General features: G+C 47.7%; 1 protein-coding gene across 1 annotated transcript; it reads left to right on the top strand.

Annotated features, from left to right (window-relative positions):
• The first annotated feature begins 32,073 nt into the window (after window positions 1-32,073).
• LOC126527448 (uncharacterized) lies at window positions 32,074-63,665 on the top strand. The gene is made up of 4 exons (XM_050175282.1): window positions 32,074-32,187; window positions 54,748-54,982; window positions 62,119-62,215; window positions 63,467-63,665. Exons 1-4 carry the CDS (start codon window positions 32,074-32,076, stop codon window positions 63,663-63,665), a joined length of 645 nt encoding a protein of 214 aa, XP_050031239.1.
• The last annotated feature ends 8,424 nt before the right edge of the window (window positions 63,666-72,089 follow it).

Raw genomic sequence — 72,089 nt, 5'->3', positions numbered from 1 at the left:
GTACGTTTGTTCATGCCACGGCGTTTTTACATGCGTAAGCATTTCTATTACATGCGTAAGCATTTCTATTCCGACCCAACGAGAAAAGCCGTCTGTCCGGCCATAGCGTAAGACGAATGGCTACAGAAAATAATGTATAAAGCAAAATTTATTCTCCGCGCTCAGAAACCGAATCTTACCCACTGGGTTAACCACACACGGTTGCAGAAAATGAATATATCTTAACCATATGAATGTGCTGTGCCGGCAGTACAAAGTAAATGTTATAGGAGAGCAATTTGTATGATGGCTTTGTTGAGAGATTTCGTGATGTTGGAATAAAGGTCATCTCTAGGACCACATGTAGACCCGATTTGTGGCATTGTAGACATCAGGAAAATTGCTACTTCGCGAAAATTTAATTCCAAAAACGCCACATCCCCGATGCGTTTCGGTGGTCGCAGGATGCGCCTTCCGTTGTGGCGTTCCTTCGCCGACCGAAATTGCTCCGATCTCTGAGGGCTCATTCGTTTCGCATCGTGCAACACTGACAGATAAGCAGCCAATGAGTTGATAAGGATAAGTACCAATGAGGGTTTATATGGGTGTCATCACGGTTGATAATTGTTCGACTCGGACGGTTAAGCTGCTAAAGAGCGATAAAGTCTTACAATGATTGGAGCAGTTCTGCTCATAAGGACCGATAAGGGTCGGATCGAGTCCGATAAGGTTGATAACGGTCGATAATAGTTGATAAGTGTCGGATCATGTCCGATAAGGCTGACAAGGACAGATAGGAGTTTATAAGGATAGGATCGATCGCGATAATGTTGATAACGACCGGTAAGGGTTGATAAGGGTAGGATCTAGTATGCTGAGGTTGATTACGACCGATAAAAAAATTTAAATTAAATTATGGGGTTTTACGTGCCAAAACCACTTTCTGATTATGAGGCACGCCGTAGTAGAGGACTTCGGAGATTTCGACCACCTGGGGTTCTTTAATGTCCACCTAAATCTAAGTACACGGGTGTTTCGCCCCCATCCAAATGCGGCCTCCATGACTGCTGAGGTTTCGACTGAATCAAACGCTTTCTCATAATCAATGAAAGCTATATATAATGGTTCGTTATATTCAGCACATTTGTCTATCATGGAGGCACTGCGGAATCAGGGTGTAGACGAGCCGTACGTAAAAATACTGAAAGTTATCTATAGTGGCTCCACAGCCACTGTAGTCCTCCATAAAGAAAGCAACAAAATCCCTATAAAGAAAGGCGTCAGGCAGGGAGATACGATCTCTCCAATGCTATTCACAGCATGTTTACAGGAGGTATTCAGAGACCTGGATTGGGAAGAATTGGGGATAAGAGTAAATGGAGAATACCTTAGTAACTTGCGCTTCGCTGATGATATTGCCTTGCTTAGTAACTCAGGGGACCAACTGCAATGCATGCTCACTGACCTGGAGACGCAGAGCAGAAGGGTGGGACTAAAAATTAATCTGCAAAAAACTAAAGTAATGTTTAACAGTCTCGGAAGGGAACAGCAGTTTACGATAGGTAGCGAGGCACTGGAAGTGGTAAAGGAATACATCTACTTAGGACAGGTAGTGACTGCGGATCCGGATCATGAGAGTGAAATAATCAGAAGAATAAGAATGGGCTCGGGTGCGTTTGGCAGGCATTCTGAGATCATGAACAGCAGGTTGCCATTATCCCTCAAGAGAAAAGTGTATAACAGCTGCGTCTTACCAGTACTCACGTACGGGGCAGAAACCTGGAGGCTTACGAAAAGAGTTCTGCTTAAATTGAGGACGACGCAACGAGCTATGGAAAGAAGAATGATGGGTATAACGTTCAGGGATAAGAAAAGAGCAGATTGGGTGAGGTAACAAACGCGAGTTAAGGACATCTTAGTGGAAATCAAGAAAAAGAAATGGGCATGGGCAGGACATATAATGAGGAGGGAAGATAACCGATGGTCATTAAGGGTTACGGACTGGATTCCAAGGGAAGGGAAGCGTAGCAGGGGGCGACAGAAAGTTAGGTGGACAGATGAGATTAGGAAGTTTGGAGGGTCAACATGGCCACAATTAGTACATGACCGGGGCAGTTGGAGAAGTATGGGAGAGGCCTTTGCCCTGCAGTGGGCGTAACCAGGCTGATGATGATGATGATGATGATGATGATGAAATGCGGCCACCGTGGCCCATAACGACCGGTAGGGCTCGAACAAGTGTTTATACTTGTCGGATGAAGTTCGACAAGATTGATAATGACACTAGGCTGCGTGGAGATGAGCAAGTGGCCCCATGCTTACGCATACTTAGTGAGCTCCAGTGGAGTTTGTGCGTGAATTTTTTTCTCCTCTCTCTGTGTGAAAGCTCAATCCACAACTGCGCGATGTAGAAATGACATCAACAAGAAATAGTTGACACACGTTAGGTTTCACGCCCACCTGTTTTTACCAGTCGGTTTTCTTTGAAATACGCAATGAGGAAAGTGAGCGGTTTAATGAGCGGCGCTCATGACTCCACCGCAGCTGTTCCTCGGACCACGCGCTGCGCTGTCCTCGCCGCGGTCGAGGGGCGGGGCTGCCGCAGTGTTCGGAGACCTGCTCTCGGCTTGCCACCAGCGCCTGCCCACCACGTTCGCCCAGCTCTTCGACGGCATGTGCGCTGCGTTCGTTCCTTCACACGTTTGTGTGCGCGTGCGTTCGATGCGTGAGTTTGTGCACCCTGTGTGTTGCGTACGCGTTGTCTGGCAGTGTGCGCGTGCGTTGTGAGCGTGCGCGCGTATGTGCTCGTAAATTGAGCTTGGATGTCATCTCAGCAGCGCCCGAGTGAACGCGTTGTTTTCGCCTGTCCGTTCGCGTTGTCAGACGGTTAGAGCAGCTCAGAGCAACTCTCCCAAATATGCTTTTTTCCCGTTTATTTCGAGCGAGCATCGCCTTTTGCGGCTCTTCGCAAGTTGTGTGCCAGATTAAGCTGCCTACGCTCCAACAATTCCCAACTGCTTTTCATTTGGCCATCGCCCCGTTGTCCCAAGTTTTCGAAGAATGGTTAAGCGACAGAATTAATGACGCTCCAGTTGAATGCGGAAGCTTTGTAGGATACCAGATTGAATTTTTGTATGATTGCCAGGTTCCCTCCCGGTGTCTTCCTGCGCTTACCGCCGTGTCCACATCGTAAGATTAAATCCCCGCTAGTCGTTGTCGTCGGCTGGCCTTTGCATTTTTTTGCGATGAGATACACGTGTGATAATGTTGCGCTCACAAGTGCGAGGGATGTATATGCGAGAGAAAATTTTGAAGAATGTTTCGGAAAGTAGACCGCCTTAGCAAAGGCACGCTATGCCGGACAAGCATGTCCTATGCTATCGAGGCACACAATTACGCGTATCATAGGTGTGCACTTATATTTAGTCGAAGCTTCAAGTTTACAACAAGTCTATTCATAGCAGTGTTTACAAACACACTTTTCCGGGGAAGTAAATTTTTTTTTAGTTTTATTCCGTCACTGAACTTTGTCTGGTCTATTGAAGCGTAACTCAGTTTGTCAGGTCACTATTGGAAGCAGTCATTGTTGGACGTCTCAATCGCCGAGCTGCTTTTTTCAACGTCCCGTTTTTGTTTTGTTTTGGTTTTGTTATTGTTTTGTTTTGATGTGCCATTGGTCCGGCGGACCAATGGCACAGCATGTGGGACTGTGCCAGGTTCCCGACGGCAGCTACCTCCAGGACTTACCCACCAAAGCTTCAAAGTGCACTGCAGTCTGCAGACAAGGACTCACAACTATGGGCCGTCCAGCAGGCCCGGGGTGCGCTCGAAAAGCACAAGCCTCATGACCCACTATAAACGGGCCCAACTGGGCTAGTGCAGAGTACGGTATAACCCCGGGTCGACGCTTGGCCAGCGTCACGACTCGTTAAATCGTCGTTTGCCGGCACTTCATTAAAGTTACTCCTATCCTATCCTATCGCTGGTATTGTTACTGTACCTTCGTTGTGACGTCGCTTTCCTTTTTTTTTTATTCGCGGTTTTTATTCTTTCACACGCGTTCACATGTACAGAAATTGTGGGAGCGCTCCAGTATTCTACTTAATTGTAGAGGGTGGTGCCTTACGCGCATGTGATTATTTCGTACCGATTTGTACGGCGGACGAAAGGTTTCACGGAAGAGGAGTGCATATATATTATGGGCTCAATTCGCCGCGAGAACGTCGACTATAGAAATGATTTGTTCTTGAAACCTGTTAAGGACGCATCATAACTTATTTTGCAGCTCGAGGTGGCGTTAGGGCAAGGAATCCACAAAGTCCATCGACGAATGCGTCGGGTAGTAGGAATGAAGGAAAAGGGGTTGACATTATTTACGCTGGCTCCAGTTACGGATGTCCGCTCCATGCAGGAGCATGTTAAGCGTCTGAAATCAAGTCGGGATACGTCAGCACCTCTCACTGCACCAAAGGTCTTTAATACCGTCGTTTTCCCTAGGAGACTCGACTAGGGAATCTGATGACTGTGTCGCGGCCAATCACAATCGTCGCATCGGTCCCAATATCCCGCCCATGATATCGCACCATCCTACCGAACCCTGCCCCCGGCGTTGTACCTTCGCCCCGGCATACATTTCGCAAGTGCGCAGCACTCCGGGAATCCGAGGTCGAAGCCGTTCCCGCGGTAGCATTCAACATTGGCCCTTTTCATCAGTTACTTCAGGTTGGCAGGTGCCGGTAGAGGTGTCAACGCGGCGTTGGCTTCTGGATGGGCGCTGACGAACGGGTGTGTTTCTCTTGGTAAACGACTAATTAATGCCTTCGGACGTGCTGAGACGTAACATATGTGAACAGCTAAATATAAACTGTCAAGCGCACGCATGCGAAATCATGAAAGCAGCGATAAACGTCCACTGTTTCCCCGATGTCGCACAATGTTGCTCCGTAGTAAAGACGCGGCTGTCTAGTAGCAGTGTTTGCAGTATCGCTCCTTTACTACATCTGTGCCAAGCGAGCTCTCGAAATATACAATAAATTGTTAATACCTTGAGTTTTCTCAATATATTTTATTAGTTGCCACCGCACGTACAACTTTAATGTCGTTTAGTATGATGACGCTGACGAGAGCTGTCCTCTGCTATAATCAATTTTCTTGTGCTAATCTGCATGCAGATAAGTGTACGTTTATAGCTTGAAACTGTATTCATATTTGATTGAACATGTTCCTAGGGGTGGGCAGCGCAACCCTGGATGAAAGACAAACGGAAGTATACGATACGAGCGCAGACTAACAACTGGTTCCTTTTTTAAAGAAGTGATTAAGATATACAGAAAATGTCAACACGTGTACAGCGACGCTTACAAGGGTGAAAGGGTGTTAGCCTATTGTCACGTGTTGGTGACGTTGAAGAACACAGTAGCAATACTGTGAAAGACAAAAGTTTTATTGGGCGAACCTGTGCCCACAAAAACAGGCTACACTTATAGCACAACGATAGCGGCGAACACGGTCGGCAATCGTCGAAAATCTGATCAGCGGGTCAAGCGCGTCGGCTTTTAACAGCAGTTGTGGAATGTTCCAGACTAATTGTTGGGACCCGCGTGCCTTCCACAAAGTTCTACACCATTCGCATCACGGAATGAAATCAGATAACACAAGGTTCGGCGACAACATACCGCCCGGATAGAAGCATCGATAACTTTCCAGAATCTTCGGATTCATGCAGGCTCGTCCCGCGCTGTGCGATAACATTTGTTAGGCGGCGAAACTTAGTCGCCCGATAAAGATAAGTACGCGTGTCACTATTTTTCCATTCAACAACTCAGTTTCTTGATCATGCAGAGTGATAGAAGTCTGGCTGACGCATGCGCCTGGGTTTACGTGCATGAAGTATGCCTCCACAATCTCGCAGTTGATTTGATTCTATCTTGCCATTCAAAAACTCAACTTCTCTATCATGCAGAGCAATAGAAGTCTGGCTGACGCATGCGCCTTAGTTGACGTACATGCAATAGGCTTCCACAATCTCGCGCTTTATTTAATCCTATCTTCCCATTCAAGAACTCAGTTTATGATGAAGAGCGATAGAAGTTTGGCTGACGCATGCAGCTGAGTGGACGCGCATGAAGTAGGCTTGCACAATCTCGCGGTTCATTTGATCCTATCTTGCCATTCAAAAACTCAGTTTATTTATCATGAAGAGCTATAAATGTTTGGCTGACGCATGCAGCTGAGTGGACGTGCATGAAGAAGGCTTGCACAATCTCGCGGTTGATTTGATCCTATCTTGCCATTCAAGAACTCAGTTTCTTTATCATGCAGAGCGATAGAAGTCTGGCTGAGGCATGCGCCTGAGTGGATGTGCATGAATTAGGCTTGCACAATCTCGCGGTTGATTTGATCCTACCTTGCCATTGAAAAATTCAGTTTCTTTGTTATACAAAGTGATAGAAATTTGGCTGACGCATGCGGCTGAATGGACGTGCATGAAGTAGGCTTGCACAATCTCGCGGTTGATTTGATCTTATCTTGCTATTGAAAAACACAGTTTAGTTATCATGCAGTACGATAAACGTCTTTCTGACGCATGCGCCTGAGTGGACGTTCATGAAGCAGGCTTCCACAATCTCGCGGGTTGATATGATCCTATCTTGCCATTCAAGAACTCAGTTCCTTTATCATGCAGAGCGCTAGAAGTCTGGCTGACGCATGCGGCTGAGTGGACGTGCATGATGTAGGCTTGCACAATCTTGCGGTTGATTTGATCCCATCTTGCCATTCAAAAACTCAGTTTCTTTATCATGCAGAGTAATAGACGTCTGGCTGACGCATGCGCCTGAGTGGACGTGCATGAAGTAGGCTTCCACAATCTCGCGGTTGATTTGATCCTATCTTGCCATTCAAGAACTCAGTTTCTTTATCATGCAGAGCGCTAGAAGTCTGGCTTACGCATGCGGCTGAGTGGACGTGCATGATGTAGGCTTCCACAATCTCGCGGTTGATTTGATCTCATCTTGCCATTCAAGAACTCAGTTTCTTTATCATGCAGAGCGATAGACGTCTGGCTGACGCATGCGCCTGAGTGGACGTTCATGAAGTAGGCTTCCACAATCTTGCGGTTGATATGATCCTATCTTGCCATTCAAGAACTCAGTTTCTTTATCATGCAGAGCGATAGAAGTCTGGCTGAGGCATGCGCCTGAGTGGATGTGCATGAATTAGGCTTGCACAATCTCGCGGTTGATTTGATCCTACCTTGCCATTGAAAAATTCAGTTTCTTTGTTATACAAAGTGATAGAAATTTGGCTGACGCATGCGGCTGAGTGGACGTGCATGAAGTAGGCTTGCACAATCTCGCGGTTGATTTGATCTTATCTTGCTATTGAAAAACACAGTTTAGTTATCATGCAGTACGATAAACGTCTTTCTGACGCATGCGCCTGAGTGGACGTTCATGAAGCAGGCTTCCACAATCTCGCGGGTTGATATGATCCTATCTTGCCATTCAAGAACTCAGTTCCTTTATCATGCAGAGCGCTAGAAGTCTGGCTGACGCATGCGGCTGAGTGGACGTGCATGATGTAGGCTTGCACAATCTTGCGGTTGATTTGATCCCATCTTGCCATTCAAAAACTCAGTTTCTTTATCATGCAGAGTAATAGACGTCTGGCTGACGCATGCGCCTGAGTGGACGTGCATGAAGTAGGCTTCCACAATCTCGCGGTTGATTTGATCCTATCTTGCCATTCAAGAACTCAGTTTCTTTATCATGCAGAGCGCTAGAAGTCTGGCTTACGCATGCGGCTGAGTGGACGTGCATGATGTAGGCTTCCACAATCTCGCGGTTGATTTGATCTCATCTTGCCATTCAAGAACTCAGTTTCTTTATCATGCAGAGCGATAGACGTCTGGCTGACGCATGCGCCTGAGTGGACGTTCATGAAGTAGGCTTCCACAATCTTGCGGTTGATATGATCCTATCTTGCCATTCAAGAACTCAGTTTCTTTATCATGCAGAGCGCTAGAAGTCTGGCTGACGCATGCGGCTGAGCGGACGTGCATGATGTAGGCTTGCACAATCTCGCGGTTGATTTGATCCTATCTTGCCATTGAAAAACACAGTTTAGTTATCATGCAGTACGATAGAAGTCTGGCTGAGGCATGCGCCTGAGTGGATGTGCATGAATTAAGCTTGCACAATCTCGCGGTTGATTTGATCCTACCTTGCCATTCAAAAATTCAGTTTCTTTATCATGCATAGCGCTAGAAGTCTGGCTGACGCATGCGACTGAGTGGACGTGCATGAAGTAGGCTTGCACAATCTCGCGGTTGATTTGATCCTATCTCGCCATTGAAAAACACAGTTTAGTTATCATGCAGTACGATAGAAGTCTGGCTGAGGCATGCGCCTGAGTGGATGTGCATGAATTAGGCTTGCACAATCTCGCGGTTGATTTGATCCTACCTTGCCATTCAAAAATTCAGTTTCTTTGTCATACAGAGTGATAGAAATTTGGCTGACGCATGCGGCTGAGTGGACGTGCATGAAGTAGGCTTGCACAATCTCGCGGTTGATTTGATCCTATCTTGCCATTGAAAAACACAGTTTAGTTATTATGCAGTACGATGGACATCTGGCTGACGCATGCGCCTGAGTAGACGTTCATGAAGTAGGCTTCCACAATCTCGCGGGTTGATATGATCCTATCTTGCCATTCAAGAACTCAGTTTCTTTTTCATGCAGAGCACTAGAAGTCTGGCTGACGCATGCGGCTGAGTGGACGTGCATGATGTAGGCTTCCACAATCTCGCGGTTGATTTGATCGTATCTTGCCATTCAAGAACTCAGTTTCTTTATCATGTAGAGCGATAGATGTCTGGCTGACGCATGCGCCTGAGTGGACGTGCATGATGTAGGCTTCCACAATCTCGCGGTTGATTTGATCGTATCTTGCCATTCAAGAACTCAGTTTCTTTATCATGCAGAGCGATAGATGTCTGGCTGACGCATGCGCCTGAGTGGACGTGCATGAAGTAGGCTTCCACAATCTCACGGTTGATATGATCCTATCTTGCCATTCAAGAACTCAGTTTCTTTTTCATGCAGAGCACTAGAAGTCTGGCTGACGCATGCGGCTGAGTGGACGTGCATGATGTAGGCTTCCACAATCTCGCGGTTGATTTGATCCTATCTTGCCATTCAAGAACTCAGTTTCTTTATCATGCAGAGCGATAGACGTCTGGCTGACGCATGCGCCTGAGTGGACGTGCATGAAGTAGGCTTCCACAATCTCGCGGTTGATTTGATTCACATTTTTATACAGTATTTTGATTTGTTCAAACAAAGGTTTGCGTAAGCACTTTCTACATTGGGCGGCCAGATTCGACCCTGTTGCATTCCTCGTCACACCTTGGTGCTCCTGTTAAGGCAGCGTCTACACAAAGTACTTTTTGCCGCACGAAAGTGGAGTGACGTAGACCACCCCCACTGAGCATGCCTCGAGCTTCTCCGAGTGTTCGACGCGGCACATTGCCTTGGACGCCTGTTTAGGTCTATTTACAAGATTGCAGATCTTGTTTAACGAGTTTTTTGCTCAAAAGACGACTTGAGCACAATATTTGGGGGCTGTCCTTTTTTAACCCACGCCCCATGTGATGTACATAAGAGATGACTGCAAACTTTGTTACCGTTTCGATCTATTTGGGGTACTTTCTCCTTATTTTTTATTTTCTTCACTAGCCCTTCACATATTGACACAACAATAGATTTTGCAAAAACGGCCTTCTCTCGACAGTAAACAAAAGTCAGGGGTTGAACCTTGACGTTTTCTTTACGATAGAAACGCACAAACCTGAGCAACCTTTACGCATAATTGTATCTGAGAGAACCACATGGCAACACGTAGTCGCTGGTTATCTTCAGAAGAACAGGGCTCCAGGTAGAAGATCCAGACAAAGTAAGAAACTCTGAAGTCATTGAATTTTCACAAGAAAGGGTGTACACAGCATGCGCAGCCTTCAGCATCGACGTCACGGATTTATATTATTCCCTTCCTAGAAATCAGCTGATCAAGACAATCAAAGATTGCATTATGGAAAACGATGAGCTAAAGTTTAGGAATGAGAGTGGTGTCCCGGTTCAGTCTTTTCTCTAACTCTTGGTTTTTATTTAAATTACACGTTCGTTATCTGCAATGATGAAATTATGATTGAGAAGCAGGGGGTCTGCATTGTCTCTCAGGTCTCACCAGTTCTTAGCGAGATCTTTTTCGGCACTGTTAACCGGGCATTCGAGAGCGTCTTGAAGGGACAGCGCAGTATGACGAAGGCAGGAACACACAGGAAAGCGCTGTCTTCGTCGTATTGCGCTGCCCCTTCAAGATGTTCGACCAGTACCAACTCGCCCCAAATGTCGATCCTTCTACACTCGAGAGCGTCTTGGCAGGAACATTGAGCAAGTGCTTCAGGTTTGTTGATAACTACTTGGTAGTTATCCGATCTCAAACAAGTTCCAAATATATTGCCGTTATTCTCGCAGCCTTTGATAAAGAAGGAATGGGTCTCAGATTTACTCATGAAGTGCCGATTAATAATGAACTTCAATTTTTGGATTTGCATTCAAGATTACGAGCACAACATATTTGTTGTCAATATAATCCCAGGACAAGCAAACCAATTCTATACTACGCGCTGGCACTCTCAAAACTAGTGAAAAAAGTCATTGCTATGACGTGTTTATAATGTTCTGCACTCAGAAAGTCATGCCACCACCTCGCCAATCTCACCTTTTCGCAACAACTTAATCGTCTAGAGAAGGCCGATTTTCCAAAATCTATTGCGGTGTCAATATGTGAAGGGCTAGTGAAGAAAATAAAAGAAGAGAAAGCACCCCAAACACAGATCGAAACAGTAAAAAGTTTGCTGTCATCTCTTATGTACATCAGACGGGGCAATGGGTTAAAAAGGACAGCCATGAAATATGGAATAAAAGAAGATCTGCAATCCTGTCAACAGACCTAAACAGTCGTGCAAGGCCATGTGCCGCGTCGAACGCTCGGAGCAGCTCGTGGCATGCTCGGTGGGGGTGGTCTACGTCATTCCACTTTCGTGCGGCAAAACGTACTTTTGGCAGACAGGAGCACCAAGGTGCGACCAGGAATGCAACAGGCTCGAATCTGGCCGCGCATTGTAAGAAGTGCTTACAAAAGCCTTTTTGTGAACAAACTGAAATATTCTATACAAATGTGAATCAAATCAACCGCGAGATTGTGGAAGCCTGATTCATGCATGTCAACTCAGGCGCATGCGTCAGCCAGACGTGTATCGCTCTACATGATAAAGAAACTGAGTTTTTGAATGGCAAGATAGGCTAACAACCTTCCACCCTAATAAGCGTCACTTTACACGTATTTACAATTTCTGTATATTTTAATCACTTGTTTTAAAAAATAAACCAATTGTTAGTGTGCTCTCGTATCGTGTACTTCCGTTTGGATTTCGTCCGGGTTGCGCTGCCCACCCATAGGAACATGTTTAATCACTAACACGCCCACCTTGCTGTGTTAATTCGGTTTATTGTACTGCATCAACTACAGCTTGTGTGATCAGCCTTGAATTTTCTTTCACCACTAACCCGTACATGTAAGATACGAAACTGAGAAAATAGTTCAATATCCACTTTGTTGCGGACTGGGTGGTTCATACTAAAACATTTTGCACAGTACGTTACTTCTTCAAAGAAAAGAAAGCATTGCGCTGACCACCGCGAGGTTGACGCAGCGTCGACATGTGCCACCACCCTCAAATATCCCAACTGCAATGTGCGAAGGACGAGCAAGGCGAGCAATGTGGTGCGCGCCAATCGGTAGTTTATTCACAGTGAATGATCTTGCGGAGGAATTAATCTTCTCACTGCGCGATATGGTAAGTTGAAAAGCGAACGCTTTCAGTGAGTAAACTAGTTCAACGCAAGATTCTGCTTGAACATTATAAAATATGAAGACGCCAAATAAACGGACACACACAAGAGAAGAGAACGGGACAGGGCGCCACTCGCAACTGTTTTAATTACAGAACGCAGGCACATGTAAACCTGTGATAAACTGTGTGTGCTTGAAGCTAAGTGTACGCATTTCCCGGTGGAATGAGTTCTGGCGAACGTGGCATCACGCATACAGTTTAAAGGGTCCCCGAAGCGGTTTTTGTCGTGTAGGCCCACGCACGCAGAGTTTATCTCTCGGGTAACGCTTTCTGACAACGTGTCAGCGTGCTACACAGGTACGAGTGGTTAAAAATTACCCTCCCCTGAAGCTGCGGCTTTCCCCCTGCAACTTTCAGACCGTGCCGCCGTCGCTATGTGACGTACGGTCACTCAAGTGTTGTCTCCTTCCGGTCGATCCGAGTCGAGCGTGCTCCCGCGTTTCCTGCCTACGCAGTTTCTCCTCGCTAAGCTCGGGTAAGGTGGCCTGGGCTACATCGAGCGAGCACGCGGCGGCACGAGGCGCTACACGAAACAGAGGCCGACGCCACCGCCTTGCTGCAAGCGTGTGCGTGCAGTGCATAAACTATGCAAGGCAGTTGTTTACGCTGTAATGTCGGTTCGATATTATTTGCCTGATAACGAGCAAACATCTCATGATACGTACTTACCAACTTGTGAATGTGCTGGTGTATGCTATTTAAATCGCTTCCTTTACTCTAGACTCTCAAAAAAGAAATACGCGGAAGAAAAAAGAAGTAAACGTGCCTCGACATCGGGAATCGAACCCACACTTTCTCCGCGGGAGGCTGAGGTGGTGTACCACTACACCAAAGTCTAATTCAAAGTGATGGCTTCCTGAAGGTCACTTTGACACATTTTAAAGCACACGCGTGCCCAATTGTCCTCGCAAAGCTTTTCTTTTTCCTGGTGCCAGCTTGTTAGCAATTTTTCTGTTGGCATTCTGGACAAATTATATACAAAACTTGGCTCCGACAAATGCGGTACCTGAGGTTACTGCTAAAAGCGCCTTTCTTTTCAAAATTGCGGGTGATCGCTTTCTTGACCTAGGGAGTTAGTGCTGACATAGAAGTCCAGCGCTCGCGTTTAGTACCGCGGCGTGTAGTCGTTGCACTTTACTCCCTGCACACAGCAGCCGTACAAAACGAGCGTAATACAGTGCCGCCAAGGAAGACATCGCTGCTTGTATATTTTTGACCTGAGAGCCCCATCAGCTGCTGCACTGCCAGGGCTGCAGCAGACAATCCGCCGATTCCCAGGCTGAAGTGGGCTCACGAAGCGGTTTCAAGAAGTGGTTTCAAGAAACGTGTACATTTATTGCATTTGGGCACTTATTTTTAAGCGCACACAAATTACTATGCATAGGTATGCTATTAGAAATAAGCCTAACGCATGTTCCAAGCCTTCCCGATCACGTAACGTGGGTAGCCATCGAATCGATCGCCCGAGTGACATTAGCTCGTGGCATGATGGGAAGGGGCTGCTGAACACGCATGCAGGGCCGGAGCGGCGCCGCTGCGATGCCCATTTTATTGCGATAGCAATTATATGAACACTCCAGGCGCATTTCTGCCGTCGCCATCGCCGTGAGGTTCCGCACGATTGAAAGTGTGCGAGGGTGAGCAGGCGAACGCGGTTCAATCTCACGTGCGCGATCGAGGGACGCAGCCCGTGCCCTCTCCTGTGGCGCGAGGCAGGGGATGGGGAGGAGGGGCGTTCTGCTCCGGCGGCTGCTACGGACGAGACGTTCGAGGGATCGCCAGTCGTTTGTGCGCAGGCGCGAGTAAGAGCGGGCGCGAGAGAGAAAATTTGTGGGCTTTTGCTCCTTGAATATATGACCCTGTCTAGGTACCAGGGAGGAGGTTTCTTAGCGCGTGTTGTAGGCGTGCCGGCATTGCGGAGTGGGGTCGAGTTTACGCTCACGCTGGCTGCCGGAACGGTAAAGTAGGTGAAGCAGCTGGCTAAGTCGTGGCGGATCGTAGCTTTTTCGCGCGTTACGGCAATGTACCTTGTAAATAACATCACAAATGTTTCAGTGGGAGCAGCAACGACCGTAGTGGAGCCCGGGCCGCATATATTGAAAATCTAGAGACTAGAAGGCAGAGCTGAGAACCGCGCTTGAACGCAAGTCGCTGAATGAAAAACTTTATTTTCACAAAGGAGGTATACCGGCGAAGGTGGAGCCCTCAGTCCAGGGCCCCTGTGGCCTTTGCCATCTTGCTAGCTCTGTCGATCAGCTTGAGCTGTTCTTCAGGCTTCGAGCAGGATAGCGCAGCCTCCCACTGCTCCGGTGTTGGTGTTTTGTGTACTGGCGCTACCTTTGGCTTTTGGCAGGCCCATGTAACGTGGTAAAGCGTTGCGTGTTCACCGCATAGCGGGCATTTATTGTCATATGTTGACGGATAGATTTTGCTGAGCAGACTCAGATTGGGGTATGTATTAATCTGCAGTTGTCTCCAGGCAACCGACTGCTCTCTACTAAGGTCTTTGATCCTCCTTAGGGCTCTTTGGTTTTCTAAAATTGCTCCATAGCGTCTGGTGACTGTGTCCGGTTCCCCGTCGTGGTGCGCTCCCCGGTTGGCGTATGCTCGGGCGTTGGCGTCGGCACGCTGGTTCCCTGTCATAGTCTCATGACCTGGTGTCCACGTAATGAAGCATCTCGAAAAGGTGATTTTTCTCGTCTTGAGTATGCGGATGGCCGCAGTGGATATGCGTCCACTGCTGTACCTTCTGCACGCTTCTTGCGAGTCCGTAAGTATTGTTGTAGTGGCCTCTTCGCCCTTGTGGGTGATGGCGAGTGCGATTGCCGCTTCCTCAGCCTCGAGGATGTTGTTGCCTTTAATCGAAGCGCAATTGATTTCTCTAAGCTGGTGATCAACAACGCTGACTACCGCCCCGGAGTGCTCTTTGTATGTGGTCGCGTCGACGTATAACACGTCTTTTCTCGCCGCGAAATATCTGTTGTGTGCTTCTGATCTTGCCTTTCTTCTGGCCTTGTGTAATTTAGGGTGCATGTTTCTCGGTATCGGGCTAACCTCAACGATCTCTCGAATCTCTTTAGGTATGCTTTCCGTGCTGTTAATTTCTCTGCAAACATCTCTCATACCCAGTATCTTCAGCATGTTCCTGCCCGTTGGAGTCAGCATGAGTCTCATTTTCTGCGAGAGAAGGTGAGCTTCGATGTGTTCTTGCACTGTGTTGTTTATGCCCAATTGAAGGAATTTCTCCGTCGAGGTGTTGACCGGCAGTCCGAGAGCGCATTTGTAAGCTTTCCTAAGGATTGCCTCTAATAGTTCTTTTTCCTGCTCGAGCGGTGTTTGGTAGGGGACACTGTATACAATCCTACTGACCACGAGGGCCTGTATTAGCCTACATGTGTCCTCTTCCTTCATACCTCGCCGTCTGTTTGAGATTCTTGCGATCATCCTCGTGATCCTGAGCTGTAGTGTTTGCCAGCTGTCTGATTGTGTGATCCACACGACAGTTGCTTTGTATCCACATGCCAAGGATGTTAACTTGGGATACCTCCGGAATCTTCTTCCCCCCTATGAAGATGTCTATGGAGTTTTGCAGATTGTATCCTCTTCTGTAGACTCTGAGCACCTCGGATTTCTCCGGGGAGCAGACAAGCCCGCAGTGTTCAGTGTATGCGTGTACTGTATCGGCTGCGCTCTGCAGAAGGTCTTGTTTTTCTCCTAAGGATCCCTTGGTCACCCAGATTGTGACGTTGTCGGCGTATATGGCATGCCTGAGCCCTTCAATTTTTTCGAGCTTCCGTGCTAACCCGATCATAACAATGTTAAAAAGCGTAGGGGATATAACAGAGCCTTGCGGTGTTCCCTTTTTGGGCATGTTGAAGGTGTCAGTCCTGATGCCTCCTATACCAGTGGTGGCGGTTCCGTCACTGAGGAAAGCTCTGACGTAGTTGTGTATTCTTTCCCCGCAACCAATGTTGCTGAGACCCTCCAGCACAGCCCTATGATTTACATTGTCGAAGGCCGCCTTAAGATCGAGTGCAAGCAAGATATTTTCTCCGTATTTCGGGATGGTAGTAAGTCATCATCATCATCATCATCAGCCGTTGGCTGATGATGATGATGATGCGTTGGCTGGTCCGCGTCGCACTTGCCTGTTGCACGGGTGAACTCAGCGCTGCACAACCGCTGCTCGAGTTCAAACACCCGACGACCGCATCGGCATTCTTGCAACGGCTGACATCCCTAGCTCAACATGGAGAACACACGCCGAGAGAGACGCCCGTCAAACGATGAGCCAGCAATGCGCCTGGCTGGCTATAGGCGCAACTGAGAGATAAACTGTAGTGCTCTTCAATATTCGCCATATCCGCATCGCTACCGCTTTGCCGCCAGGTGTACGCATCGACTGCAGAGGTGCTATCTAGTAGCTGCTAATAACAAAATCACCAGCCCTGCGGCTTTGACAAGATCACTTTGAGAGTATACGCTAGGCATGTATAGCCAATTTAGTCCAAGTGAAATTTCGTTGCAGTTCGCCTTTAACCAGAGAACCTGAAACGTGCGGCCCTGGTGTTTATCACTGGGTTAATCCCGACGGTTCATTAAACGACGGCTTGGTAGGCTGCCGCATCCTCAGTACGCAGTTGCTGCTTGCGCTCGGCTGCACGAGCCTATTCTTGTGCCCGGGCTGCAGCATCGGCACTGCGTAGGCGAGCTTCTGCTCGCGGCATTGCTGATCGAAAGATGCAGGCTCCTCAGGAGAGCGCACGACGCATGGCCTACCCATTTCGGAGCCGGAGAGAAACTGCTACGGGCGCGCTTGGTTGCGACGGAGAACAACGACGTCACTACTGGCGCAGCCAATTGCGCGCCTCTCTGTTTCTCTCTCTCTCTTTCTCTCTTTTCGCGCATGCGCATGGGGTTGTGTTACAGGAGTTTTCGGCGTACAGGTGACAGACGGACGGACTACTCGGCTAGCCATATACAGCTTCGCAGTAAAATATGTATTTTGTCCCATACTTTACTATAGGTACATGTTCCTTATGTTTACAAATGTAGGGAATGTTCTCCTTACGTATAGCTGACGTGTGTAGCTTTCTTGTTAATTTGCTGTGAAATTCCTTCGTCAAACATTCTAGCTCTATAGCGAAACTGGTGCCGGCTGGAGAGTTGCATTACTTACCGGCTACTGTAACTTGTTCCAGAGGGCTTCACCGAAAATCTTTTGGGCGCCTTGTGTGCAAACATAAAAAGGTTCTTAAGCGACAGCGAATTGAATTGGGTGGCCTGGACACTGCCACATTGCTACGCAATCGCGGTAACTGGCGGAAGCTGCTGCGCGGGCTTTCGCGCGACAATCGAAACCTCCTGGGAGGTCAAGAACTGGGCAGGAGACCGGTGACAGCGACAGACCGCCACGACTGCCAGAATGTATGTATGTTGCGGCATTGAGGCTCGTTTGTGAGCACAGCGCCGGCAATGTGCAACAGAGAAGTTTGCCGTGAACCCGTATTGAGACGTTGCCTGCTGTTTGCTCCTGGGTCACTTGAAGACAGCCTCGTCCCACAGTTTTCATTGAAGGACGATGCACAGGCGCTAGCCGAGTCCCTCAGGGTGGCCGATGAACATTGACGGGAAAAATATCAAATGTGCTAAGGGAAACACACGCAAAAGTACGCATGGTGTCACGGCAAGTTTGCAGGGCGGTGGTGCACACTAAAATACCCGAATTCATTCCACACTGGTTAAACAGCTACGAAGTGAGAGGCGGATGTGATGTGCCGCTTCCTCATTCGACTTGTGTTCCTTTCTTTCAAAGGGAAGCAGACCGCTTCACAAGCACTGCCCGAGGAAGGCTCTCGGAAGTGTTCCGCGTACACAGTTACAAGGGCGACAGTGTGCTCAAGCTCGTCAAGATCAATTCCGTGATCAGCTCCTGGGACCACCTCTTCACTGAGACAGTGATAGGCACGTGAGTGACCATGCCAAAAAGCTGCTTGCCTTCGGTCAAGAAGCGGGTGCTTGTGAAGCACCCATACAGCAAGCGACGCACGTTCATGGTTTTCTCTTTACACCAGAAAAGCAGCCCCGTAAATAAATATTACATCTTACCAACCAATCTGTGCTGAAACGTTGCTGATGACATGAATGTTTTGTTTTAGTAAAGGCAATGTTACTTAACTACATATATCATTACCGTTACAGTAACTTATCTAAAGAAACCGTGGCAATTAGAAAGCCTTGCCAATGCATAAGCAGAGATTTTGCTTATACCTTATACCAAATGTTTGGAAGACAGAGAGCCAAAACGTGCCCTTTTGGCTAGCCAAGTGACTCGTCCCCGCTCACATTTCGCACATGAGAGGAAGAATTTCGCGGTGCACCTGGTTGAGTACTACATTTCAGCGCAGTGGTTGCCTGTTTCTTCGAGAAATAATCGCAACTAGGTGTTGTTAGCGGCAACGAGAACCACAAAAGTAATTTTCTCAGTGAAACGAACGGTGGCGACGTCAGCAATTACAGGTACAACACGGAAGGCGCCATTACTCAACGTAACAGCTAGCGACAGATGGTGCTATTGTTCGGTAGCTGAGGAAACCATGAATACTTTGTTTAGCGCAAAACGACAGAGACAAGAAAGACGACAGGACAAGGCGCTACTCTCAACTGACATCATTTTATTGCGTCACTCCTTTATAGACCGCTCAAACCAGAGGAACATGCGCAGTGAGCACCATGCGGTGGAGCCACCAACATCCGATCCCAAGAGCGCACTCATGCGACAGAATCCAAAAAACCAAATTCAGCGCTGTACAAGGTTAAGGAAGGCACACTAATGCACTGTGACCCCAATGCCTGAATGAAAAAAGCTTCCGATAACTCTCGGGCGGTGGTGTCACGGCTCTTTTTCAAAATCGTGGTATCACGAAACATGGGTTTGCACTTGCATGTTTTACAATGCTGAGCCAAATGGGAACCTGTGCCTGTTGGAATGGATCGCTCATGTTCTCTAAGGCGCTCGTTAACACAGCGGCCTGACTGCCCTACATACACTTTGCCACATGACAAGGGAATCTTATAAACCACACCGACTCTGCAATCTACAAACTTCACGTGGTTCTTTTCACAATCAGGTTTTTTACTTGTTTTAGAAATACGGCTGCACAACATTGACAGTTTCTGAGGAGCGGAAAACACTACCGGAATTTGATATCTAGTGGCGACATTCTTTAGATTGTGAGCCACTCTGTGGCAATACGGCACAACTTCAGGCCTCTTCTTTTGTATGATGCGGTTACTTTTGTGCCGCTTCCCTTTCAGTTTCTGAAGCAATACCTCCGAGACTGACGTCACCACCACACTTGGGTAACCAGCAGCCTGCAGCCTATTTAACTGAGCAATGAAACTCATTTTCGCAGAGTGATGACAAGATTTCATTAAGGAAGATTCTAAACACATCAAAGCAATGGCGCGTTTCACAGTCTTTGAGTGCGCAGACGCGTAAGGTAAAAGTTCCTTACGTGCACGTGGCGAATACATCCAACAGGCGTGGCCTGTTTGTAAGGAAAGCTGCAAATCTAAAAACTGGAGTTTTCCGTCCCTAGAAAGCTCATGTGTGAAAGTTAATCCTTTGCCATTGTCATTGAACAGAGTTAAAATATCAGCTACCGTCACGGAGCAGTCATTGTCAGTCTGTTTCATCACAACAAGAAAATCGTCAACATATCTAAAAATTTGAACAACCTTTTTATCCAGAAAATTGGTGTGTGTATTGGTTCATGTGTGGCGCCTGCTCTTTGTAATATCTTTTTATCGTTTGTCGACCGCGCTCTTAAGAGTGCCTTAAACAATGACTCAGTTCAAATTTTTAGATATGTTGACGATTTTCTTGTTGTGATGAAACAGACTGACAATGACTGCTCCGTGACGGTAGCTGATATTTTAACTCTGTTCAATGACAATGGCAAAGGATTAACTTTCACACATGAGCTTTCTAGGGACGGAAAACTCCAGTTTTTAGATTTGCAGCTTTCCTTACAAACAGGCCACGCCTGTTGGATGTATTCGCCACGTGCACGTAAGGAACTTTTACCTTACGCGTCTGCGCACTCAAAGACTGTGAAACGCGCCATTGCTTTGATGTGTTTAGAATCTTCCTTAATGAAATCTTGTCATCACTCTGCGAAAATGAGTTTCATTGCTCAGTTAAATAGGCTGCAGGCTGCTGGTTACCCAAGTGTGGTGGTGACGTCAGTCTCGGAGGTATTGCTTCAGAAACTGAAAGGGAAGCGGCACAAAAGTAACCGCATCATACAAAAGAAGAGGCCTGAAGTTGTGCCGTATTGCCACAGAGTGGCTCACAATCTAAAGAATGTCGCCACTAGATATCAAATTCCGGTAGTGTTTTCCGCTCCTCAGAAACTGTCAATGTTGTGCAGCCGTATTTCTAAAACAAGTAAAAAACCTGATTGTGAAAAGAACCACGTGAAGTTTGTAGATTGCAGAGTCGGTGTGGTTTATAAGATTCCCTTGTCATGTGGCAAAGTGTATGTAGGGCAGTCAGGCCGCTGTGTTAACGAGCGCCTTAGAGAACATGAGCGATCCATTCCAACAGGCACAGGTTCCCATTTGGCTCAGCATTGTAAAACATGCAAGTGCAAACCCATGTTTCGTGATACCACGATTTTGAAAAAGAGCCGTGACACCACCGCCCGAGAGTTATCGGAAGCTTTTTTCATTCAGGCATTGGGGTCACAGTGCATTAGTGTGCCTTCCTTAACCTTGTACAGCGCTGAATTTGGTTTTTTGGATTCTGTCGCATGAGTGCGCTCTTGGGATCGGATGTTGGTGGCTCCACCGCATGGTGCTCACTGCGCATGTTCCTCTGGTTTGAGCGGTCTATAAAGGAGTGACGCAATAAAATGATGTCAGTTGAGAGTAGCGCCTTGTCCTGTCGTCTTTCTTGTCTCTGTCGTTTTGCGCTAAACAAAGTATTCATGGATTCGCACCAACTAGCCCGCCAACGCATTGAGCTGAGGAAACGCATGTTTTTTTGTCTCGTACGTCGCCCCAGATCACGTGCATTTTAATGCATATTAATGCTACATATGTGCGAATCCGGAGCGTCTACAAGACAGTGGCTTAGTCGGCACAGCCTTATTTGCGCAACTATGGCTATAAAAATTTAATGACGCCTGAGGCCGTATTGGGTAGGTATTTTTCTTACATGTTTTTGTCTTTCATTTTTGGCTGACAAGACGGCATGTTTTTGTTATTGTCACTTTCGGTCACTCACTGCTCGGGTGTTATTAGAATGGAAGGAATGGATTCCTTGCATAATGCGGCCACCAGCGTACATCGATCTGCGCTCAAACAGTTGCATTTCGACCACGTGTTCTCATTGCTGTACACGCAGAAAGCTCTCCGATTTGCGGACGACAAAGCAGCACTACACGGATGGCTTTCTCGAAATCAAGAGGTGAGTTCCAAATCGTCGTGACGTCTCCGAGCATGGTGGAAATGTGGCCGTTCTTTGCATATGTGAGACTAAAGCCCAACACTTTTGATACGCCGGAGGAAGTTTTCAGTGGTGGATATATGGCAGCAAATTAATTGTCAATAATGAATTATCGTACCAATTATTCTTAGCCAGTTATTATTTAACTCTTTTTTTTTCGTGCCGATCTACTCCCCATGGCTACAAATGGCTTTAATGTGAAATTGTGTCTGTGCTTTGCAGTGTTAATTGGCTGTCTGTTTTATTCATTGTCCCTTGCCTCCGTACAACTATGACCACCAAAGTTGAAAATTTCTTGCGTTACAATGCAAATCGCGCTATGTCAAGGAACTACGACAGCTGACTTAAAGCGTTTGTACAATGGCCTGCTTTTAAAACTAAGTCACGTACCATACATGCAGGTACATTGTCAGAGACGCGCGCAGATCGCCAGGCTTACGTATGCTACATGTTTCCAGTAATCATCTAAGTTCGCAGAGTTTTAATTTCATTACATGTGCGTCTTACAGATAGAATGGAAGAAATAACATTAGCCATAACCTACCACGCAAAGCAAATAGCAGCAAATCATTTTGCTTTATGTTTGCGTACATCAAAGCGGCGCCAAAACAGCAAAATATGTTGCATTAGAAGGCTACGGTAGTTTACTTGATACCAAACTTCTTGGTCTCCGTTCGGGGCAAGGCGTGAATTCTAAATGAAACAGCAGTACGAGCTTCTTGTCATCCGCGTCGGCTGCAAGTGTACGCTAAATCGGCGACATTGAGTTTGAGGAGTGCGACACTGCTGAATGGATGGATAAAACTTTATTGGATCTATTTAATTGTGGTTGGACCCCTAGACGTCCGGGAGCCCCCTGGCCGACATCTCTAGACAAGCACGGTCCACCAGCCAGAGCTGGTCATCCGAGCAAGTGGCCCGAAGAGCGGCCTCCCACGAGGAAAAGGAAGGGTTGGGAATAGGCTCTACCGCCATGGGCGTGGGGCATCTCCACAAACAGTGGAAAAGATCTGCCCGGGGCGCTCGGCAGGTGGTACATTGTGGATTATGGAGACCAGGGTAACATACATGTGCCAGATAGGGAGAAATAAATTATTTGGTCTGGATCTGGCGCCAGATAGAACTCTGATGGGCGGTAAGGGAATGGTGAGGGGGAGGTAAATCTCGTCTACCATCCCTGTAATACGTGGTAATCTGGTGATAGGTGTAGATCCCCTCTCCTGGTTTTTCGATGGGGTTGGGTGAGTGGTCGTCCAGGGTCCGGAAGGAATGACCTCGGGCATGCGCATTAACGCGCTCGTTCCCGGGGACACACTCATGCCCACGTACCCACGTGATAGTCACCTGGTGGGGAAGCGAAGGAATGTTTTGCAAAATGTATGTGACCGTCTTAGGTGCTACACCTTGAAGGAAGTAACGGTATGCACTTCGGGAATCGGTGCAGATTTCTGTAATGGTAGAATCCGCGGCCGCATGCACCACTGCTAGGGCTAATGCGACCCCCTCAGCCACATCGGTGCGCGCTGTTTTAATTGAGGCAGAGATGTGAATGCGTCCGTCCTCCGTCATGGCAGCGGCCGTTCCTTTGAGCTGACCGACCGCGGCGTCGACATAAGGGACGTCTTAGCGATTTTGGTAACGTCGGGCGTAGTAATCAGCCCGCGCCTTATGTCGGCCCGGATAGCGTGCGAATTTGTATTTCGTGGCAACGGTTTGAGTTGCATGTTAGCTGCAAGACTTACAGGAATGGGGACCCACGGCTCTTCTATCGGGATCGTGCCGCTTGGCTCACACCCCAGAGTTCGGAGTAGGTTTCGCCCAGTGGGTGTTCGTGTGAGGCTCAGAAGCTGATTACTCCTCTGTGCCTCTATGATTTCCTGGACGGTATTATAGAGACCAGTCTGTAGGAGGCGGGTAGCGCTAGCGCGCATCGGCAGCCTCAGTGAGGTCTTAACCGCCCGCCTGATTAGAGAATTAGCCTGATCCATTTGTTTTTGAGTGAGGTGGTCATACGGGAGGTGGTGGGCAAGGTAACTGACCACTAAAGCGTCAATCATTTGCATGGTGTCCTTTTCAGACAGGCCGTGATTGCGTGACGCAATCCGGCGAACCAGTCCTGAGATCTGTTTTATTTGCTTATCGAGGAGGTTCAGTGTGAAACCCGCATCTAGGTTAGATTGGATGTGCAGACCCAGGATCCTGATTCTATGTTCCTTAGGCACTTGTTGACCGTGTATGAACAGGTGTATGCCTAGGTCGCCTTTGTGGGGTTTAATAGTGAGCAATTCGGACTTTTCTGGCGAGCAGAACAGCCCCATTATGCGAACATGCCGTTCGATAACGTTGATAGCTGTTTGTAGGATATCTTGGGCCTCCCCAATAGAGCCTTGTGACGCCCATAGAGTCATATCATCAGCATAGAAAGCATGGTGCAATTTAGTGGTACCTGCGAGCTCTCTGGTGACTGGGGCCATGGCTACGTTAAATAGTAGTGGTGATAGGACTGCTCCCTGGGATGTGCCCCTGTTTGGGAGGGCAAAAACGGCCGATGTGAGTGGACCTAATCTAATCTCGGCGGTACGATTTTCCAAAGAAGCTTTGACATAATGCCAGATCCTACGGTCGCAACCTGTGGGGGCGAAGGTCCTGAGGATATGGTCGTGTGCTACGTTATCAAAGGCCTTTTGTATGTCTAATGCTAGGATGGCTCTGGTACACGAGCTGTCCGTCGTTTGGGATTTAATAAGGTCTCTTTAATATGCAAGAGGACATCCTGCGCCGATAGGTTGGGGCGGAAGCCAAACTGAGTGTTGGGGAAGAAATTCTTAGCTTCTAAGTGCGGTTGTAGTCGCCGGACAATCACGTGCTCAAAAAGTGTGCCTACACAACTCGTGAGCGAGATAGGTCGTAAATTCTGAAGCAGTAAGGATTTACTCTGTTTCGGAATAAGATTAATCTGGGCGTGTTTCCAATCGCCAGGCAGTGTGCCCTTTCGCCAGTGTTCGTTAAAGAGATCCGTGAGCTCCTGCAAAGGTATGTCATCTAAATTTCGGAGGACATTGTACGTTATCCGGTCGGGCCCTGGTGCAGTGTCCCTGGTAATATAGCCAAGGGCCTGTTTGCCCTCCGGCAGTGTGACATCTGCATCCCGGTTTTCGTCTGGATCAGGGGGCGTTAAAGGGGCTGCGTTCGGATGTGTAGGTATAGGCTGTGGAATATATAGATTTTTTAAGTGTGCCATAATATCCGTGCCCTTTTGTTTCTCTGAGTAAATCAGCTTTTGAGTAGTAGTGTCCGCGTGGGTTTTGGTGGAAGTGGGATCGAGAAGAGCCCTCAGGAGGTTCCAAGTGCGTTTTGTGCCCAGCGTTCCTTTCACTGTGCCGCAAAAGTTGGCCCAGTTTGTTTGAGCAAGCTGGGTGGCATATTGTGCAGCCTCCTCCGTGACTGCAGCGATACGAAGGCGAAGTTTGCGGTTTAATCTCTGGCGCTTCCATCGTTTGGAGAGGCTTCGACGAGCCTCCCACAGATGGAGGAGGTGGGGGTCTACTTGGGGGACATTCTTGGTGTTCTTAATCTTTCCTCCAGCTCTGTTGAGGGCATGTTGTATCTTTTGAGTTCAAGACTCCAAGGTCTGCGGTGTGGTATCCTCCACGGCGACGTACGAGCGGAGTTTATCCCAGTCAACGAGGGTCTCAATTTTCGGCCGAAAATTTTTTGAATTTTGCGTTAGGATTGTTTGTATCACGTGCTGATCGCTGCCTAATGTGTCCGACAGGACCTCGTGTGCTTTCACTATCACTTGTGTGCTTGTCATCGTGAGGTCTGGCGTGGTGTCTCTTGCCGTACTGGTGCCCACTCTCGTTGGTATAGTAGGATCTGTGATTAAAGTAAGTGCGTGGTGCATCATAGTGTTATGTATAAGCTTGCCCTTTGGCGTGTTACTTATATAACCCCATGTCGTATGGCGGGCGTTAATGTCGCCCACTAGGATTCGATGTGTATAGCGTGTTTGAGCAAGAATTTCCGGTATCCTTGTGCCCTTATCTTTAGAGGGACTGTATATGTAGTCCTCCATATAAAAAGCAACAAAATCCCAATAAAGAAAGGCGTCAGGCAGGGAGATACGATCTTTCCAATGCTATTCACAGCGTGTTTACAGGAAGTATTCAGAGACCTGGATTGGGAAGAATTGGGGATAAGAGTTAATGGAGAATACCTTAGTAACTTGCGATTCGCTGATGGTATTGACTTGCTTAGTAACTCAGGGGACCAATTGCAATGCATGCTCACTGACCTGGAGAGGCAAAGCCGAAGAGTGGCTCTAAAGATTAATCTGCAGGGAACTAAATTAATGTTTAACAGTCTGGGAATAGAACAGCAGTTTACGATAGGTAGCGAGGCACTGGAAGTGGTACATCTACTTCTACTTGCATCTACTTAGGGCCGGTGATGACTGCGGATCCGGATCATGAGACTGAAATAATCAGAAGAATAAGAATGGGCTGGGGTGCGTTTGACAGGCATTCTCAGATAATGAACAGCAGGTTGCCATTATCCCTCAAGAGAAAAGTGTATAACAGCTGTGTCTTACCAGTACTCACGTATGGAACAGAAACCTGGAGGCTTAAGAAAAGCGTTCTACTTAAGTTGAGGACGACGCAACGAGCTATGGAAAGAAGAATGATAGGTGTAACGTTAAGGGATAAGAAAAGAACAGATTTGGTGAGGGAACAAAGTCGAGTTAATGACATCTTAGTTGAAATCAAGAAAAAGAAATGAGCACGGGCAGGACGTGTAATGAGGAGGGAAGATAAACGATGGTGATTAAGGGTTACGGACTGGATTCCAAGGGACGGGAAGCGTAGCAGGGGGCGGCAGAAGGTTAGGTGGGCGGATGAGATTAAGAAGTTTGCAGGGACGACATGGCCACAATTAGTACATGACCGGGGTAGTTGGAGAAGTACGGGAGAGGCCTTTGCCCTGCAGTGGGCGTAACCAGGCTGATGATGATGATGATGATGATGATGATGATGACGACAACCAAGAGTCCTTTTCCCAATGTGGGGTTGGACGGGATAATCTCGAAAGCGGTGTACTCGGTTCCTCCCTCTGAAGGAAGCCCAGTAGGGGTTCAGTCTATGAAGGGGAGGGTTTTATTAATAATAATAGCGGTACGCGATGTTACAGATGCCACGTGATATCCCTGTAAGGATAGAGACGCCGACCCTGTTTCCTGCAGGGCCAGTATAGCTGGCGGCTTCGGGAAGTGTTGAATGTATGTGGTCAATTGGGCGAGTTTCTTTTTGATGCTTCTACAATTCCATTGCCATATGATTAGGTCAGATAAAGTTTGGTTTCCGGGTGGAGGAGTTAAGCCCGCTCTACCCGAATTCTGTCGCTTATTGGAGTTGGCCATGTTGAGTCGTTACGGAGGTCGAAACCACCAACTGTGGTCTGGTCACCTCCTTCGTGGGCTGAGGGGAGTGAGCGGCGGCGGCAAGTTCGGGCTGTTTATGCTTACGGGTTAGTGATGATTGGGCATGCAAATCGAAGAGGTGATTAATTGCAGATTCTATTTTGTCGATGCGTTGATTAAACGCGGCCTGCACTCGTTGTAGGGCCTGCTCTTGTTTCTTAACTATATGTGTTTTGACAGCCTCGAGGCTGTCACTTACATATTTTAGAACTAGTTGCGTGAGGCCTTGTGTGAATTCTGGAGTTTAGAAATATTGTGCACAAGTCTGTTGTGAGAGGACTGGTGCATGGGGCGGTGCTGGGTGGGGAGGTATTGGGGAGGCCTGCTCAACGGGCGACTTACCAGTGTCGGCCAGGGGGTCCTGCCGTTGCTGCAGATGTGGGTCTGGATCCAGGCGCCCTCCGGTTGCCAAACCAGATGAAATCTTCAGAGCCCCTCTTGCCGCCTTGCCAGGCGCATGGGTGGGCAATCGTTGCGGCAGTGCCGGCCACGTGGCATCACTTCTCGTGCCGCACTGCACAGGAGGGCGTGGCGGGTGGTTCGTGAGTCGTGTCGCATGCGTCGCTATGTCAGGAGGTACTCGGGGTTGAACATGTGCTTGATTGATTTTCTTTTCGGGGTATGATATTTTCGGTTCCTTGGGTCGTACTGTGCTGTGAGGTGCTTGGCTGCAGGCATTCTTAGGAATGTCGTCAGGTTGTTGGTTTGTCGTTGATACCTCGGTACTTCGCCTCGGTGGAGTTGTATCGGGTCCCTCTGGGCGCTGGCGCCGCTCTTTCACCGCTCGGGGCCCGAGTCTCCTCTGACGAGCCGGGCAACTCAGGTCGATGGTGGGATGGTCATCGGATCCGCAAGTAAGACAGCGTGGAAGGCAACCTTCGTGGTGTTCATCTGGGTTAAGCAAGCCACAGCTCCCGCACCGCCGTTCTTGCGGGTATGGGCAGATGTCATGTCGATGTCCGGTTAGGAGGCAGCAGTGGCACACTTGGGTGACTGGGCGGAAGGGTCTGGATCGAAATTCTACGCCTTGAAAGTACACGTAGCTAGGAACTCGCCTGCCCTCGAAGGTGTAGAGGAATGCTCCGTTCGTTCCGAAGGGTCTGGCATGGATTATGTTGATATCATGGGGGTCATCATCATCAGCAGCAGCAGCAGCCTGGTTACGCCCACTGCAGGGCAAAGGCATCTCCCATACTTCTCCAACTATCCGGTCATGTACTAATTGTAGCCATGTTGTCCCTGCAAACTTCTTCATCTCATCCGCCCCACCTAACTTTCTGCAGTCCCCTGCTACGCTTCCCTTCCCTTGGAATCCAGTCTGTAACCCTTAATGGCCATCGGTTATCTTCTCTCCTAATTACATGTCCTGCCAATGCCCATTTCTTTTTCTTGATTTCAACTAAGATGTCATTAACTCGCATTTGTTCCCTCACCCAATCTGCTCTTTTCTTATCCCTTAACGTTACACCTATCATTCTTCCTTCCATAGCTCGTTGCGTCGACCTCAATTTAAGTAGAACCCTTTTCGTAAGCCTCCAGGTTTCTGCCCCGTAGGTGAGTAGTGGTAAGACACAGCTGTTATACACTTTTCTCTTGAGGAGTGATGGCAACCTGTTGTTCATTATCTGAGAATGCCTGCCAAACGCAGCCCAGCCCATTCTTATTCTTCTGATTATTTCAGTCTCATGATCCGGATCTGCGGTCACTACCTTTCCTAAGTAGATGTAATCCCTTACCAGTTGCAGTTCCTCGCTACCTATCGTAAACTGCTGTTCTCTTCCGAGACTGTTAAACATTACTTTAGTTTTCTGCAGATTAATTTTTAGACCCACCCTTCTGCTTTGCCTCTCCAGGTCAGTGAGCATGCATTGCAATTGGTCCCCTGAGTTACTAAGCAAGGCAATATCATCAGCGAATCGCAAGTTACTAAGGTATTCTCCGTTAAATTTTATCCCCAATTCTTCCCAATCCAGGTCTCTGAGTACCTCCTGTAAACACGCTGTGAATAGCATTGGAGAGATCGTATCTCCCTGCCTGACGCCTTTCTTTATTGGGATTTTGTTGCTTTCTTTATGTAGGACTACAGTGGCTGTGGAGCCGCTATAGATATCTTTCAGTATATTTACATACGGCTCGTCTACACCCTGATTCCGTAATGCCTCCATGACTGCTGAGGTTTCGACTGAATCAAACGCTTTCTCGTAATCAATGTTAATCAATGTCTCGTAATCAATGACGTAATGAATCATGGGGGAAGGTGACCGTATCATTCATGACAGCTTCCTCGGTAGGTATAGGTAGGGCCCCTGTGATTATCCCCTTGCAGGAGTTGTCCGGGGAAGCCACATACGCAGAGACTTGATACGATTTGTTGCCGAGCACGAGCGTCTGAATGTGGCAAAGCAGTTCCGCCAGGTCAGGATCCGGGGTGCTGACCAGTGCGATGCTCTGTTCCTTGCGTACTCGTATGCGCGCCGCAGGAGGCAGCGGGGCTCGGAGTGCGGTTTGTATCGCGTCTCGCAGCGGTAAGACCGCTTCTTGTTGTAGTGATATACCTCCTCTTATTCGGAGAACCTCCTTGTGGTCCCCTGCGGGGAGGCGCGGCAGTCGATGCCAGCCGGGTCCGTGTCGACGTTCGCGTGGGTCGAATGGGGCGGTTGGAGTCTTGAAGGATTCCTCGGCGACAACCGTCCGTCGGTGAGCGTTGGCCACACTGTGTACCATGGAGTGTGAGGCACGGTCGGCTGAGGATGTGCATCATTGGACATGTCGCCTGCTCCGCTCCAGCCGGCGCGGTAGTCGCAGAACTCGATGCCGCGCTCGGGCTCCAAGTCGCCTGCATCCATGCAGTCCAGTTGGCCTGCCGGGTCGGAATTGCTGGCGGACATCTCCGCGGCTCTGGCCCCTACCCTGGGAGCCGCTTTGCAGGGTGCGTCGGATGCCGACGCGGCGTCCGCGTCCGCCGTGCCGCTGTCGTGGTGGGGCGTTTAGGCTTAACGTGGTGACCACCGCTTAGGGATTTCAAACGGCCGTCTCGGGCTCAGAAAAGAGTCCAGCGCGGAAATATTGGTGTCAGGTAAAATCTGGTGGCTTGCCGGTGACAATGGTTGTACGATTTCGTGCCGATGGTGAAAGATTCCGGGTGGTTGAGGGTGGATTAGCAGAGCCAGCTGCAACGCGATGTGCATCCCCCGGTGCCCAGATAGAAAATCCCCTGCTCAATGTTGAAGCCAACGTGCTTTCGGGAATATGACAGCATGCCCTTGGAGCCAGGGTTTTGAATTCCTCGCGTGAGGCTCCGGCGTCTTCGTAAGGGACACCACACAACATGATGATGATCATTCATTGGAATCCCCTTTGAAACGGGGTGGTGACAGATAGTCACCTAGCCTGCTTGAGTTAACCAGGTACGCTATCCATGCTGTCCATTCTAGCATTCTTGTATACATCTCCTTGATCTTTTTTCTTTTCCCCAAAACCTCTCTTTCTGCCTTGTACCACTACCTATGCGTTTGACGGATCCGGTCATGTCAATCCTTTCACTGGTTTTTTCCACCAATACTCTAAACGTCTCTTGCTTATCTCAACTGCTAACCAGTTGATGCTGCCAAGAATCAACGAGAATTACTGAGCACAGTGCCATGCCTCAGCTATAGTACACCGTACCTTAGCGTAAAAAAAGGACACCGCGCTTTGATACACATCATCGATGATTCCTGCAACAAGTATTCGCTTCAGGAAATATCTTGACTCCATAAAGCATTCGAGAAGACGCCGAGAGCACCTGGTCACGAACATATTGCTCAGGCATCTGTGTGGAATTTTGCTAAAGAACAGTCGGCATGTCGGCCGAGCGAGGGCGCTGAATCCTGTCGATTTGGTTGGCCTTTTTCGACATTACAGGAGTGTATGACAAAGTAGACCGCAACATTTTGTGGTATATTCTGGAAGGGGTAGGCTTTGGCGACGGTTGTATATGACTTTTGGGAGAGATTTACCTTGAAAATACCGTTTGCGTTGAATGGGAAGGGATGAGGAGCGAGGAGAAAGTTGATATCAACAAGGGACTGAGGCAGGGGTGCCCTTTATGCCCCCTGCTGTTTAAGATGTACATGGTGAGGATGGAAAGGGCGCTAGATAGAAGTAATATCGGGTTTAATCTCTCATACAAACAGGCGGGTATAGTAGTAGAGTAGCAGCTTTCAGGTTTGTATTATGCGGACGACATTAGACAATTTTAGTGCGTCCGGTATTCCGGCAAGCGCGGGTGGTTTGCCGAATGAGCGGGGGCGTAAATGTGAGCGGCCAGATTGATGGCACCAGCTGGTGGTGCAAAGCTGAACCACACAAACACAGAGCCAATTGCTATATGCTGCTTAGCTGCTGGTCTAAATTTTCGACAGTGGCGTAATCGTGTTCACAATAGAGAAGTTTAGTGCGTCCGGTATTCTGGTAAGCGCGGGCGGTTTACCGGTTGAGCGGGGGCGTAAACGTGAGCGGCAAGATTGGTGGTGCCATCTGGTTGCACAAAGCTCAACCAGAGTGGCGCAAGGCAGCCATCAAGAAAATCAATGATGCTGAAAAAACGATTTGGCGCACGAAACTGGCAAAAAAGCAAAGCCTGGCACTATATTACCACCACAAGACGGAACCGTGCCCATCACCACACTACCGAGGAGATAGAGGCAGCGCGCCCTGCTGTTTCAAGCCCGCACTGGCGCTCTCCTCACAAAACAACGCCGCCACGAACTATTCGGCGTAGATCCGACGTGCCGCTTGTGCGGTGCACAAAAAGAAACACTTCTCCACGTGCTACAACAATGTCCGAGACTTCGCGCAGATCCCCGATCGTGCCCCCTGGCTGAGAGCCTGGCGCTGACTGGTCTTACCGAGGAGGACCGAACAGCACGCGCCGAGACTACGAAGATCCGGCTAGAACAGTGGGAACGACTGGGCAGGCGAGCCGAATATGTGAAGGAAACCCCCAGACAGACATCTCCCGGCTGGAGCCACCCAGTCACAGCTAGTGGCCGCTGATGGCGACCACCTCAGCTACACGAGCTGCTTCGACAGAGACGGCCGACCAGGCAGCAACGCGGCTGGGACGCGCTGACTTGAACCGGCATGGCTGGCGGATTGGATCGTCGTGGCTTTGGTGAAATCCGAGGCGACTGGAGCCGAGAATACAACCATGATACAACGAACCGGACCAACCAGACGGACTCGCAGACTGCGACTGTGACAAAACTGTTTTATGTTCTTTGTCTCACTACTTTCTACGCCTTTCTTTCCTTTTCGTAGTTTCAACATCTCCCGTGGCGTTGACAAACGCCTGCCCTAAGTCAAAAGGGTTCAGGACCACTTACTTTTACTCACTCACTCACTCACTCACTCACTCACTCACTCACTCACTCACTCACTCACTCACTCACTCACTCACTTACCACGCAAACACAAATCCAATTACTATATTCTGCTGGTGTAAATTTACTATATTCTGCTGGTGTACGCGGCGTAATCGTGTTCACAATTACGCCACTGCCGAAAATTAGCACCAGCAGCGAAGCAGGATATACGCCTCGTGCACCACCCATAGAGGCGCCACTGATAGCCACTTAGCGGGCCCTTCCAACAGTACGCGTGGGAGCAGTATAGCAGACAACAACCCTCTGCAGCAAGGGTGGCTGAAGTTCGCGGCTGCGATTCCTACTTTGTTCGGGCGCCAGACTGCTTCTTCTGCGGTGACAGCTGTAGGGAAGCCGCTGACCTCCGTGGGAGTGGGTATGAATACGATGTTACCGGTGTTTGGGGCAACATGGTCCACATACATTCCAGGTGCGTCCCGCAGACAAACGGCATGAACCCCATTTACATGAAGTGGAGCTCACGTTAATTAGCCGATAAATTTTCTTGAGTAATGCGATGTCTTGATCGTTTTCTTTAAATTCTATCCTTGCCGTAATGCTTCTTCTGTACCTCAATAAGAAGCACCCGTCGTTAGTGCAGATTTACATCAAACAAATCCGCACGGTGCGATGTCTGCATATGCCGTTGTGATTTTTCTGCCGATGAATACACGTGACATCACCGAACAAGTGCAGTCAAAGTCACCTCAAGTAGAGTAATTGCGAATTTATTGGTGGAAACGCGTACACTAGTCAACGAAGTCACCAACGCACGGGTTAATAAAAGCGCGTGTTAGTGCTGTACCGCTGATGCGATTCTGCTGCATACGCCGATGAACTGCCGTTCCCGCTGCAGTTTCTGCAATTTTAAATTCCCTAAGGGAGCTGCTTGGAAACGTACAAAACTAAAGTCTGACTAACTTTTCAGTACTTTTTCAAATGTTACTAGAGAAAGGTGCCACATGATATACCTAAAGGTAGAGCAGCGCCAGTCAAAGTAGATGAGCGCTGGCGGCAAGGCCGGGTTTAGTCCTCTGCGGTGTAAGCATAGTAAGAAAGAATTCAGTTGAGTACAAAATTCACATGCAAGAAGGGGCTATGTTGTGAAACAAATCACTCGGCGTGTTAAGTCCGCTCAGACAGCATCGAGGTGTAATGACTTCCCAAACGTGACGCAAACTTTTCAGCGAAAAATGGAACAGAAATACCATATGCAGCAACTATTAGCAATTCTCGCCCTGAACTACCTATTTTCTAAACACATTTCCCAAAAAACCACAATATCTAAGATCACATCGGGCGAGAAAAATAAAACAGTTAAAGAAGCACTTGTTTGGTGTCATTCCGATAAGGTATAGCGTGATTTAGACCCTTTACAAACGAGACAGGGTGAAAACCTCGCAGCTCAAAAGAATCAAGAAGAGTTATGCGTGAAGCAACTAGCAACAGTTAAACATGTGCGAAGCCACTCATAAAATAGATGCAACAGCTGGTGCGAGGATTCACCGGGCCACATAAAACCAACAATTTCAGTTCTTGCAAACTTCAGTAGCTTTAACGTGCAACACAATGCGCTCGGGTAGTGGTGCTGTCAAGCTAGCCCAACGCGGTAAAGAAGTGGAAAACAATATAAGCGGCAAACGGCATTCCTAACTTTAGCAGACGAGCTTCGTCGCTTACGCGTCCAACTATGACCGAGTGGAAAAAAACAGCGACGCGACAAAGGAAAGGATGAGAACAAGAAATTTCCGCCGAAGCGATGCTCCATTGCTACAGTTACTCCCGCTGATTAGGCTTTGCGGGGAATGATTAGAACCGTATTGCCGACACGTTTTCGCCGGTATTTGAGCCCCCCACCCTGCAACAATTCTTCTTCGACATTATTTGAAGCTTTGGCCACCCCACACATGCGAAGGGTGTTGCCTATTTTGCTACGAAAACATGAATAAGACGGAGAAGCACTATCAACGACGCAACAAACTACGGCGCGCGGCTGGCTCCTCTCCCCTGTGTTCTGCGCAAGGCCGCCCCACTGGCGCGTCCGTCGGCGCGCACTACGCGTATTGTGGGTTACTGAAATTTTAGCTCAGTGCTTGTCTGGTTGAACTCTACGCCACCAGGCGGCTCCACCGCTCCAGCCACTCACGTTTACGCCCCCGCCCATCCGGCAACGCGCCCTAACCGCCCCCGTTTGTCTGAATAACAGACACGCTAAAAGTCTCAGTTACGCCGTTGCCGTAAATTTGCACCGGCAGCGAAGCACAATATAGCACGTTACTGCAATTTTAGCACTCTGTTTGTCTGGCTGAGCTCTATGCCACCAGGCTACTACACCGTTCCGGCCGCTCACGTTTACGCCCCCGCCCATGCGGCAACGCGCCCTAACCGCCCCCGTTTGCCGGAATAGCGGACATGCTAAAGGTCTCTAGTTACGCCGCTGCCGTAAATTTGCACCAGCAGCGAAGCACAATATAGCAGGTTACTGCAAGTTTAGCACTGTGTTTGTCTGGTTGAGATCTACGCCACAGGCGGCTGCACCACTACGGCAGCTCGCGTTTACGCCTCCGGCCATCCGGCAATCCACCCAAACCACCCCCGTTTGCCGCAATAGAAGACAAGCTAAATGTCTCTATTGTGTTGCTAGCTAACAAGCAAAGTGATATGCAACGTATGGCTAATATAGGTGGACATGAAGGCGAGGATTTAGGTCTGAAAGTTCGCGTTAAAAATCAGGTGCTGTGATATTCAATGAAAACGGTGAACAGACAGTGTCAATACAGGGTTAGGAACTACCTCGCGCGAAAGAATATAAATACCTTGGTATATGGATAAACGAAGGTAATAGATATATGGAAACACAGAAAAAGCAATAACAGTGAAGTGGAAGAGAAATGGCGGCCTTAATGAAACACAGAGCGCTTTGGAGATACAATAGGTACGAGGTGTTCCGGGGTATGCTGAAAGGTGTAATGGTTCCAGGACTTACACTTGCAAATGAGGTTGTTTGCTTGAAATCAGGGATACAATCAGGACTCGATGGCAACCAAAGGTCAGTGAGACGCCTCGCCTTGGGCGCTCACGGGAAGACTACAAGTGAAGCTGTGCAGGATGAAATGGACTGGACCAGTTTTGAAGTGAGGGAAGCTCACAGTAAAATGAATTATGAATAACGATTGAGGAATATGAAAGAAAGTAAATGGGCTGGGAGAGTGCTTAGGTATCGGTACAGGAAAAACATTGATTCACAGTGGAGGAAAAGAACTAGGAAGCTTACCAGCAAGTATGCAGCCTTTAGGTTGGGCAACACAGCAACAGAGAACGTCAAGCGGAAAGTCAGAGAGGCTGAAATAATCTCATGGGTGGCGGCAATGGAAAGTAAACCTGTCATGAGTAACTACTTAAGAGGAAAAAACGAAATCAGGAAAGAAACGATTGATGATAACTCAATGGGAAGCTCATTACTTTTTGAAGCGAGATCAAGATGCCCTCGAACACGCACTTATAAAGCGAGGTATAAGAAGGAAGAACAAGCATGTGCTTGCTGCGGTAAAGCTAGGGAAACGATGGAGCATGTTTTATTAGCAGTCGATGCAGGCGTCTCTGACCTTGAAGCGCTTGGGTTCAGCGAGAGTAGGAGGAAAGTAAACATGTCCGTACTAGAGATTAGTAAGCGGCGATTGGAATATTGGTGGAAGTATGGAAACGACAAACGACGGAGGCGTGCAAGAACAAAGTTCACAATAGGGGTTCGTGGGCTTTAGTTCTGGGAATCGATCGTCGTTCTTTTTCTTTTTTTTTTTCTTTTTAACATAGCTGAGACATTAGGTAATATAATAACAAGAGCTTGGTGGGGCAACCCACCGCCCCGTTCCAAAGGGGACGCTCGTACATCCATCTATGCACGGATACACGTTCTAGAATACCGAGGTAAATCTCGACTGGTGGAATGTATTCTGCAAATAACTTTCTCCCGACAATTCATTATCCCCTAATGAAATACGGAACACGAAATCTCAGGTGGCAGGCAAACCGGCCTTGGAGAAGGCGTTTGCTATACAGACGAAGCAAAACGCTTTTGGTGTCTCACTGGCTTTGCAGCACGACGTGCGTCTTTGGCTCGTACCCCAGGGAACTGTGTGTCCGCGGCCGGAACGACAACAGCCAGACCGACGAGCGATGCCCCGGCAAAGGTATTGTGTTGGTTTCGATGGATTATTTTCCAGGTTGTTTAGGTTATTCGGCTTATCATCGTGAGCTGCAATACAATCTTAGTCGCACATCTCTCCTTTCCGGTTATGGAACGTTTGTTTGCGTGCGTGTACGTGGAGTGTTCTTAAACAGTCGCTACACGAAAACCAAGAGAAGCACTGTGAAAGCACGTTGAACAGACCACAACTTGTGTATAGGCATGGCTGCGGAGATGAGGCGATAGGCGTTGTATTAACAACGTCCTATCTTCTTTCTTGACACTTAAAAATGGAGTGCCGCAAGGGAGTGTTTTGGGCCCTCTATTATTTAACTTATATATTAATGACTTAGTAAATATAGATCCTACAGTTGATTTCTTTATATATGCGGATGATAGCACTATACTCTTCTGTGGAAAAGACGCAAACGAACTAATTATCAGGTGTAATGCATTGCTAATGAAACTATCTGATTGGTCACATTCAAATGTGATCAGAATTAATCCCACTAAAACGAAAGCTATTCTTTTCAGAGCCAGAAACAAACCTTTTCAGTTGGAACATTCAATCACTTATTTAGGCAAACACATAGAACTAGTTAATGAACACAAAATACTTGGAGTAATATTTTCATGTCATTTGAGTTGGGATGCTCATTTTAATAACCTTCGAAACAAGTTTTCTGCAGTCGCCGGTGTATTATCTCGCTGTAGAGCTTACATGCCGACAAAAGCCAAGCTACAAATTTATCATGCATTGTTCACCTCGCAATTTAATTATTGCAGTTTAGTATGGGCAACGACAACACGAACTAACATAAATAAAATAGTTACATTACAAAAGGCACTTATCCGACACATTGCTAATATTGAAGCCCGATCAACAACAAAAACATTATCACAAACATACCAAATCATATGGGTAGATCGGTACTACGAATATCGTCTTTTACAAATATTTTATTTTGCAAGGAAAGAATGGAGAGATTTTCTTACATCACTAGCGACCTTAAAGCACCATGACATAACTGTGCATTTCAGAAATCCTGAACCTTGGCTTGTACCGCGCTTTCGCACCGAGTATAAGTTACAATCTATTAAACACAATTTGCCGAAAATTCTAAATAGTCATGTTTACTCTAATAAATTCTCTCGTAAAGAGTTGAAGATGTATTTCGTTAACCTATAACATATATATTCATGTATAACGATGCATATAAATGACGATGTTTTTCTTTCTTGCCTTTTTGTTTTATTTGTACAAAAATGTCTTGTTGTTTCTTACATATCCTTTCATAAGCATGTATCTGAGTTTTCAATTTTATGTTTAGTAAACTTCTGCTTAAGTTTTTTCTACCAAAAAGGTTACTGTTATCGCGCTGCCATGTATAACGCCTCCTGGATCCAGTCAAGCTGCTGACGGCAGCTTTTAGCCCGGGAGGACGTTTCTAGTCTGTACTAGAAGAAGAATAAAACTTGAACTTGAACTAGTGAGAGGCGCCAGTAACGAATGAATCATATATTTCTGTGGTCGCGGGCCCGCATTTCCACAAATTTGTCAACCATGTTTTAAACGCTTGTTTCTTTGCGAACAAAAGAATGGCTCCTTAACCTTATACTGGTGTAAAACCGCTACGGTGCTTGTATTGGCATAAATGTAATAAGATAAATTATTTCTTTAGAGGAGTCAGTGTCCACGTGGATTATGTACAGGTTGTTTCTTTAACACTTGTCTGAGATCATTAAACTTTGGGGAAATGGAGACAGTGACATTTAATTTAACAAGCTTCATAGATGTGGTGAGAATCAGAAACGCCAGTACTATTTCTCATTAAAATTTTCTGTTAACATTTAGAGTGTCGACTTTGTGGGGCATTGCAGCATTTTAGTTGCAGCAGTTGACCTTTTGCGAGAAACTAATATTGCCCCAGTGTGAAAAGTAAGCGCTCCAAATGGGGGCGAAATGCGAGAACACCAGCGTACATAGCTTTAGGTTCACGTTAAAGAAACCCAGGGCCAATCCGGAGCCCCCTCTCCCCACTACGGCGTGGTTTTGGCACGTATAAGATCCCAGAATGTGCAGCGAAGTGTTTTGCTGTTCCACCTAATCCGTAACTAAGAAACTATAGCTAATAAACTAATATCCTGGGGTTTTACGTGCCAAAACCACGACTCGATTACGAGGCATCTGACTCCGGGTGTCCTACGAGCGTCGCTGCGTTTCGACCTCGGTCTCGGCAAGCGCGTTGCTATGGCAGCGGTGGGCGACACATGCTGATTGGTCACGGGATACCAGACAGCCCGCTCGCGCTGTCCCCCGCACGGAACAGTGCGAGCTGGAGCGGCGGGCAACGCATTTCACGGCGCACCCTCCGCGCGCATTTGTCAAAACTGGTGCAGAGAGTCTCCGGCGAAAGGTTGTACATGGACCACTGGTTGTCTTCAATATTGCAATTACAACACCCCGAAAGTCGCCAACGAAAAAGGGTGATAATTTCGACAACAAAGCCCACTTGTACGACGTCACTCGAAGGCCACGCCTGTTTTGGCGCAGGCGCGAACAGACGCGCCGCTTGCAGAGTGCGCACGCATATATTGGCGACCGGGACGAGCACTTGTACTAAGCGCCGGCCTGGAGAGCTGTCGCTGACCTCGCTGGGCCGCCCCTGTTTCGCCCTCTCCGGAAGCTTCGTGGCGCGGCCGTCGCCACCGTCTCGAAGGGCTGGTTGGGCAAGTTATGATTTGCGCCCTTGCTGCGAAGCTTGGCCGGTGAAAAATGTGTTTCTATAGTCATGTTATCTTTTATCCTTTAGCTTTTAATATGAGACAGGCGTTGCAGCAATGCCGGGTATTATAGCCTTAGAGAAATATTGCACGATATTGAGTTGCATCTCAACAGACATTATATTGAAGGTAATAGAAACTCAATAATAAAGCAACCCTGTCTGTGTAACAACCTATGCTAACTTGCAGCGTTTAAGTATAAACCCCATGCAAGCGACAAGCGACGCGATGGAGATGGCTGTCGCGTTCGCTCGTCGCCTACAAGTCGTACCCCATGCGAGCGATGGCTTCGAGCGACGTCTCCCCAGTGTTGCCGGTATGAGGGCAGCAATATAAGCGCCGAAACTAGCGTGATGTGTGCTTTATTAACTTAAGTTGATGTGTTTTACTGTAAAAAGCAGCATAAAATATTTCTGAAAGTCTTTTTTTTTTTTAATTATGGGGTTTTATGTGCCAAAACCAGTTCCTGATTATGAGGCACGCCGTAGTGGGGGACTCCGGAAATTTTGATCACCTGGGGTTCTTTAACGTGCACCTAAATCTAAGTACACGGGTGTTTTCGCATTTCGCCCCCATCGAAATGCGGCCGCCGTGGCCGATTTCTGAAAGTCTTGCAGTAGGTTCTTATCCTTGCGCGTATAAAGATTCAATCGTTTGCTCGTTCCGTGCGACAATCGGAAGTACTTGAGTTGTGTACATCCAGTTCGGGCTTCGCGCTATCGGCTAGTCTCTCATAGCACTTCCGGGCGACGAGCGACGAATTCTAGATTTGCAGAACCGAGCGATCGCGCGACAAGACCGAGCGATCTGTTCACGCGACGGCCCGATCCGTCGCTCCTTGCTGTCGCGCGCAAAATCACGCTCATGGTGTTTAGCCTTTATTTGTTTAATGCTGTGCAACACTTTTTGGTAGAATGCACGTCATTTCGTTTTAACCGAAACTGTCTAGCTCTTCAATTCACACGCCATCGGCCAGCAGTGGTGTAATGAATCTTAAAAGCGTGTTAATGAATACAGTACTGGTTTAAACTTTGAACGCGAAGCAGGCTGAATTGCCCCAGACACCGGTGTTCACCGCCCTTTGTAGAATGGCGGCATCGTCATTCCTCTGTTCGACGTGGCACGTGACAGCGACCCCGCGTGAAGTCGCTCCACCAACCGCGTAAGGCTAACGCGCTAGGAATTTCACGTGTGACAGAGATGGGTACGCTCTATTGAAACATCGGCCAGCCTCTCTAATCTTGATGCAATCAAATTTTAATTCACACGGTTCTTCAACCCGTCGATCTTCATCTTGACTTCGCTGCATCGATTTCTCTGTAAGTTTCTAATCCCCACGAGAGAGTAAGCTCTACAGTCTAATTAGCACTCAATAATCGAATCGGTCACTGTCGAAACGGCGTGAAGGACGTTTCACTCACGATCGTTTCCCGCCGACGCCGTCCCTCGCAGCACACACAGAGAGCCCGTACCTGGCCGTGCACATGTCGTACGGGGGAGTTCCGCTTCACCGGATCCAGGTGCGTGTGCCCTGTCAGAAATGTGCGCTGCGGTCACTCGTCACGCATAATTAAAGTACGTGCAAACTGGTCGGCACACTAATTTCGGGGAAAAATGCAGCACAGAGTTGGGATCTATATACAGCGACGCCTTGTGCGAGTGCATAGAGACACCAGTACACGCACGCACCATTGTGCGCACACACTAAATAAATTAGCAAGCACGGTGTCATGCGCGCGCACACGCAAACACGAACGCGCCTGCACTCGATTACCGCGAGTTTATACTCGCTGTCAAAACGCTGGCATGAGGAAGCGCGGCAGCAGCAGCGAGCGAATCGGCCTTGAGTGAATTTCCCTCAAAGAGAATTCTACGGTGGGGTTCTCCGTGGTTAAAGCACTGCGCGCAGGCAACTGCCCAAGAACCCGTCAAAGGCAACAGAGGGCGCTCGCACAAGAGTACACAGGTGGGTACACGTCAATTTACAAAAATCTATGTATACAAGCAGGAAATAGCACATTTGAATAATTAGAAAACGATTAGTCTGTGTGCTCAAGAAAATATAAAATGTGTACATGAAAGATATAGATTAGTTGAAGTATTTTAATGTTACAAAAACTGAGAAAGAAAATCGTAACACAACACTACAATCAGTAGAGCACAAACTCGTGAAAATGGTCATATGCAGCATAACATATGCACACAGGCAATCAAAAAACTCACTGTCCTTCCACTCTGAAGAAGGATGAGCAGGGAAGCTGTGCATGAGGGCCCCTTAATAACGAACTGCACCGCGGGTCGGCCGGTCCAGCAATGCACGCATTGTCTTCGGGATTTTGTGTCTACACGGACATGATCCTGGGGGAGCTAGCCCTTAACAGCTGCGCTGTAATAACACGAATGAGTTTGACTGAAAGTAGCTTAATTTGCAAGCTTCATAAGGTCAGGGGATCTGTTTCTCATAAGGCGAGGATATTAGGTAGACGCAAATGCATGCCGAAGCATTTGTTGACCATAATTCGTTCTGGAATGCGGCATGTTTATTATTCGGGGATCCTTTGTGTCATATATTGCAACATGTAGACGAGCTATACTTCGGATACCATTTCCGCATGCTTGAGTTCCTTGCGATACCTCAGTGCCAAACGGTCTTCAAAGAAATTTTGAAATCTATGTAGATTAAGTGTTGTAAACAGTGGCTGAGTAGGACCTGCGTCGTACGGCTTATCAGTTACGAATATATTATTTTTGCTGCAATACAGAGAGAAAGTATATATTAATTTTATATGCCGTGCCGCATATGAGACATATGTTGAGGATAAGAAAAAACTAAAGCAAATTACCCACATCAAACAGCAATAATTTAAATTACTTAAGAATAAAGCATTGTAAATTAGTATTCTTATTTTTCGTAGAAGATATTTAAGGCAGTAGAATGCTCTTACGACTTGGGAAAGTTTTCCAATTAGGAAGTCATAATGGGTCTTCCACGACGTATGTTCATCAAAGAAGACGCCTACAGTTATTGTTTTTACAATTTCAATTTGTTCTGCCTCTCGCTTTATTGCGAACTATGCGGTGAGAACACAGCGCACACGAAGCTATCAGCCCGCTGATCGGCCTGCCTAAGGCATGCCTATACCCCATCGCAGATCGCCCTCAACATAGGATAGTGCCGGCGTGGCCGCGCTCAGCCGCGCCCCGCGCAGCCACCGCCGGAGTGGAAGGCGGTGTGCTTCCTCCCCGCCGCGTTGTGCGAGCGGCATCGAGCCTCGCACGCCGACAGGCAGCACGCGCCACCGCGGGCGCCGGCGGTGCGCATCGAGTGTCCGTGTAATTGCTACCGCAATCGAAAAACGAAATGACCCCGCACGCGAGTAACGAATCTTCTTTGTAACTATGTCTTAACCGACTAAAAAAAGAAACTTCTCTTCAAGACTGAAGTTGAACTGATGCGCTGCAGAGGTGAACGCATGCGGGGACACTGACCAAAAACAGAAAAAGCAGAAAGGAACACGGACCTCCACGCTGAGAGCTGTTCATTCATTCGCTTACGCTCGTCATATATATATGCATTTCACAGATGGCGAATGATAACGTCATGCTACTAAATGTGATGTAACAGTGACACATGAAAAACACACGAAACACGTGACTACACAGACATCGCTCAAGTTATCGTCGTGTGCGAAACCTTTATTTTAATAATTCCACAGTGTCTGAACCTAAAGCTACCCATGGCGCCCGCACTTGCGGCCGTACTTCATCAACAGGCAAGCACAGTGTTCTGTAACCTAACGTCGTCCGGCAGCACGCATTCAAGGATGTTCAGCAAACATAAATGATCAGTTCTTTGTTCAAGAAAAACAGTAGCAGTTGCCGAGATATAACGACGCGCAATTTTTGTCAGTGCCTTACCTAGCACTCATTCGAGTCGGGAGCTGCTGTCGGCAGCTAGCTTCAGTGTATTTACACATCACAGACAAATATACTGCGTACGGAAGACGCCTCCTCCCGTTTCAATAAGGTCCGCGGCGATTCGCCACATAGCGACCCCTTAAGATCGAGCGTGCTTCTCATTCTCTGGGAAGCGGAAAAGACTCGCTTTGCTGCCCCTCTCAGTGTTGGCCCAACATAGGGGCGCATAGAACGCCTTCTGGCGTTTCTTCTGTTTTCCTTCCTCTGCCCCCGGTCGACACAGAAGCTCGCAGAGCACAGCAGACGGCAAAGGCGTGCACGCATGGAGGAAGGAAATAATAGGAGGGAGCATGCCGCAACGCCATTGAATCCGTTGTGGCAGCCCAACACGTGGTAAAAACGTCAGAGCGCGTGGCAGGTTTTAGTACTCCCCGTTGATTTTTGTTTTTCGATACACATTCGAAACTATTTGAAGCTCTTCGAATAAACAAAAACATGGCTACCACCGCGGCACTTTCGCTTAATGCCGCGCTATCGTTTCTGGATTGTGGCATCGAATCGCGGTGTTACGCTATGCGTCTCCGGCGAGCCGCATCAGAGAGAAAGCTTCTCAAGCGTGTCGGAAGTTGAAGGCAAATATTGCAGGCCTCTCCGAAAAGTGCGCGGCGTTGCTACGCTGCTGACTGCTTTTGAGGTAAGTGTGCGCTGAGGTTCGTGTTGCAGTGAATAATGTCTGTTGTCATTTCAGAAGCTAAGCCCGCATATCCTTCACTTATTAAGGGATAAGGGAGACTAAAAACTGTTTTGTAAGCTGGTGAGTTCTCGTGTGAGGGATAAAGCGAAGTTTAGTTGGAGTGCACCTTTCTCTTTCGTTCCCCGATACAGTTTGTTTTACCCGTCGTGGTTGCTTTGTGGCTGTGGTGTTGGGCTGCTAAGCACGAGATCGCGGCATAGAATCCCGACCACAGCGGCCCCATTTCGAAGGGGGTGAAATGCAAAAGAACCCGTGTACATAGATTTAGGTGCACGTCAAAGAAATCCCGGTGGCCCAAATTATTCCAGTGTCCTCCCCTGCGGTGTGCCTGATAATCAGATTGTGGTTTTGGCACGTAAAGTCCCATATATTTTTTTATAAGACCTTATGCGTCCGATGATCTACCGCTTGTTCGTGTTCGCAGTACGCAGTGTTTGAAGCAGGGCCAGTGCTTGGGAACATAGTGGAGACCACATGACCCGGCCGTATATCGCTCTCAAACGCCAAAAGCTGGAACAAGCGCTGTTTGGAGTTGCTGCTGCTTTCCTTGGGAGCAGATAAATTGACAACGCACCACGTTTCACGAGAAAACAGCATAGCACGTATACGTAGCAAATGCAACTCACCGTTTCTTGCGGGAGTCAGCGTCATCTGAGGGAATAAGCTCCGCCGCATTCGGCCTGCAAGGATGACTGCACTTCCGCAATGCCACCAATCGCATGAATGCAAACTCTCACGCGTAAGATGCCACTGATCCAGCGACAATGCAAATCAATAAACTCGCATAACAGGGCAAAGTAGACACGGGCAAGGCCTCGCTCAAGAATTTGACGAATTCATATCGCTTATTATCGCTCACAACGGTTTGTTTACTTCGGCCGAAGTATATGAACTGTAGCCTAAATGCACTGAAGTTGGAGTGTGAACCACTCACAACTCCCCCAAAGTGCGGAACACATGCCGCACCGAAGCGAAGCAAGCATCCAGAGAAAAATGCGACCCGAGATACAGGCAGAGCAATTGAGCAGACACAGACGCCGTAGAACGAAGAACCAACTTCGGAGGCTTCCATCTGAGCTGCAAGCAGCTGCCGGCCGAGCGCACGCCGAAGAAAGACTACCGGTAACCAGACGTCTCGGCAAATCTTCCTCAGTGATTTCGACGCGAGAGCTGACGTGTTGGGCGTGGCTTCACAGAGCGTTCGCTTGCCAAGGCTGGCTGCGTGACGTCGTGCTGCACGGGTGCAGAGGTCGCCACGAGGAGCAGACGGAGCAGCAACCGCGACAGCAGCGCCCGTCGACGAAACTAACGAAGCGGCCGCCAAGTGTATTGAAAGAAAGTACCGCAAAAAAAAAAAAGAAAATACAAGGAAGCGCATTTCTCTCTACGCTTAATTCCCCAACTTTACTTATTCGTAGGATTCAAAGTTAGAGCCAAATATGCAAAATTTTAATTTTCCGTTGGCCACCAGAAACATGGCGACCCGATTTGCCAGATATCGAAACTAGCCCGGCTGTCCACCCACATCGCGCAAATTCCACGCAGAACGAAATCGCTGCGCAGTGCGCGACGGCAACGCATGCGAGCCGCGTCCCTCGATGAAAGGGTTTAGGTGCATGCATGCTATGTGCCGCAAGGGCGGGTTATATTATTACGCTATTCAAACTCTGAAGTTGCTCATTCCAGGTCTTACTTTCTGACTAAATTATTGCTCAGAATTTTGAAAATGGCAGCCCACAAGCAAATATGTTGAATCATAGCCTTCACAGCGCGTGCCTTTTATTTTAAGTGTCAGAGTACTAAACAATAAAAGTGCACACGCGGGATCGAATCCCGGCCACGACGGCCGCATTTCGACGGCGGCGGCCGTGGTTGGCACGTAAAACACCATCGTGTTTTTTTAAAGTGCAAAAGAATATCAGTGCTTAAACCTGGAGGAATTCTACTGGCACGGCTCTTCACGGGCAGCGTATGGTGGCGCCTGTGCGATGTCATTACAGGCCCCACGCAGTGTGTTAAAGCTTCTAAGGGTGCCAGAAATTTCGGCGCGCCCGCGAATGGGCTGTTTGACCTGAGGAGATTTTCACTGCACCCTAAGTACGATTTCGGCCCCGTGCAACGGAAGTCGCCGCTGCAAGCGTCGAACGCCGCGGCTGCGACCATGGATGGATGGATGGATGTTATGAGCGTCCCCTTTGGAACGGGGCGGTGGGTTGCGCCACCAAGCTCTTGCTACTATACTGCCTAATATCCTACCAAGGTCGAACAACGAAAAAAAAAAAAAAAAGAAACACTGTGAACTACTTCGCCCAAACGTTCTGATCCCCTGGTGCGAACTGTGCTTTTGCACGTCTCCGTCTTGTGTCGTTTCCCTACTTTTCTTCCACCAATCCTCCAATCGCCTCTTACTAATGTCTATTGCGGACATGTTTGCTTTACCACTGCTCCCGCTGAACCCAAGGGCTTCAAGGAGGCCAGTGGTGCCTAAATCGACCGCTGGGCAGATGTCTTCCCATTCTAATAAAACATGCTCCATCGTTTCCCTAGCTTTGCCGCAGCAGGCACATCTTCTTCCTTCTTATATCCCGCTTTATAAGTGCGTGTTCTAAGGCATGCCGATCTCGCTTCAAAAAGTAACGAGCTTCCCTTTGAGTTATCATAAATGGTTTCTTTCCTGATTTCGTTTTTACTCTTAAGTAGTTACTCATGGCAGGTTTCTTTTCCATTGCCGCCACCCATGAGATTAATTCAGCCTCTCTGACTTTCCGCTTGACCTTCCTTGTTGCTGCGTTGCCCACCCCACAGGCCGCATACTTGCTGGTAAGCTTCCTAGTTCTTTTCCTCCACTGTGAATCAATGTTTTGCCTGTACAGATACCTGAACACTCTCCCAGCCCATTTACTTTTTCCATATTCCTCAGCCGTTCTTCATACTCAATTTTACTGCGAGCTTCCCTCACTTCAAAACTAGTCCAGCCCATATCCCCTTGCACAGCTTCAGTTGTAGTCTTCCCGTGAGCGCCTAATACGAGGCGACCCACTGACCTTTGGTCCCCGTCGAGTCCTGATTGTACCCCTGATTTAAAGCAAACAACAGCATTTCCAAAAGTCCTGGAACCATTACACCTTTCCAGATACCTCGGAGGACCTCGTACATATATTGTATCCTTATAGCGCTCTGTGCTTCATTATGGCTGCATTTCTCTTCCCCTTTACTGTTATGTTTCTTTCCTGCGTTTCCATATATCCATTGCCTTCGTTTATCCATATACCCAGGTATTTATATTCTGTTACCCGAGGTATTTCCTGGCCCTGTATCGCCACTGTCTGTTCACTGCTTTCATTTAATACCATAACACTTGATTTTCTAACACTAAATTTCAAACCTAAATTGTTGCCTTCCTGTCCACAGATATTAGCCAGACGTTGCGAATTACTTTGCTTATTAGCTAGCAACACAATGTCGTCCGCATAAAATAAACCTGGGAGTTGCTGCTCTACTACTGTACCCGCCTGTTTGTAAGAGAGATTAAACCCGATATTACTTCCTTCTAGCGCCCTCTCCATCCTCACCATGTACATCATAAACAGCAGCGGGGATAAAGGGCACCCTTGCCTCAGTCCCTTGTTGATATGAACTTTCTCCTCGCTCCTCATCCCTTCCCATTCAACGTAAACGGGATTTTCTAGGTAAATCTCTCTCAAAAGCTGTAGACAATCGTTACCTAAGGCTTCCCCTTCCAGAATATCCCACAAAATGTTGCGGTCTACGTTGTCGTAGGCTCCTGTAATGTCTAAAAAGGCCCCATACAACGGTCTGCTTTTTGCTTTTGATATTTCAATACACTGAGTAAGAACGAACAAGTTATCTTCCAAACGCCTACCTGCTCTGAAGCCATTCTGAAGCTCTACCAAAATGCCATTATTCTCTGCCCATGCTTGAAGCTTTAATTTGGTTGCCTGCATTTCTAGCCTGTATATTACCGATGTAATGGTCAACGGTCTATACGAGTGAATTCTGTCTTTCTCCCCCTTACCTTTATACATTAAATTCATTCTACTTTGTCGCCAACTGTCTGGTATTCGTCAATCTTTTAATGGTTTTCAAGTGCTTTCACCAGAGCTTCCTTACTTTTTGGTCCGAGTTCATTAATCAGCCTAACGGGAACCTCGTCTAGCCCCGTGGCTATGCGCTTAGGAATTTTCTCTTTCGCTTTCTTCCAGTTTAAATTTGTCAGCACCAGCTCCTTTTCCACTTGGGTCTCTTTCATGCTTTTTTTTTCTTCAGATACAACCTCGTCATTGCCTTGGAAAGATTCGGCTGTTACTTTTTGGATGTAATTTTTGCCGCTTCTCCTTCCAGTCTGTTTTCATCTTCGTCTAGGATATGTTGTTGTATTGTTGTTGACTTCCTGCGTAATAATTTTATGTGGTTCAAAAAAATATTCTAGGTGCGGCCTTTTTTTTTTCACGTATTTCTGATAACCAACGTTCACTTTCACCTTTTAATTTTGCTTGCACCAGTATTTGAACCATAGACTTTTTCTCCCGGTATATTTCCCATTTACTGGTTACTTCATCCTGTGGCAACTGCGCCTTCTTTGCCTGCCTGTGCTCTCGAGATGCTTTCTGTCCGGCGATCGCTTCTCGTATCTCCTTGTTCCACCAGCTTCTCGGTTTCTTTTTTCCTTTCCAACGAACATGTTTCTCTTTACGTATTTCTGTCGTTACTACACTTAGAAGCTCACCGCACTTAGACGAGCCGGCTGGTCGCAGCGATCGCAGCGAAATTTTCGAGAACGCCAGCATAAAAATGTAATGCACAAGAGGGGAGAGGATTCCTCGAAATTCCGCCTACAACTATTTATTCTTTATTATTATTATTTTATTTACGCGATACTGCAGACTTCATGGGGTTTAGGCAGGATTTCGCGCTTTTTTTTCTCTTCTTTTTTGCTACTGAGGTTGTTCGGAAATGTGTGTCGTACAACAAATCCATAAAACTGCAACTAATTGAGTTCAAGCCGTGGATTGTGCAAGCGGTACGTGGCATCAGCACCGACACGCCGACAGTGAAGAGAAAAACTCGTCGGAACTCACAGATTCGTTTCTGTGGCTTCTATGCGTTCGCCGACACGCTACGTTGCTAGTCAAGCGACACTCTTCTTTTTTTTCACGCTGGGATCCGGTGCTGACATTCTTGCGTGCCTTTCCGCTTTATTCAGCCGTGCTGCGAGTACAGTGTCCCTCACGAGAGGGCTTCGGATGTAGTTCGGATTTTCTGGTTTCTTGCGTACATGCTATTCGCGATACACGAAAATGGCACAGTTGTGCCGCGGTATGCCTCTGCGGCCACGCGTGGGGAGCAAGGGAAAGAATGTGCGACTACGGCCGCACACCTTATCGAGGGAATGTGTACATGACCGCATAGTATCCGACGTTTCAACACCGCTGTTGCGCACTCCACAGCAAATGTAAACTTCAAAGCGTTTTTAATTTACAAAACGCACGTATTATTTGCTCCTATTGAAGACGTGTCAATAATATCATAGCCCGCAGCTATTTTTCATTACATTTGAAAAAAAAAATGCAGATTTATGCCACAAAGCCTGGCAGCCTGGGCGTGGCACCAGCCACATTGTTGGGATCGCGCTCGTGTGAAGCGAGCCCTCTAAATACCGCATTGCCGCGACTGCACCAATCTTATTCGCTCCCGTCGCAGCATGTGAAACAGGCTCAGGACGCGTCCGCGTTAGGCGAACCCGCCAATAGTGACAACACTGCCTGAGTAGTTGAAACGCAACGCTATGCTTTGCTATCACAATCAGTGCATGGGGCGCGTTTTGGCGAAACTTTTCTCTTCGTTTTCTTTTTTCTCTGAAGTGCTACCCATTGAGTTACGCTGATGTATTATCGTGTGAACTTCGACAAATAGCCGAAGGGGCAAATATCTCCGAAATTCCTGGACTTGCCTGTTAATGACGAGTCTCGCGCGCGCGTTGATCGGCACCGCCTGCTTCGTCCAGACGATGCCTCCGTCCGGCAATTGACGAGGCACATTCTAGCGACACCGTTAATTAGTCGAATAATGGTGCACTTGTCTACGCTTAATGGTGGTGTCGCAGTATCGTGAATCATCGTTTAAAAAAAATCTGGAGTTTTACATGCCAAAACCACTTTCTTATTATGAGGCACGCCGCAGTGAAGGACTATGGAAATTTTGACCAGCTGGGGTTCTTTAACGTGCACCTAAATCTCTAAGTACACGGGTGCTTTCGCATTTCGCCCCCATCGAAATGCGGCCGCCATGGCCGGGTTTCAATCCGGCGGCGTCTTGCTCAGCAGCCCAGCACCATAGCCAATGAGCAACCACAGCGGGTGTGAATCCTCGTTATGAAACGTCCGCATTTATTTGGCGATATCTGGGGCAGCTGGAGGAATAACTACAGTAAGTATTACAACGGAGAATGACTATTAAATGCGACAACGCGTCAATCGAGCAGCCGAGAAACTTGGAAGTCGGCGTCGTCTGCTAAACGTTCCCAGTCGCGAAAACCACGTAACTTGCACAAGTGGGGAGTGCCATATTCTGCACTTGAACTTCCCCAGTCACGCTGTCAAATACTTGCCAATCGTTTCCACACTGTCTCCACCTACGTTTAAGAAAGTTGGTCGCCACTCCGATGTCGCATTATTTTTGTTTGCTCTATCACTGTACATACCTGCGTAATAATTTGTCTAGTTTCTTTGTAATCATAGCGGTCAAAGTGTTGCAGTGCAGCGCGACCCGCGAGTATAGTTCGCAAATCGCTCCGCCCGTATCGCAAGGGGCACTGAAGCGCACCTCCGGCTTGCTGAAGGAGACGCAGTCCGCGGACAGCTGCCATGAGCAGCCATATTTTGCACTCGTGCGCGGGGCGTGCAGCTCGCAAGCTGAGCGTCAACTTTTCAAGCGAAGCTTCTACTGGCCCACAAGCGGCGCTGTCGTGGTCACGCAAAAACAAGATTGCTCTCTGCGGTAACGGGAGGTTTGATAAGTTGGCGGCTGCGCCGGAGCGCGAGTCGTCAGCGAGGATTCCAGCTGCACAGGCGCACGCCACGCGCGCAACCAATCAGCGCCGTTTCGCTTCCGCCGGGCAGGAAAGGGTATCGCACGCGCTGCCGCCGGCTTCGTTTCCGTACAGTTCAGTCTCTGAAAAGGAATGGGACGTCCATGCGTTCTGCGTCCCCCCGAGGAATGAGCAGTCTGCGACGAGCGGCGGCGAGAACTAGCTCGTGAAAGGGCTCGCCGTCGGCACGCCGATCCAGCCGTTAGAGCCACCCGAGCCCAGGCAATCTGACAGCAATGAGAATAAGATCCCAACCGTGACGAAGGTCAGGTGCACGAAGTACAAGCTTCGCTTACCCTATCTTTCCGGTCGGGGAAGGCTTTGTCATTTTTCCTCAAGTTCTCTGTTTTCAACAGAAACCTGCTCCTCTCTTTTTTCGGGCTGCTATAGTTCGTCATCTAGTAGATTCCCGTATACGCTATGGGCCAATAGCTGACATCAATCAAGAAGGGTGTTTGGATCATTCCGCTTCTTCCTACCCTAACTGTGTATATTTATTGGCGCAGTTTAATAAACAGGCGTAAGCCGGCAAAAATCTGTGTCGAATTTCGATAGGAATTACGTATTTCCGGAAGTACGGCTATCGTACTATCGCCGACTATCGTCTGCTAACACGCGGCCGCACCCACCCGCATAGGCATTAAACTTTGGCCACATTGCTTATCATTATCGTAGCCGTCGGCTCTCTCTCATTTCTATCACACGGTTGCCATGTCTTCGGTAGAAAATGTAGCCAAAAAGGTCGCCAACTGCGGGGAAAACGTAAACTGGTAGCCAAAAAGTAGTCATGGTTCGACAAATCAACAATTCTCAACTTGTGACGTGGAAATGCAGAAGAAAAAGGCAAGAAACACTTGTAGTTTCCTGCTTCACTGATGGCAAACGAAAATAACAGAACAAAACAAATGTTATCGCATGACATATCATCATAATTTACCATAATGGCCAGCTGATGTTCTTTGATAATTTCTGCCGCATACTTGCGTGCTTTCTCAAAGCCGAAGCGGTGTTGCCAGTTTCAGTAGAAAGAACTCGATGCACGCTGTCCTTGCACCACTATGACTTCGCTTCAAACGTTCCCATGCGAACTGTATTGCGCCAACCACGTTCTACTCTCTCTGTTACGCAGTCGCATACACACATAGACACTGGCACCTGTAATGTCATGGCTACCACGAGGCGTTTTCGGTTGTTGCAGTCGCTTCTGGTGCCAAGAAGCATGGTCTTCGAGATACCCTACAGAGGTAACCGTCTCTGGGAGCGATATTAGGACACCACATATTGCTTCCGTCCTACGAAGGACGCAGAAGCATTGCCTTTAAGATTCGTTATTTCGTGTTACTCAGAGAGAGCTGCTTGTGCCTGTTTAAGTATGCGTCCATGACTGTCCCGGAATGCCTGAGGCGTTGACTACAGCCAATGATCGTTGCATACGAAGCATCTCGGGAAGTCCTGTACAGCCCAGGACGACAACTCGAAGAGGCCCACTGGACACATGGCGGCTGTGATATGTTTTCAGCTCTTGAATTTGCAACCGGAGCTTGCAAGACACAAGCGCATGGCCTTTAAGGTCGACCGTTTGGGACTGTTGCTTCGAAGAGGCCGTTGGGGGGAGTGTAGTTTGGGCACTACCTATCCCAATTACCACCGCCAAAAGTAGCCAGAAAGTAGCCAAGTCGCAAACCCCGAATTTCGGTCGCCAGGAGCCTCTAAATGTAGTCAATTCGACGAGAAGACCACGTAGCACGACCGGACTGGATCACGCGAGCGCGCATTCTAGCCCTGTCGTGCACAAAGCAAACGCTGAGTATACGCCAAATGGTTGAATGTATAGCTGCATTCTGCAACGTAGCGTGGATACCGTGGCCGCCTCAGGGTGCCGTGACGAGCTCGCTCGCTGAGCGGCGCGCCGAGGACAACCGCGTTTGGCGCCAAACTCGGAAGCAGTGGCGTCTATATGCGTAAACCTCCAAAAATCGATCGCGACTGAGCGCAGGGAAACACGAGGACAAAATAAGGCACATTGGAGGCGCTACTAGCCACAATGATCTTTACTTCCTTCGCCGAGCCGAACAAAACAACTACAGTGAATAACGTTGCAAACCACGTCAAACACTTCGCAAAAAAAAATAATAATAAATAAATAAACAGTGCACCCAGAAGATCAGAACTCGGAAATGTGAAACCGCCATGGCACACGCATAAAATTCAATTCTTTGTCAGTCAATGTTATGGGGAAGCTTTATGATACATGTCACCGAAATAGTGAACCTGATCGGCTTGAATTATTAGGCGAGTTACTTCACATTTGTTTCTGTCTACGATAACTGTTTTATCCTAAAAGGGTTCGCACCGACATCTCTGGCAATGTAGCGGAAGAAAACCATCAGGTGGCGTTTTATTAGGCTTGTTGCCATGCCCTCTGATCCGCTGATTGACGCAACGTCCCGTCTTCCCGACCTAATATCGGTTAAGGGACAACGGGTACGATAGATGCGACAAGCTTTGCACTCAACCAATTTATTTCTGTGTTTCTTCTTGTTTTTTGATACCGAGCCTTCCATTATTTGCTGGGTCTGTTCTTTTTTTACATAAACTGTTCAATCTACTGGGTGCTTAAAAAACAATTTCAACATTGCCTCGTGCAGCCAGATTCTTTAAGTTGTGAGATACCTGATGGATGTAGGAAATAACTGCTACATTTTTCTTGCTACCGCTACATTGATGCATGACGAGTTGACTCAACACATGATTGCCACGTCTGGGCATACGGTAGATTTTAGTGCTGCCGCTCTGCAGCCATAAACTTTCCTACAATCATTACCAGAGGGAACTCTGGCGCTGCGATCGTTCAGCCACCATGGGAACAATGGGAATTTGTCTGATCTTCGTGCTTGGGGCTTCAGACGTTCTTGTGGCTTCGTTTATTACAATTTATCTGGGCCTAAACTGAACTAAATTTCAAAGCAATGTACACTTCTTTAATGTAGAGGGCAATAAGACTCCGCAAGCACGCAGAATCGATGCAAATTGCGGAAGTTCCGTTTGTCCATGCGTCCGTGGCGTAATGGTTTCAATATTGCGCTTCTAGGCTGGAGGTTCTGTTCTCGAATCCTGCTGTCGTACACTTTGAATAATATTTATTTATTTATTTATTTATAACGCCGCAGTGCTCTCTCAAAAATGATCCCTTTGCGAAGTCAGGAAGCCAGTTAAAGCCAGAAGAACGAATTTTAGACAAATCCATGCTGATCATTCCGACTGAACTGCCCTACTTGCAGCTCCTGTAGACACTAGCGCCACAGTTCCCTTTAGTAATTGTGTTGAAACCCCGTGGGTCGTGCAGCTGAACGCGTTGCCATCGGCCGCCGGAAAGCAAGCGAATACCGTCGAGCTTAGCGTCACCATGGAGTGTCCGCATGCCGAGGCGTGACACAGCGCTAGCTCGTTTTCTTCGCGACGTTGCTGCGTAGAGGCGCTTGGCACCGCTGCGCGCCAAGGACAGTGCAACAGGCAGTGGAAAGGCCTAAGCCCTTGCGCTCTGCCCAGTCAGTCAGTCCAATCCAATCAACCATAAGATCATTCTTTCCAATACCTTCTAATAATGTCTCCCAAGTTACACGACTGAATTCCTTTGATACAGTTGGACAGCGCACTCCAGCTGTGGAGTGTGCTCCAGCAGGTGGCGCTGGCGTTGGCCGTTGCCGAGGAGGCGCTCCAGTTCGAACACCGCAACCTACACGCGGGTCACGTGCTGGTCAAGAGGACGCACGACGATACCTGCCGCTTCCGCGTCGGAGGCCGTGACATCGTGCTCAACACGCGTGGCCTCAGAGCCCACGTGACCGGATACGGACTGGCTCGCATGACAGGCGCAGGTGCGTGCATTAGCACGTGTGCAACGCGTGAAGGGACAGAGCACTCGAATTGTTTCTTCGTCTAACTTCAGTCAGGTTGCCGGACAGTCCTCACCTCTCAATGACATAGCTGTACTAAATTATGTTTAACTGCGAGGGAAGCATCGTTGCGGGGGACCTGTAGCGCTGCTTGTGCGCTATACCATTTTTCAGGTGTACGAGAAAGCGATGCTACAAAATGTGCATTACACAATTTATTCCGGCTTACTGCACGCTCAACATCAGAACTGAGCCCTTGACTATCGCAATCTACCAGCCCCTTGGGGAACCCCTCTCGAGGCCATAAAATAACGGCAGCACTAGCGACAGCGTCATCGCGACCGGGAATGGTGTGACATGTCGGGAGGAGCGGGTGCATCGTTCGGCATCTCGCAAGCTTCGCTGATGTTTCACGTTACGCTCTATATAAATAGCGCCTGCAACTTGCCTGAAGCGCCGTTTATGTGAGGTGCGTAGTTTTACGGAGAGATTCAGTGGAGAAAAGGCGAACTTGGTTAATAGGTTAATTGGTTGAACATACTAAAGATTGCAAGCGAAAAAACAATATATCGTTGCCTGGTCGTTAAGGGCCAGGCTGGAGCAGAGTACACAAGCGCAAAGCACAAACAATTGACTGTTTGTTCTCCAGAAACTTGAGATTAATGAAACATGCTAGCGAAATGTTGAAGAAGAGGGGGACGACGTTGGACTGCCCTGCGAGCGCCTACGGGCATTGCTTTCGCTGAGCCATCATCTCATATCTTGTAAATAAACGCGACCCACCGTCGTCGTGGTGGAAGTGCTGGGGCACACAAACTACCAACAAATTTCGGAGGAACGCCATCACTAACGACGGAAGCGGAACAGTAGGAGCGCCGCCGCCGGCCTTGCACCACTATACACCGAGAGATGAGCTCGGACGATTGAAAACGCCCAGCCTAGTACCAATACCGGGAGCCCCGCGGACCTTCATATAAAAACATGGCAACATGCGGGCGATGTGGCCACAGGGTCATCGCATGCCCAGACTGCTTCCCATGCCTATAGCACCATTGATTGTCACCGATTGAGCCAATCTCTTCCGTGCTGAGAGCTAAGGAAGGTGTGATGGCACATATGCAATGAGGAGCAACCTTAATAGCATAAGCTTCGATTAATTCCCATTTTCATTGGCTGTTGTACTTATGCACTGTTTCCGTCCTGTAAAAAAATCGCCGACGATAATGCAAGATCTGAGCACAGCTGTATACGTGTTTTCATTCCGCGTGGCGCGGCCAAGCTGTCTCGTGCGGCACGTTCCAAATGGAGCTAAGTGTGGCGCTATACTGCCTTGCCAGTCGGGAGATTGCGAGAGGCAACGCGTTGGTTACGCGCCGGCGCGATTCACAGCAGCCGCCGCATACAGACAAAGCGCTGCGCTCATGCAGCGCTTTGTTTCCATGCCGACGACGGACGCTACTATGGCGCCATCCCTTAGCCATCGCCGCCGCAAAGCCCCTCGTGGCGGCACTGCGCTTTTCTTCTCACACTTTCGCCGTACCCTCTTCCTCTGCTTTCCTCTTCGCGCTCTCTTCGCTCTCGCCGCTTTTTTCATCCCTCGCTGCACTCCGCGTTCGCTCTCATCTTTCGCTGAGCTCGTTTGCTCGTTTAATAGGTATGCGACGCCGACGCTCGCTGCAGGAATGGGCGCCTAAGAGCTGCGCTTTAAAGTTGGTTGGCACTTAAGATTAAGTTAAATTATGGAATTTTACGTGCCAAAACTACTTTCTGATTATGAGGTACGCCGTAGTGGAGGACTCCGGAAATTTCGACCACTTGGGGTTCTTTAATGTGCACCGAAATCTAAGTAAGTGGGTGTTTTCGCATTTCGCCCCATTGAAATGCGACCGGCGTAGCGGGGATTCGATCCCGCGACCTCGTGTTCAGCAGCCCAACATCATAGCCACTGAGCATTTGCATCTATTGCAGCTCGCGGCGAGATGTCCCGGCGCTTACAGCAGACTGCAGTTGTATCGGTGTCCGCCAGTGGCGTAGCCAGAAATTTTTTTTTTAGGGGGGGGGGGGGGGGGGGGCTCAGTTTGCAGCTCGGCCTCCTCCTTAACAGGAAGCTTTAGCTCGGGTGCTCCAATCTAAATACATGTAGAAGGAGCATTCGTTTTTCTCGGCAACCACTGCGCCAAATATCACAAGGTTTGTCATTTCTTAAATTTAAAAAAACTTGAATTCTAGTGACTGTGTTTCGAATTTTTCATTTAGGGTGTCAGCGCTTTATTAAAAATTGGCTAAAATCGAAAATTTTCTGAACACGAAACTATCAAGTTTAAAACTGCAACTCAACAATGAAAAACGATGTCACAATTCGGTGAATTTTATCTAACAGTGCATCTACAGCGGACAAAATTGATGTGTTACACATGAATCTCAAAAATTTAGTATGGAAATACGGCTTTTGCAGAACCCTTGTACACAACGTAACCAATTCACGTAAGATACAAATTGACACATCAAGTTTGTGCGCTTTGACTGTTATAGTAGATGCCGTTTACAGAACCGCGATATCTGTTCTTGATGCAGAGCTATTAGCTTGTAAACGTCGTGCTTCTATTCTTTTTTCGAACTTTCCATTTAAAAAAGTATTTTAAACAAAATTCAGGCCTAGCTAACTTAAAATTCCGCTTCTAACAGACACTACAATTCAACTTTCTCTCTCAAATGCAACAAATTTCATTAAAAGCGATCCAGGGGTTATCTCAGAACAGCCTTTCCGCGTTTTACATGTACTTGAACAGGCCGCGTCGGAGTTGGGCCCGAGTTAAAGCTTCCTCTTAAACAATTTGCCGAGCGATCAAATACATTAATAATCACTCCATTGCCATTTTCAAAGATGCTGCAAGCGAATTCTTGAACGCTACGCACTGTCAAAACAAGTAAATGATGTACTTTTTATTAAAAGAATACTCGCATGTGCCAAAAATTGTGCCCAAAATAACTGATATCAATGCTTCCATGTTTTTTGTCTATTTAATAAGTAAATAAATATCACACGAACTTTAGAATTGTATCAGTTCGAAACCAGCAAAGCAGTGCATGTCGCTGATATGAAGAATGTAAAGGCCATGAAATGAACAAGCTGAGGACGAATATGTTAATGAAACTTTGTCGTTCAAGAACTTTGTTTACATTCTTGCACACATGCAACGGCCAGTGAAAAATCTCAATGACGCTGTCATTTGTTCCAATGTATTACGCAGGAGCAGCTGTCACCGGTCGTGTATCGTGAGTAATTGCACCGAAATTATAGTCGCAACAGAGAGCACGTTTAAAAAGCAGGAGTTCTACCAAATATACGAGCGCGAGTCAAATGAAAGTGAGGCAATGCGCATATATGGCAAACGGGGTACTTTATTTAAGAGTAGCCTCCATGAGCATTCAGTCATTTGTCCCATTGACTAACGAGTCGCGTGATTCCAGTCTTGGGACTGCTTGGGTTGCTGCTTCAAAAAGTCTGCTACTGACTATTTCACGTCATCGTCCGACATAAATCTGGTTCCCTTGATCTATTTTTTCAGTTGCCCACAAATGTGGAAGTCGCAAGGCGACAGTTCTAACCTGTATGGCGGATGTTGCAGCATTTCCCACTTGAACTTTGCCAGTTTTATATTAACCAAGTCAACGACGTGGGGACGGGCATTGTCGTGGAACAAGATGACCTCATTCGTCAATTTTCCAAGTAGTTTGTCCTTGATGGCGACACGTAGCCGATCCGGCATTTCACAATATCGGAAACAATTGATAGTCTCTCAAGATTTAGCAAAGTCTATCAGTAATGGCCCCTGACGATAAAAAAAAAGATTCACCACCTTTCCGGTGGAAACGACGGCCTTTGCTTTCTTAGGGGTGGTGAATACGAATGTTTCCACTGTAACTTTTGCCGTCGTGTTTCATGCTCGTAGTAGTGGCACTATGGTCCGTCCCCGATTACAATTGCAGACAAGAAATCGTCACTTTCACTGTGATACCGGATCAGATGAGTCAAGGCAGCGCTGAGCTTCTCCGTCTTCTGGCGGTGGTTCAAAATCTTGGGCATCCATTGTGCACACAAGAGCTGATGATAATGTCCATGAATTATGGCGTGAACCGAACAGTGACTGATACATGCTCTGCCAGTTCATCGATGCTTATCCTCCATTCTTGTCTCTTCAGCTTATCAACCTTTGCATTTTGGTTGGGGGTGATTGCACGGTGGCTTTGGCCCGGTCTTAGCCCGTCCTTCTTTGAACCGTTTGTTTCAACGCTTCACAGTAACCAATGAAATGCAATGTTCAACGTACACGGCAGCCATAAGGCGACTAATTTCTTTTGAGGTGACACCTTCAGCTGTCAAAAACCTCACGGCACCACGCTGCTCAACTTCTGGAGCGTCCATTACGTCATGCAACCTTGTTCAACCCAGTGTATGAGAGCATTAAAGAACATTTATCCTCACACCTGCGGGTCACTTTTGTAAATGAGAGATGCCTGTGTACTACGCACATGCCTCGCAGATAATTAACGGAACCATTATTGTGCGGGCTGGGTAGGCTCGCCTTCATTTGACTCGCCCTCGTATATTAGAAATGCGAAGATACAATGGAATATACAAATGCGAGGATACAGCTTGATAAAGAGCAAAAAAAGTGTTACTGGAAATAAAGTTCACTGCATGTATACACAAAACCTCGCAACAAGATATTCAGATATACGTATGTCTCCAATAAATATACGTATCTAAGAAAAAATCACCATATATAATGCGTCAAACAAGGGAAATAAACATGTTGCGCTATCACAGATTCACAGAATCCTATATCTCACCCCCATTCTATCCACTGCCCCCGATGTTTCGCGCGCGACGGAAGGCGGTGCGCTTCCTCCCTGCTTTTCTCTGCGCACACAAGACTGAGCCGCCATCGTCGGCTCAACCTCCCCCCCCCCCCCATTACGCTTTCACTCGCACCTACGGCTGCGGCGCGCGGTCAAGCTGTTATCGCCCTTGGGCTTTATAGGGAACATGAGGACGACGGCGACGGCAGGAATGCGCCTAGAGTTCCATATAATTGCTATCGCAATAATATAGTAAGAGTATCCAGTAACTGAAGCGTCCCGTGGCCCCTTACTTTCCGCAAAAGAAGTAACAAAATAGAACTTTCACCATGCGACAATTTGCTGCGCCGCGACAATGTCTTTGTCTTTTGTGGGGCGGGAACACGGAAATAAAAAAAAACGCAGAGGAAAGCATGTTGGCCACAATCGAATGCCTGATTTGGGCACCTAGTGTGGCTACCGAAGCAGTATTGAAGAAAACGTGAGACGCTTGGTCCACCGAGAATCATGCGCATACTACTCTGTATCCTACACCGGTGAGAAGACTTTCCAGAGACGCTGCCCTCAAGCGAACGCGATGCAATCCGTCGAGTCCCCACAGTGATACTGGCGAGCGGCCATTGTTTTTTTTTTCTCGTCTGCTAGCCAGAAAGCGTCCAAAACTCGTCCAGGCGAAAATTCACTCGGCAAGAGAAAACCGAACGCGCACCGAAGTGCGCCGCGCGGTGGTCGGGATAACACCAGGAAAAACGCATACGCTTCTGGCTGGCTCTGGCAGCCCGCGGGTAGGGTATTGAGAAAAAAAAAATTGAAGAGGCTCAATGTGTCCTCGCGAATAAACGTCAAAATAGAAACAATAAATAAGAACGTAGTTACCTTTGCTGGCTTTACTGTCTTGACATGGATGTTTCGGCGTAAGTGAAAAAAAAAATGTGTTGATATTTTTTTGTGACATGACGGCACAAATGAACCACCACAACGCTTCGTCTGATCGTACCTCGCTGCGTGCTTTGTCAACTTGTCTGATATTCTGTTGATTTGGCTTGTCTCGCTGTATGTTCTGATGTACGACGTTAGAAAAGTCAATGCACCTTTGGCATCAAATGTTTAAAACAACATGAAACCCACAAAGTTCCGCAATTGAAGACCTAAAGCACAACTTTGGAAATGCCAATGCACCTTTCACATCAAAAGTTTGAGAACTTTATACCCATAAAGTTTCGAAATTTACATCCATGCGCTCCGTAGATTCTGCCGCCTCCGCGAGATGCCCCGGCGAGCCTGTTCGCCACCAACACGCCCTTCAAAGTTTGTGCTAGGTTGGGGCTGCTTGCGTTATGTAACTCCCGGTGCATGGGCGTTGCCGCGAAATCCAGCCCAAGTTCGCAATGTTCGCGGTTAAATGTTTTTTCCAGCGTGAAAAAGACATTCTAGACAAAATCCAGAGTGATTTCCGGCGCCGGGAGTTGCTTTGGTCGGCGGTGCATGACAGCACGAAAAAATTTCGGCGGGTGGCTGAAGCCCCATAACCCCCCCTCCCCCCCCTGGCTACGCCCCTGGTGTCCGCGTAGCCGTTTAACGAAGAGTCGGTGTGCGTAAACGACGGGCTTCGCGTAAACTGTAAGTAACTGAGATTTCGAGTTACGAAACTACTGAAATAGTTTGTCCCCTCTCTCGAACTGCGTTGCCCCTTATCTCGCCGGTTTACGCGTCGGTTGGACTCCAGTGGCTCGCAAGTGCGCCCAAACGTACGAGACTAATTGACTGGTTTTTCTGCGTCACGTCTCAAGCTGCACGGTTTCGTTTTGAACATGGCTATGTTATTAGTCGTGGCATCTCCATGAGAAAAATTTAACAACACCGCTTTCGTGTTCTTGGGTCGTCTTACGCGCCTAGGCTCTGCGAATAGAAAGAAAAATCTAAAATCTTTAACATGAAAAAAGATTCACATTTGATGCCCTTCAACGAATCTCCCTGCACCTTGCAGATTTTTGCAGAATTCACTCTGCCAGTGGACGTTACTGCGCTTAGGGATGTCCTCGATTTATGCACCCTCGCCGTAACACCTCTTGGTTATAGCTGATAGGTGGTAGAGCGACGGCCCTGGAGAGGCGGCGGTGCCGGAAAGCAGGATCGATTCTTTTTCCACTGCGAAGTTACATGTTAAACAAGCCACGTGGCGTTCCCTTAGTGGTTGGTGCTACTTTCAACTGGATGTAAGTTTTCTTTTTCACGTTTTACTGCCATGTTTGCAGGGAACGGGCCCCTCTATACAAAGCCTTCTAATATATACGAGGCTTCGAAAGACCACGGACTTCTCTTCGTCTACAGAAACATGGTAACCATTACAAGGTATCGCAAGGCTTTCTAGTGTACGACTTAACGAATTATAGCAACACATATGACTCAACATCTCGGAAAGCTGCATCCAACCGCGCCTAGAATGAACAAAACCAATTTCGAGAAAAAAAAAAAGCGGCCGACCTGGGGCCGTGTTGACACACTCTTCTCAAGCCGCGGCCCAACTCTCGGGTTCTTTGTTTATCATTCGGTTCCAAGAAAGGTGTCAAGGTCTCGATCGCAGCCAAACAATACAAACACACCCTTTTTTGCTTTGAAACCCTAGTCTTCCGTAAGTGCCACAGGGTGGGCATCGCAACATCACGGAAACAGGACAGAAATTGCGGGAGCATGGGCACTGACTTCCAGCTAAGGTTTATTGGACACAAAACAGAGAAACGAGGTGAATGCAATATCCCAGCAATGACTGGGGGATTCGAAGTACGCAGAAGGTGAGGGAAGATACCTCATCCTCGGTAGGTCACCGTGGTACATGTAGGGCGTTCTTTACACTTGCATGGAACGCGCGATTATCTTGCAGCACCGGATGTTACCAACTGTTATGACATTTGGCCAACAAAAGCTTATATGCTGCATTCTGCACTAAACGGCGCCGCGGTGCATGTAGTGGGTTAACAAACGCTTCGCGGAAGTGGCAGAACAAAGGAACTGCGGTTTTTTCATGGTGGCATGGTCGCCTTTGTGTTTATTTATTTATTTTATCACATTGTACATTAGTTATATGGTCAACTTAGTTTATCTGCCTTGTCCTCCCTCCTCTTGCCCCCGCCGCTGACCTGGGTTCATGTGTCAGCAGTAGAAAATTACCGGCTGGTCAGCAGCAATTTCATTTTCTTCACTGTGCTTAAGACAAACAACAAATTACTACTTATCTGTCAGTAGTTATACTGTTTAAACGGCTGGCGCCGGTTGCATGAAGAATTTCGCCTTTCGATAAACGCGGTTTGCGCGAGAGGCCACACACAGTATGCGTTGAGCAGAGACGTCAAGAAGCGTGGTGCTATGAGCTCGTCCCTTCGACACACTCGTTCACTGGCTCAGCGTGTGTGCCAGCGGCCCGACTTAAAGCCCGAGTGTCTGTGTTCCTTCTATGTCGGCCTTAACCAAATGCGAAGGTCGAACCTTGTGCTCAGCACCGTAGCCACCGAGCCCTGCTGCTGCACAAAGCTTTTGAAAGGTGTGCATCGGCAGGTAGAACAGGCCGCGCAGGCACGCGTCTTTTCTTTTTTTTCGCGTCGGCAGAGACGAGTGGGGCGGCTTCCACCCGCTGACCAACCTGCTGTACGTGCTGCACCTGGCCGAGCAGCTGCACCGGCGGTACCGGCGCCGGTTCGGCGACTCGCAGCCCGTCTGGTCCGAAGTGGACCGCTGGCGGAACCGGCTGCTGCACTACGCCTCGCTCGGCCGGTTCGTGGAGGACCACTTCAAGGCCGGGCCGTGACGCCTTGCGAGCTATTCTCGAACGCGTGGTGATAAATGCGCCACGGACGAACAACCACAGCAATGAATCGAAAAATAATCTTAGCTCGGTTGCAAGTGGAACAACTGCAAGCAGCAGGAAAACAGAGAAAGCTAAAGCACAGTCAATCTTAACACCTGCAATGGTACGCAGCGAGCGGACACTGCTTTGCCTTTGAACGCGCTTTCCGAGCGACAAGCCAAAGCGTTGTCCACAGGTACAGATACAGATAATACATACATAATGCATACATACATAAGATAATACGTACAGATAATGCGTCTTTCATTAGGGTTTTTGATCAAGAAAGCCAGGGTAATTATACTGAAACTTATGTCATTATATTGGTGTAAAGATGCCAGCATATGCAAAGCGTAATTAATCATAGAATACTTGAAATGTCTCTAAAATGGGTTTTCACGTGGATATAAGCATTCAGAACAGGATGAAAAGAAACAAAAACGTGCATACAGGACAAATTGAACACGTAACAGACAGTCAGCAGGGTCCTTTGTAAATAGCTTAGCGTACAGGTGGGTTAAAAATTTCTAACGCCTAATATTTCGTTCGTTTCTTCTATTTATTGGAATTGTACAAGTTAGTTGCAGGTCTGCGCGCTTACGTATAATACAACTTGTTGCGACTGATTTTCTTTAGCAACAACTATAACGAACAAAGAGTTACAGACATTACAGCATTACAGAGACATTACAGCGTTTTCGACTTCTTCGACTACGCCTTCTGTTCTGCTTTTGCGTTTTTTCTTCGTTCCGTTTGGTGTTGTGTCTGTGCATTTCTACTACATATTGGCGCCGTCCCAACAACTCAGCCATTAGGCCTTTGTCAGAAATACAGAGGCTGCTCGCGCTGTTAATATATCCCCACTGGATGGCATACCGACAAAAACACCAAATGAAAGAAGGGCACTCGAATAAAGTATTTAGACGAACATGCCCCGGCGTAACATTTTTCAAAGCAGTTGGTTCAAGTTCAAACACTTGGTTCAAGTTTTAAAAAGATGGTTCAATAGACGTGGTGTACTGCACGTCTGAGAAGCGCGGACATTTCTAAGACTGCCTTAAATCTCCCAGGTCGTAATTGCGCCTCACGTTTCATGTCAAAATATTCATTTCAGGAGCCCTTATTGCGGCTCATCGTTACATTCTTAACACAATATCAGAAGAGGGCTGTTGGTTAGGGCATGTTTAGAACCAAACGCAGTAGCAGCGTGTGGGGCAGGACAGGCGGAACGAAGCGCTGCCTGTCAACGCACTGCCCACGATGGTGGTACGCGAAGGCGCCGGTAAAAGAGAAGCGCGTAAAAAGCTGGCCGTAGTAGCTCTGCGGAAGCCCGCAAGGTGGAGAGAATTAAAGGGAATATCAGACATCCACCCGTTCGTAGCAATTGCTACAAAGGAAACCCATACTGGTTCCTCGAAAGAAGTATTTTTGATATCCCATTTATTAATTCTCTCCGCCTTGCGGGTTTCCACAGAACTACTACGTCAAACAGTTGCCTTTGCTCTGAGGCTTTTCTTTCGAGGAACCCCTATGGGTTTCCTTTGTAGCAATTGGTACGAACGGGTGGATGTCCTACATTCCCTTTATAAAATGCTGGCAACACACTTGCGGATCCCACGCACTGTGAGAATCGATGTTATGCGAATCACTCTGCGGGCTTTCTAGCATCGTTTGGGGCTCCATACATGTCGTGTCGTTCATAACGTGGATGCATATTCTGATGTAGTATATCCAGTTAAAGGAAAGACCGCAACGGCATCATGACGACGAGCACATGCATAGTGACACAAGCTAGTAGACAGCTGCGGTCACTTGGAAGAGTGGCGTAAGGAGGATGTAACTTCGAGTGATGGATTGACGCATGGATGGGCACACAGAGACGTGCGTTACCGCTGTCGCGGTTGATGATCGCGGCACGGACCCACAGCGCGGCCTCTAGAAGTTCAACGCCGGCATGCGACAGCGTAGCCTCGTGATCTCGGTGACACGTGCAGTTATAACCATTGCGAAGTCTGAGGAACCCAGCAGCACAAATGACAAGAATCGAGCACTTAATAAAGGCCTTCGCTGCGATTTCATTTAAATATAGTCCTTTATGGCCAGTTACTCTAAACGGACGCTCCTCATGTATCTATGCCAATGGGTTAAGCCCTATTCGGAAAAAAAGAAACATAAAAGGGTACATCATCTCCATCGGACACAATCAACTATTCAATAGTGTACAGATTCAAGTACACACACACACACAAATACCCTATATATATATATATATATATATATATATATATATATATATATATATATATATATATATATATATATATATATATATACATAGGGTATGTTCTGCGGGTTACCGTGTAATGTCTTGGAAAAAGACCAGAAAGAAGGTGCATGCGCTCGTACTCAGATTACTCGGCGTCGGCTGGGCGGGTCAAATCTCGAGGCATGAGGTTGGCAATCTCGTTTCCAGGAATGCCGTGGTAAGCTGGCACCCAGACGATCATGACTGATCTCGTTGGAAGCTTTTGATTGATGATGTGTTGGTATGACTTCTGCTGCTACCAAAGCTGCGACATTCCTGCTGAAAGTCCATTGTGGAAAGTTTTGCGAACACTCAACGAAGACAACAAGAAAAGGACACAAAGACTAGCCCGCAAAGACCACAAAGACCTCGGTTCTTTCCATGATCGCTGTGTGGGAGTGCAAGGCGCGCATTTTAGGGTGGCACATGAGGCATAGGACTTGTCCGGATGAGCTACGGTATACGACTGATTGGTTGAGAATGTCATTGCCGGAGGGTACGCAAGATCTTCAGGTCGGAGTGCTGGAGAAAGTGTCGCTTTCTCAAAGAGTGTCTTCTAGAGGCAAGTTCGTCGGGTGTTGATGCCAGATCTGATTGGAGGTCGCACCATGTGTGATACGATTGTACAATGAACTTAACAGAAGTGTTGTGGCGTCAAGCATGGGCGTATTTGTCAAAAACAGAGAGAAAGGAGGCTGAGCCAGGAAAGCTCCTGGTTCTCGGAGACACACCATTGGAAGAAGAGCAGACAAAATATCCTCAGGTTAGGCCACAAGTTCTGCATGGAACCTTCTCGCATTGGCAAGGAGCATATCAAGGATCGTGAGGGGTGTAGAAAAGGATGCTTTCGTTAGAGACAGTGAGTGTTGAAGTCGTTGCGAGTGCCAAAAGTAGGGGGAAAACAACAAACTTAGGTGGTGCCGATGGCTGGCTATTTGTACTCAAAGGAATTGCGGGTACTAAAATCGGACAAACGAGGCTTTCTCGTGGTGTTGCTAGAAAACATGTACTGTGATAAAGCTTGGGGCATGATGCACAAGTGTTTTAAAGATGTAAATGTTAAGCCGCAGGATACGGAGAAACGAGCAGTAGCATTGCTAGAAAAATGTGGACTAGAGAAGCTGGTTTCACTAGTGAAAAAAGAAAATGGCCACACACTGACAGTTTTCTTTATGGCAAAAACATAAGTTCCGTTCAGAGCAATAGTCTCTGAGAACAACTCGTGGCAGTTTCTTGTGCCTGCCGTCCTTCAGAAAATGCTCGCGGCCTTGGTAGTGAACGTCTTCGTGAATAATCCTGAGTAGGTGGTACATTATATTTCAGGTCTTAAAGAACGGAGTTACAGCGGCCTTAGCGTTGACATTCAAGACTTGTATTATTCTCTGCCGCAGGATGTTCTACTACCGTGTGTAAAGGAATGCGTGGAACAGGACAATAATGAAGTTACTTTTCGTAATAAGACTGGGATGTCGCTAGAAGCTTTTCTAGAAGTACTTCGCATGTACCTGGAGAGCACGTATGTGGAATTTAATGATGAAGTGTTGCTTCAGATAAATGGGGTATGCATAGGGTCGAAAGTAGTCCCAGTGCTGAACACAATTTTTTTCAGTGGTGTTGACAGACTTGTGAATACGGATTTGGATGGCAAAGTGCTCAAAATATTCAAATATGTAGACGATTACTTGATCTTGGGCATGAGCAAAAATTTAGATGCGTCCACATCACGTATGTTGGACGCTTTCAGGATAAGAGGCAAATCGCTAGTTTTCACGTATGAAGTGCCAACAGATGGCTCTTTACAGTTAATGGATGAGATGCTCAGTTTTGAAAATAACCTCTTGAGCTGGAAATATTCCTCGAGAACTGAGAAACCTCTCCTACAATACAATTCAGCCCATTCAATGATAATAGGAAATCGAATCGCCATGGGTTGTTTTCAAGCACAAGTTGAGTGAAGCGTTCCTTGAGCAGGTACGTGCTTCGCCTCGACAAGGCTGGATAACAGACAAGCTAAAAGTCTCTATTGTGTTGCTAGCTAACAAGCAAAGTGATATGCAACGTATGGCTAATATAGATGGACATGAAGGCGAGGATTTAGGTCTGAAAGCTTGCGTTAAAGATCAGTTGCTGTGATATTCAATGAAAACAGTGAACAGACAGTGTCAATACAGGGCTAGGAACTACCTCGCGTTAAAGAATATAAACACCTTGTTATATGGATAAACGAAGGCAAAAGATATATGGAAACACAGAAAACAACAATAACAGTGCAGTGGAAGAGAAATGGTGGCCATAATGAAACACAGAGCGCCTTGGGGATACAATAAGTACGAGGTGCTCCGGGGTATGTGGAAAGGTGTAATCGTTTCAGGACTTACATTTGGAAATGCGGTTGTTTGCTTGAAATCTGGGATACAATCAGGACTCGATGGCAACCAAAGGTCAGTGGGACGCCTCGCATTGGGCGTTCACGGCAAGACTACAAATGAAGCTGTGCAGGGTGATATGGGCTGGACTAGTTTTGAAGTAAGGGAAGCTCGCAGTAAAATTGAGTATGGAGAACGCCTGAGGAATATGGAAGAAAGTAAATGGGCTGGGAGAGTGTTCAGGTATCTGTACAGGAAAAACATTGATTCACAGTGGAGGAAAAGAACTAGGAAGCTTACCAGCAAGTATGTGGCCTGTCTACGCAGCGCCGTACCTGCAGCTCCTCAAGAAGGACGTCTTACAACTTGACGCAATAATCAGGAAAGCCACGAAGCAGGCCCTGGGTATTCCCATAAATTCATCCACGACAAAATTACTTCAAATGGGAGTCCACAACACAGTAGCCGAGCTCGTAGAAGCCCACCTATCCAATCAAAGGGTACGCCTTAGCCAGACCAAGGCGGGCAGAAGCGTCCTCCGCAAGCTAGGATGGCAAAAATCGCACTACACCCGCCACGGCCAATTACCCGAAAAGTTGAGTGAGAAGTTGGAATGCAAACCACTACCACGCAACATGAACCCCACAAGGCATGTCGGACGACGCGACGCCCGGGCAAGAGCCATCTCCAGGACCCTGGAGGAAGACGACACTGTTTTATATACAGACGCCTCTCTATCGATATGCTCCACGAGGGCAACAGTCGTGGTCACCGGGCTAGAAAAGATGATCACCTGCGCATCAATCTACACTCCGTCTTCGGAGGAAGCAGAAGAAGCAGCGATAGCTCTCGCACTCCTGCAACCAAACGTCACCAAGATCGTCACGGACTCACAAGCTGCATACAAGAACTACAGATCTGGCTGGGTGTCCCTTGCGGCACTAAAGATTCTTGGTAAAGCTACGCCTCCTAAACAAGCGATCGAATTAGTTTGGGTCCCGGCTCACTCCTCAGTTGAGGGCAATGAATATGCTCATCAACAGGCCCGAGCGCTAAACTCCCGGGCCAACGAGGAGGAGGCAAGGGGATGGCAACCCATCACAAATTATAGAGATATAGTCAAATATTACAGGGACGGCAGGAAGACATTCCCGCACCCCCACCACTCCTTGACCAGAGCCGAACAAACAATATACAGGCAAATCCAGGCAGGATCCTTTCCCCACCCCTGCCTCCAGAACAAGATATACCCAGAGAGATATAAGAACACATGTCCTCACTGCAATGCAGTAGGCACCCTTCGGCACGTCATAGGAGAGTGCAATTTTTCCATACACCACCCCCCACCTATACCCATAACTAACCCCCCTGCTATCCCCACCCTTTACGAGCGATGGGAGATCATGCTGTCCAGCCCCGCCCTGGAAGACCAGCTCCGACTGATCCACAGGGGCCAGGCGGCCCTGGAAGCATATGGAGCCCGCGAAGAGGGAGCCACCCCATCAGACGCTTAACGCGTTTCATTTCATAATGGACCAGTAAAGTTGTTTCTCTCTCTCTCTCTCTCTCTCTGGCCTGTAGGGTGGGCAACACAGCAACAAAGACGGTCAAGCGGTAAGTCAGAGAGGCTGAAATAATCTCATGGGTGGCGGCAATGGAAAGGAAACCTGCCATGAGTAACTACTTAAGATGAAAAAACGAAATCAGGAAAGAAACAAGCTCATTACTTTTCGAAGCGAGATCGGGATGCCTTAGAACACGCACCCATAAAGCGAGATATAAAAAGGAAGAAGATGTGCCTGCTGCGGCAAAGCTAGGGAAACGATGGAGCATGTTTTATCAGAATGTGAAGATATCTGCCCAACGGTCGATTTAGGCACCTCTGGCCTCCTTGAAGTCAATGTTCAGCGAGAGCAGGGGGAAAGTAAACATGCCCGCTGTAGAGATTAGTAAGAGGCAATTGGAAGATTGGTGGAAGAAAAGTGGGGAAACGACAAACAACGAAGGCGTACAAAAACAAAGTTCACAATAATTCTTCACAAACTTCGGCTATGATTATTCATCGTGGGGTCTTTATTTTTGTTTTGTTTTTCCTCTTTTAACATAGGTAGGACATTAGGGAATATAGTAACTAGAGCTTGGTGGCACAACCCACCACCCCGTTCCAAAGGGGACGCTCATAGCATCCATCCATCCATCCTGTAACACTAACAATTTTGTTATCTAGGCAATACTTTGTCATCCTGCAATGTGCAGGCACAACGTAAACCGAAACGGATGACATCAATGGCACACAGACATTTGTAAATACTTTCACTGATAATCTACCGGGCGTATTTTAGAATATGCGTATATGTTTTTACACATCGCGTGTGGCAGATGGCACAACTTTCGTCCTTGAGGCGGAGGACTAGAAAAGGCGGACATTACGTGCAGTTAACAAAGGTTTACTAAGCAAGTTTTACTTGCTTTACAACATATATTGCGGTTTAAGAACGGCATCGTCTGGCCCCCGCCATCCTAGTTTAGCGCAGACCGCGTGTGGTACGGAAGAAGAAGAGGCCTCGCGCATCCCGTCGGCCAGCGATTCCAGCAAGGCTTACCATAGTATTGATCAATACTTTATCTCATGTATTCATAGTTTATTTTGCATCTTGGATTATTTGTTTTCCTTTCTTGTTTCATGTTATTTATTTATTAACCAATTTATTTTATTTTATTTATTGAATCATATTACCACCCGATTCGTGGCCCTCAGTGGGTTTGTGCCATTAACTTCATCATCATCATCATCATCAGCGCGGCCGTGCCACAGGCTGCAACGACTGCACCGCGGCGTCCGCAGCCGAGCCCGGCCTGCTTCCGTCGGCGCCAGCGAGTGGGGCGTCGGCGACACGTAGGCAAGATTGGAAGCTGCGCTTTGTCTGTGTCGCGGGCTTCCCACGCCCCTGTGCAGCCTCGCTGTGTACCACAAAGCATTATAGAAGTTACCGGTGGTTTTAATCGAAATGCTGATGTAGTTGCAGGTATTAGTGTCTGGAATACTGCGCAGTCGTACTCTATGCTTATGTTCTCAGGATTTATATTTCGTTATCTGTAATCTCGTACAAGTTTTGCGGTTAAACAACAAACAATAGTCGTTTTTTTAAAACATCAATGCAGTGTCGCCCCCAGCTGCAGCCATAACTCTAAACTGTTATCGTCCTCTCCCATACACTGTAAAATAATTTGCACCCTTACTTACATTTAAAGGTGTAAAATATTTTACAGTTTAGTTGGTGATAACATGATCCCGCCGCAGCTTGCGCGCTTTGAAGCCAGCAAAGAACGGGAGATGGGCTACAGAGACGGGTTGCACTTTGTTTAGACACAAGGAGAGTTCAGTTTCTCTATCGGGGGAGTAAAATAAAGCAGAGAGATTTCTGATACTTACTCCCTCGGCAATAACTCCGGAAATGACAGTTAAATATGGCACGAGCAGTTGCTCCTTCCAAAAGGAGCTGCTAGAAGTAGTTATTTAAGCGTATAATGCTGCTGGACCAAAATTCTAAGAGCAGATATCTTCACGAAGCCTAACCCTGCCATTATACCTGTCTATTCGGGGTACCACACCATGAACTCGTGTGGAAAGAAATTTAAACGAAATTAAAAGTAGTGTCATGTGCGAGGACGCAAGGACAAGAACGCAAAGATGTAAAGATTCGATTCAAAAAC

This window comes from Dermacentor andersoni, chromosome 9 (genome assembly GCF_023375885.2).
Source record: "Dermacentor andersoni chromosome 9, qqDerAnde1_hic_scaffold, whole genome shotgun sequence".
NCBI lineage: Eukaryota > Metazoa > Arthropoda > Arachnida > Ixodida > Ixodidae > Dermacentor > Dermacentor andersoni.
Note: the sequence above shows the minus strand (reverse complement) of the source record. Positions and strands in the feature narration are given on the sequence as shown.

Coding starts and splice junctions, on each gene's coding strand:
- LOC126527448 (XM_050175282.1), top strand. CDS start 32,074: ATGGCTGGCGGATTGGATCGTCGTGGCTTTGGTGAAATCCGAGGCGAC. Junction 54,983..62,118: donor GGCTCGCATGACAGGCGCAG/GTGCGTGCATTA, acceptor CCATGTTTGCAG/GGAACGGGCCCCTCTATACA. Junction 62,216..63,466: donor AACATGGTAACCATTACAAG/GTATCGCAAGGC, acceptor TCGCGTCGGCAG/AGACGAGTGGGGCGGCTTCC.